The 72,089-nt window shown below is 38.8% G+C and overlaps 1 protein-coding gene across 1 annotated transcript; it reads left to right on the forward strand.

Moving 5' to 3' along the window:
* Positions 1-5,252: 5,252 nt before the first annotated feature.
* On the forward strand, positions 5,253-32,268 carry LOC104085242 (multisubstrate pseudouridine synthase 7). Its single transcript, XM_009589236.4, has 20 exons — positions 5,253-5,506; positions 6,232-6,313; positions 6,396-6,593; positions 6,687-6,901; positions 21,276-21,348; positions 21,603-21,659; positions 22,911-22,990; positions 23,100-23,162; positions 23,333-23,420; positions 24,071-24,173; positions 24,342-24,445; positions 24,847-24,920; positions 25,770-25,834; positions 25,954-26,126; positions 27,179-27,246; positions 27,327-27,387; positions 28,187-28,224; positions 30,533-30,601; positions 31,144-31,492; positions 31,650-32,268. Exons 1-20 carry the CDS (start codon positions 5,286-5,288, stop codon positions 31,677-31,679), a joined length of 2,211 nt encoding a protein of 736 aa, XP_009587531.1. The 5' UTR covers positions 5,253-5,285; the 3' UTR covers positions 31,680-32,268.
* Positions 32,269-72,089: the final 39,821 nt, after the last annotated feature.

The raw sequence follows: 72,089 nt of genomic DNA on the forward strand, positions 1-72,089 counted from the left end.
ACTATTAACAAAATACTAATATTTACCTAGAATAAAATATTAAAATTTAAATTAATGCTTTTTCTTTTCATTTCAAACTTAATCGTTATCACACAAGAAAATATTCTGAAGCCCCCCAAATTTTATGTTAAATGTTATCAGAAACACTTCATTTAATAGTTATTTAATTATTTTTTAATATTTAAGAACTTAAAATTAATTAAAATTTTACTTATTAATTTATTTTCTTATTCGAACAATGTAGAAGTTATAATATTTAGAGATTTATTAAAATATCACTTCGTATAAGCCTTACACATAAGTTATATATAAATGATTAAAAGAAGAATAAAAAAATTTAAGAAAGAAGAGGTACGGGTTCCTTGACAATAACGTATATATCACTTTTTAAAAATATACTACATCAATAATTTTATTCAATATTATACTTTTAACTTTCAAAAGTTTTAAATGCTCTTTTACAATTATGAGCCATGTCGAGCAAAAATCAATAAAAAAGCCACAAAATAACAAGATAATTTTTTAGATTCTTTAATTTTTAATCCATGATATATTTAGCTAAACATGAGAGCGTTTATCACTTAGCTTTCAATTGTAGATTTTCTTACTAGCTTGCTTTATTTTATTTTTTAATGTCTTTTTTTGTTTATTATTGCACTTTGATTTTATGTTATTTAAAGTTCATAGATTATTAGTTGTCTTCTTATATGTTATAAGCTGTATCCTTCAAGATTATTTACATTTTCAAAGTTCTTGCCTCTGAAATTGAAATTATGAAATTACAAACTTGGAACAAATCTTAAGTTGAATTATTGATGATGAGGACTTGTGGGATAGTTTCTTTAATTATTGAGTTAATTATACACAACCAATATTCATGTCATCTTTAGGAACATGCACTTTTATTTTATAATTCAATACTATTTTTTTAAATAAATTTATACTCATTAAGACAGGATTCACGTGCGTCGCGCGTACCGTAATATTAGTCGTTTTCAATAGTGAATGCATCCTCTTAAAAAAGGAACTATATGAACTATCTTTTGGCTAGCTTCTAAAATACTTATTTTGGAAGAGTATTTTAATTTTGCCAAATATAATTTTATTAGAAACGTACTTTAGAAGATAGCATTTTGTGTTTGATTAACTCATTTGTTAGTTTTTTTTTTTTTTTTGCATATGAAAAATAGTTTATATTTGATCAATCTTTTTGCAGAAAGTGATTTTTAATGCTATATTACAAATAAAAAAAAAGATATAGAAATATTTACTTTTAAAATTAATATTTCTTTGAATAGATAACAAATTTAAATTTTATATTATGAAACAATTATTAGCTTTTTAGGTTTATTCAATTAATAAAATGTAAAAAAAATAATATAAAATACATGTAAATATTTAATCAACATAACATATGTTACCATCTTGTAGGGTGTGAATAGCTTTAACCTATTTGGTCAAGCTTTCAAAATTTATTTATTTTAAAAAGTAGCTTTTCTTAGAAGTACTTTTCGGAAAAAAATACAAGAGCAACAGTTTGTATTTTGAGTAATCAATTTGAAAATTACTTTTGCATGTATTACAATAGTAATTTGTGTTTGACTATGCTTCCAAAAGTACGTTTAGGGAAAGTATATATTTCAGCTTCTGGAAAATAACTTATGCTACTATTCAAAAATACTTATTTATTTTCTTAAAACTTGGTCAAACACCTCATTAATATATATGGCTTCCCAGAAGCTTAGTGAACCATGTTATTATCACTAGTAATTGTGCTTACCAAAAGGCTTGGTCAAAATTTATATAATCGGAGGTAGAAATTTGTATATAACAATTCAATGAACATCATACGTTGTCTCTAAATTTTGAGACAAATCTTTTAAATCAAAACATGAAACGCAAGATAATATGTCACATAAATAGTGAGTGTTTAATCTTCATTTAGCTTCGTTAAAAATAATAAATATGTTTTTATGCCTTATACATACTAGCATACACATATCATACTTCAAACTACGAAGAATAAGCTATAAGCTCTATACCTAGTGGTATCCTATCAGTTAGGGTGAGAAGAATATAAATATGATAATAAAGGATATCAAACTCAACTTTGTGTTACGACTTTAATTAAGGCACATAATATGTTCTAAATGATTTGACGGATAATTATTATCCATTTTTATAGGTTTGTGATAATGCCCCATTAAAGACTATCCAAAATCAGTAAGACACTTAAAAATACCCGCCAAAACATATATTCATAAAATTTGGCTTAAAACATTTCATATGGTTCGAACATAAAGATTTAACTCATACTTAATACATACCAAGTTCATTTTAAAACAAATGTGTGGATCAAGAAGGAAACCTTTTAAAGAAAGTTTACATCATTGCTAGGAATAAATACAAGATTTTTGCATACATAATATAATTAAAATATATTTTACGACTAGGAGACATGAGCACGTAAATGTCCCAAACGATACAATTTTACCAATGAGCATTTCTTGAAAAAGGTTTCGTACATTTAATGAGCTTGACTTTTAGATAAGTCACATTTAGATCAATTGGTACAAAAACTGGTTTCGTGCAAGATCAATTGGTACAAAAATTGCTACAATTGTTTCAACAGAAAATATCCTTAATTTAATTCATTAGTGCCTTAGTGGTACGAAATTTAACATTGGTACAATAATTATTCGATTATGTGATTCTAGAGTCTAATCTAATTGATGATATTGCATCATTTCTCCATGATGGTGGTCTTTATAATATTAATTTTTGATTTTTTATAACCCATTAAAAGAAAAGACTTTTTCATAACTCAACCCTAATTTCTTCCGACCTTGTAATCCTTATTCTAATTTTTCCATGCTTGAAATATAAGTAAAATTCCTTGGTCCTTAATCGCTCACCAACAAGATAGAAAGTGAAGTAACCAATCACGATTCAGCAGATCCCAAGACCGTTTTGTGTTTTTGTATCTTATTTTAATTACTTTTCATCTTATTACTAGAAAATAATTCAATTAAAATATAAAACGGAAAGTAAAAATATAAATTAAAAAATCTAATTAATATAAAATATAGTTATTCCAAAGCAATAATAGTGAGTGTTTGGTATTACTTATTATTTACACAATAATTTAAATATGTCAAAATATATCATTCAATATAAATTTAAAATCTACTCGTAGGAATAGGAGGAAGAGAAAGTGTAGCGAAGGGATTCTCCTAAGAGAAGCTTTAGCCCTTGAACCTGAAACGACTTTTATGAGCTGTCTCAGTAGTGACCGTCTTTATTTTATTAGCTGTATGATTAGTGGCTTAGCTGTTATGTGTCTAAAAGCTAATAAAAATATGATTAAAATAAAAAAAGAATAAATGTACAATAGAAATAAAAAGAAAAAGGGAAAGGAAACTATTAAATTAATGAGGAATAATTTAAAAAATATAAATTTATTGTAAGGTTATTTTTGTCTTGAATAAATTAAATTTCTGCTTCTGCTTCTACTTTTTGGAAGAAGCTAGAATTTATAGCTTATTCCCATAAATAGAAAAACTATTTCGGCTCATAAGTACTTTTTTATTTTGGCCAAACACCTTATATTTTTTAAAAAGTACCTTTTTGACAAAAAAAATACTTTTGGCCTCCCAGAAGCTTCCAAACAGGCTCTTATATCATGTTTGGCCATGCTGCAAAAATTAACTTATTATGAGAAGTGTTTTTTCTCAAAGTACATTTGGTGAGAAGCAGTTTGTGTTTGGCTAATTAATTTGAAAGGCACTTCTGAGCAGCAATTAGTGTTTGGCCAAGCTTTTAAAAATTGTTTCTATGTGTATTTTTCTAAAAATGCTTTTCAAAAAAATGATTTTAGAGAGAAGATACTTTTTCTACTTCTAAATCACTTTTTTCCTTCTAAAATCTTTGCCAAACACTTCAACTTTAAAAAAAAAGACTTGTTTTGAAAAAAAAAAGTATTTTTGGCTTTGGAGAAACTTGGTATTAGAAGCACTTTTTAAAAATTTGGCAAAACTTTAATTGCTGCTCATGAGTGATTTTCAAACTAATTAACCAAACACAACTTACGGCTTGTGTTGGATGGTTGTTACCCATTGTATTGTTATTCCAAAACAACGTTTGTTTTGATTATTTATTTAAAATTGATTGTATTATATTGTTAGATCAATTATTTCAGAACAACGGAAAGTTCTATTTTTTGAAACAACAAAATTGCTGCGGTGGGATTGTTTTATATTTTTCTTTTCAAATTATGCTCTTACTTATTGTTTCATAATTATATTTTACCCTTTATCTTATTTTGTACTTGCTCCACCCAAATATATATCTATCGTTCTCACTCCAAAACGTGGTTCGTTCTTAACCTCGGAAGCAATTGAAATACTGTCAATGATATGCAAATATCTATCACATGCTAGTTCTCAAACTATTTTTCTCTATTAAGGCTCACATTATATTTCTACTTTCATATACAAAATTACTTTTGTTGTTCCTGTCTCCGAACTATTTAGGCTATAATTAAAATTTATGTTGATCACGTTTTATTTATTAATTTTTTTGTGTTCAGCCATATGTCAAACTAGCTTGTCCGTTGGATACTATTTAAAAAAAAAAAACTAACTTTATATTATTTCTCCATTTGTGTATATATTGACAAATTTATTGTTTTGAATACTTTTAGTAAGTAACCCGTGTTAAGTACATGATGCTAAGCATGAAGTATTAAGCTACCTTTCGCTCTTTATCTTGTTCACAATTTACAAAATGGAATAACTTTTCTCGAAGCCTATCTTACTCATCACTTAACTATTTTTAGCGAGTATTGTTTAATTTAGGGAATATTCTTTTTAATATTTAAAATAACTGATGATACTTTAGTAAACTTATCAGTTACACTATAATACGATATAGTCAAATTAAATAGTAAAAAATATTATTTAACAACAGCAAACGATACAATTTATTGAAACGTTTTATTTTAAAAATGATACACTACAGTATAATATATATAATACATTATAAAATGACACGCAAGATGAAATTAATCTTACTTAATACCTCAGTTTCAATTTATGTGAACCTATTTACTTTTTAGTCTGTGTCAAAAAAAATAATATATTTTCTTATTTGATAATAATTTACCTTTATGCAATGATTTATAGTCACACAAAATATATATGTCACTCATTTTACGCCTAAATATATTGAAATGGAGGGATTACTATTTAACTTTGGTCTCCACCTAGGTCTCTACCGTTCAACTAATGCTAAAAACCCTTTGTTCCAAACTCCGGAGTCATCAGCAGCTACTAACAAAAACCCTGCAACAAGTTCTTGGTCACCCTAAAATTCTAAAACATTACAACAGCTTTTTTGATCAGAGTCTTTTGCCTGCTACTATGATGAAAACTATGGATGAATCCGATGTGGGCATCTCCTGCTACATTTCCAAGCTCCCTGGCTTTCGTGGCATACTCAAACAAAGGTCTTTTTTTCTTTCTTTCTTGAAGCTATTTGGTTCTTTAATTATGTATCTGCATTTGCATGTGTACTTCCATATGGGGTGGGGTATAACATTAGTTGGAATTGGTAAAGAGTGTTAGGATGTAGTGAAAATGCTTTGAAGAGTGAAGATAAGCTGGGAATTCTTCATTCTGATTTATATAAGCTATTTCATTCCAATTCTTGATGAAAAAAATGTGTGTTTTTTTTTTTAAAATTTTTTGATGTTTGAAATTTGAATATAAGGTTGGAAAATTGTTTGGAGATTTACTTTATATTCATCTGAGAATGCGTAGATAATGAATAGACCTAAAATTTCATCTTTTTGGGTTAATTGAAGTTCAAAATCTAGAATATTTACTATATTATTGAAGGAAATGCATATGTAACACTGTTGTTTTGTCCTGTCAAAGAGAGTAATTGGTACATAACAAAGACAAAATACCATTTAAAGCAAACTCTTAGGAAGTCAAAAACTTAGGGTATCTTCAATTATGAACTCTATATGCAAATTCTTGATATTTCAGGCAGCTTTTGCTTTGCAATTTTTTAAATTTCTTATATTTGAACCATGAATGTGCTGTAACTAAAGATACAGAGTTTTATTTGACATTGTTTTGTCATTCTTGAAGGTGGGTTTTTGGGAGATTTTCTTGCTTATCTTGGGAAAATGGGTTAATCTTTATGGTTGTTTTGTTTTATCTCTAGGTACTCCGACTTCATTGTAAATGAAGTGGATTTAGATGGAAATGTTGTTCATTTGACTTCATTGGAGGCTCCAGCGGAGGTGGTAAGTCGACTTTAATTTCTTCTCAGTGACCTTTATGCTCATTTTAAAATTGGTTTATGATATGAGCTGATTCCCCCTCCAGTGTTCAGAGGACAAGGACGTAAATATATCTGATCAACTGAACAAAAGTTATGTGACTGAGATAGAATCTTTCAGATCTCTCGCTGGCAATTCTGATGCTGACAAGCTTAAGGGTCTTATTGATAAACTTAATTCTGGAGTCGATGTCAGTGATGAATCCGTCGTCCTTTCACCAAGTTCAGATAAATTGCATCGTACTGTTAGTCCTTATCACATACTCATTCTCTGTTTCTTTTGGCTTCATATGGTTCCTTTTGGAAGTATCTATATCTGATATGTTAATACATTTCAGGCAATTCATAATTTTTTCAAGGAAAGATTAAAATTCCTTGTAACAGATGCTGTTGATGGACCAGAGGACTCATCAAAGTGTGTTCGTGTGAGATTGAATAAGGGAGGGAATAATGGAAGGGGTAGATTCTCTAGGAAAAGGAAAGACCGAAATGATAAACCTTATGACAGTAGAGGTTCAGACAGTTGGCCAGAACATCTTGGCAAGTTCCTTAGGTAAACTCTGTAGTTGTATTTGTCTCTACTTTATCGTACAGATCTTCTTTTTGAGATTTTCATACAGATCTACAACACTACGTATCTTTTGCTTGTTGTTCTGTGTAGATTTTTGCATCACATACAAAGATAGGTTTTCTATTTATCAAAGAGAAAATATGATCTCTATTTTCTTCATTCTAATTGGTTTATAAGATCCTTGGTAAAGGTCGTGACCTAAGAATCTAATAGAGGTTTGGAAGAGTTTGATCTTCTGGGCACTTACTACCAAACCGTTTCTCTTAACAACTTTCAGGAAGGTGTTGAGGTGCTTGAAATGAGAATTTATGTTATCAGAAAATATAAGAACATCATCTATATAGACTATAGACATATAACTGTAATCATTAAAGATGGAGTTCATGATATTCTGAAACTCTGATGGGGCATTCTTGAGCCCAAATGGCATCACATTCCATTCGTATTGACCGAAGGGAACATTAAACGCCGTTTTGTATCTGTCTTTCTCAGCTACTTGAATTTGCCAGAAACCAGATTTCATGTCGAACTTACTTTATATATTGGCTTTGTAAGTTCTTTTCAGAAGATCCCTTTTGTTGGGGATGGGATATCTGATCCATTTAAGGACAGCATTCAATGGTTTATAGTTTATAACTAATCGTGGGGCACCTCTCTCTTTCTCTGCACTCTTGTTAACATAAAATGCAGCGCAACTCCAAGGAGATTTAGAGGGACGAATGATGCTGTTTTTGAGGAGATTTGAAATCTCCTTTTTGCAGGTTTCCATCATTTCATGATTCATTTGAATAGGTCTTGCCTTGGTAGAGATGACCTGTTCATTAAATCCTTCAATGTAGGGGAGTTCAACTAAGTGCTTTTTTCTTTCCCAAAAAGCGTTAGGAAAATCAGAACATATTTCTTTTTCAAAATTGTTTTGAAGATTAGCTATCTTAGTAACTATCTCCGGGGTTTTTAAAATCTATTCGATTTTCTTAACTTTTATTTCATCTTTTAAAAAGGTGATATGCTGAGACAGTTTATTAATACGAAAAACAATGTTTTTCCTAATAAAATTATCAAAGAAGAAGAAAATTCTTTACCTGATTTTCTAACAAGAGAATTTTTACAGGGAAAAAATGAGGCCCATCAGACCTAACGCTCCTTCCAAAGGAAAGGAGATCAACAAACCACAAATGGCTAGACCATTTGTCCCTCTTCCCATAACTCCTACCAAAACATCAGGCCCTCAAAGGCCACAACTTTCTTTCCAAAACCGGTATACAGCTCTAGCTGAATACCCAAAATTACCAGCACCAATTCCAGTTCCCTCGGAGAAACTTACAAAACCTCAACCAAAACCTTTAGAAAAAGGATCAACATCTAGCTCTACAGTTCAGACAAAAGAGAGCTACGCCATGAAAGTCCCAGAGACTTTTGCAGAAGCAGTCAATCCTTCAGTTAAGAAGACACCACAAGAAGATCTTCAAAAAGAAGAAAAATTCGAATATATTACCCTCCAGGTATTATCCATTCTGGCTCTAGACAAAGAGTATGAAGGTCTTAGGTTAGAAGACCTGATCAAACCTTGTTATACGGATTTTAATTACGTGGACACTGAAAGTTCATACAAGACGAGGAGATTCTATGAAGCCATCCTCATTGATACAGACTCCATTGAAGTAGAACATACTTTATGTCAAAATAGACCAGGATTTATTAATTATTCTAGGTTTACTATTAAGAAAATTTTATCACCGTTTGAGTGGTTTGCCGATCACCTGCACACACCAGTTGCACTCACCATGACTCATCGTCCCCAGACTTATTGCTGGCACGATTACAAAGCAGCATGGTTTAATTTTATGTATCTTAGACCAGGACATACTTGGTTTGTCAAGTATAGCTTAGATGTTACTAAAGCTATAATTCCTAGATGGTTCTACGAATGATGGAACTTATTCGGAGGAAACAGAGAGATCCTCCCCCAGCAATTCCTCAACAGGTTTGATGACTTTCAGACCAAGGAGGCCATTTCTACTTTACCAGAGCACATTAAAATGTGCAAATACTTTGTCCAGAAGAGGATATCCTTTATCGTAAGCTGGAATTTTATTAAAGCAGAATTTGACAGAATCAAATATCTGTCTAAAGAAGTTAAGATCAAGGGGTGGACTCCTAAACAACAAGTCCCCAAAGCTCAGAAGCCCGTCCAGCAAAGCTTCCAGAAAGCTTCACCTTCCAAGGCAGCCCTCAAAGAAAAGCTGAAACAAACTTTACAAAATATTGAAAATTACGAAGAAGATCAAATCATGCAATTGATTGAAGATGCTGCTTCTACAGGAGAAAGCAGTAATGGTGATATGTGCGACCCAAAGGGAATTGCTTTAGCGTACATGGACCCAAACTACGACTAAATCTGCACCGATAGAGTCTCCATCAGCAAAGACCGACAGAGTCTCCATCAACAAAAAAGAATCTTGCTTTCACTATTCACCTTTTGAAAAAGAAGACAGCTTTTTACTGTTTGCTTTTAAAAAGAGTGGACCACCCATTTCTGTTTGTCGACCACTTTAGATTGTCGATTAAATCAGACCGCACATTTGTACGCCTAAGATCAAAGGCATCTTTTCTTTAGTCTATTTAAGACTCCCTCTCCCCATTGTAAGAGGCATCAGAAAATTTTCCAAATTTTCTAAGACCTCTAAACTCTGTACTATTCTAATATTTTCCGCTGCAATGTTTTTAACTTTCAATCAATAAAACTTGTAAGTTTTTTAAGGGCTTTTCTTATACTTGTTTAAATATTTAATTCCGCTGAAAAGCCCTTAAATATGGGAATCGGGAAGAATTCTAGTTTCTTAGCCGTAAAACACTAAAAAACGAGAAACAGTCATGGCGGGGTGGTGACTATGGTTCCTTAGGTCATATTTGATGGCCCAGAAAAATTTAAGGCGATCCGAGCCTGGAGGAGGCCGACCCACTCGTAAGGCGGCACACGAAAATATGGGAATCGGGCGGAATTCTAGTTTTTTGGCCGTAAAAGGCAAAAAAATGAGGAATGGTCATGGCAAGGCGGTGACTATGGTTCTTTAGGTCATATTTGATGGCCCTAAAGAACTTTAGGCGATCCGAGTCCGGGCGGCCTGGACCCACTCAGATCGCATGGGCTAGCACACGAAAATATGATAATCGGGTGGAATTCTAGTTTTTTGGCCGTAAAACGCAAAAACAATGAGGAACGGACATGGAGAGGTGGTGACTATGGTTCTTTAGGTCATATTTGACGGCCCGAAATAATTTTAGGCAATCCGAGTCCGGGGGGCCCAACCGCCTCGGAAGGCGTGGGCTATAGTACACGAAAATATGGGAATCGGGCGGAATTCTAGTTTTTTGGCCGTAAAACGCAACAAAAGAGGAACGGTCATGGCGGGGCGGTGACTATGGTTCCTTAGATTGTATTTAATAGCCCGGAAATATTTAAGGCGATCTGGATCAGGGGGCCCGGACTCACTCGGAAGGCGTGGGCTATAGCACACGAAAATATGGGAATCGGGCGGATTTCAAGTTTTTTGGCCGTAAAAGGCAAAAAATTGAGGAATGGTCATGGAAAGGCGGTGACTATGGTTCTTTAGGTCATATTTGATGGTCCAAAATTTTTTTAGGCAATCCGAGTCCGGGCGGCCCGGACCCACTCGGAAGGCATGGGCTATAGCACACGAAAATATAGGAATCGGGCGGAATTCTAGTTCCTTGGCCGTAACACGCAAAACAACGAGGAACGGTCATGGCGGGGCGGTGACTATTGTTCCTTAGGTCGAATTTGATGGCCCGAAAAAGTTTAGACGATCGGGGTCGTGGGGCCCGGGCCCACTCGGAAGGTGTGGGCTATAGCACACGAAAATATGGGAATTAGGCTGAATTCTAGGTTTTTGGCCGTAAAACGCAAAAACAATGAGGAACGGTCATGGCGAGACAGTGACTATGGTTCTTTAGGTCGTATTCGACGGCACGAAAAAATTTTAGGTCATCCAAGTCCGGGGGGCCCAGGCCACGCGGAAGGCGTGGGCTATAGCACACGAAAATATGGAAATCGGGCAGAATTCTAGGTTTTTGGCTGTAAAACGCAAAAAATGAGGAACGAACATGGCGAGGCGGTGACTATGGATCCTTAGGTCGTATTTCATGGATTGAAAAATTTTTAGGCGATCCGGGTCCGAAGGGCCCTGCCCACTCGGAAGGCGTGGGCTAAAGCACACGAACATATGGGAATCAGGCGGAATTCTAATTTTTTGGTCGTAAAACGCAAAACAAACGAGGAACGGTCATGTCAAGGCGGTAACTATGGTCGGCGGCCCACTCGAAAGGCATAGGCTATAGCACAGGAAAATATGGAAATCGGGCGAAATTCTAGCGTTTTGGCCGTAATACGCAAAACAAGAGGAACGGTCATAGCGGGGCGGTGACTATTGTTCCTTAGGTCGTATTTGATGGCCCGGAAAAATTGTAGGCGATCCGGTTCAGGGGACCCGTGCCCACTCGGAAGGCGTGGGCTATACACACAAAAATATGGGTAGGAGGGTCCCGACCCACTCGGAAGGTGGCACACAAAAATATGGTAATCGGGCTGAATTCTAGTTTTTTGCCCGTAAAACACAAAAAAAATGAGGAACGGTCATGGCGAGGTGGTCACTATGGTTGTTTGTCATATTTGACGGCCCAAATTTTTTTTAGGCGATCCGAGTCCGGGGGGCCTAGCCCACTCGGAAGGCCTGGGTTATAGCACACGAAAATATGGGAATCAGGCGGAATTCTAGTTTTTTGGCTGTAAAATGCAAAACACGAGTAACGGTCATGGCGAGGTGGTGACTATGGTTCTTTAGGTCGTATTTGACGGCCCGAAAAAATTTTAGGCGATCGGAGTCCTGGGGCCCCAGCCCACTCGGAAGGCGTAGGCTATAGCACACGAAAATATAGGAATCGGGCGGAATTCTAGTTTTTTGGCTGTAAAACGCAAAAAATGTGGAACGGTCATGGAAAGGCGGTGACTATAGTTCCTTAGGTCATATTTCATGGCCTGAAAAAATTTTAGGCGATCCGAGTCAAGGGGGCCCTGCCCACTCGGAAGGCGTGGACTATAGCACACGAACATATGAGAATCGGGCGGAATTCTAGTTTTTTGGCCGTAAAACGCAAAATAAACGAGGAACGGTGATGGCGAGGCGGTGACTATGGTTCTTTAGGTTGTATTTGATGGCCCGAAAAACTTTTAGGCGATACGAGTCCGGGGGCCCGGCCCACTCGAAAGGCGTGGGCTATAGCACACGAAAATATGGGAATCGGGCGGAATTCTAGTTTTTTAGCCGTAAAACGCAAAAAATGAGGAATGGTCATGGCAGGGTGGTGACTATTGTTCCTTACGTCGTATTTGATGGCCCGAAAAAATTGTCTGCGATCCGATTCCGGGGAGCCCTTGCCCACTCGGATGGCGTGGGCTATAACACACGAAAATATGGGAATCAGGCGGAATTCTAGTTTTTTGGCCGTAAAAGGCGGAACAACGAGGAACGGTCATGGCGGGGGCAGTGGCTATGGTTCCTTAGGTCATATTTGATGGCCCATAAAAATTTAAGGCTATTCGGGTCCGGGCGGCCCAATCCCACTCAGAAGGCGTGGGATATAGCACACGAAAATATGGGAATCGGGTGGAATTCTACTTTCTTGGCCTTAAAACGCAAAAAAATGAGGAACGGTAATGGCGGAGCGGTAAACTATGGTTCCTTATATCGTATTTCATGGCCCGAAAATTTTTTCGGCGATCGGGGTCCGGGGGCCACCGCCCACTCGGAAGGCGTGGGCATAGCACACGAAAATATGAAAATCGGGCGGAATTCTAGTTTTTTGTCGGAAAACGCAAAAACATGAGGAACGGTCATGGAGGGGAGGTGACTATTGTTCCTTAGGTCATATTGGATGGCCCGGACAAATTATAGGCGATGCGGTTCCGGGGGGCCCGTGCCCACTTGGAAGGCGTGGGCTATAACACACGAAAATATGAGAATCAGGCGAAAATCTAGTGTTTTGGCCATAAAACGCAAAAAAATGAGGAACGGTCATGGCGGGGAAGTGCCTATGGTTCCTTAGGTCATATTTGATGGCCTGGAAAAATTTAAGGCGATCCGGGTCTGGAGGGGCCCGACCCACTCGGAAGGCGGCACACGAAAATATGGTAATCGGGCTGAATTCTAGTTATTTGGCCGTAAAACGCAAAAACATGAGGAACGGTCGTGGTGGGGCGGTGACTATGGTTCCTTAGGTCATATTTGATGGCCTGGAAAAAAAACGTTTGGGCGGTAGGGGTCCGAGGGGCCCGGGCCCACTCGGAAGGCGTGGGCTTATAGCACACGAAAATATGGTAATCGGGCAGAATTCTAGTTTTTTGGCCATAAAACGCAAAACAATGAGGAATGGTCATGGCAAGGCGGTGAGTATGGTTCTTTAGGTCATATTCGATGGTCCGAAAAAATTATATGCGATCCGAGTCCGGGCGGTCCGGACCCACTCGGAAGGCATGGGCTATGGCACACGAAAATATGGGAATCGGGCGGAATTCTAGTTTCTTTGCCGTAACACACAAAACAACGAGGAACGCTCATGGCAGGGCGGTGACTATGGTTCCATAAATCGAATTTGATGGCCCGAAAACAATTTAGGTGATCGAGGTTAGGGGGCCCGGGCCCACTCGGAAGGGGTGGGCTACAGCACACGAAAATATGGGAATAAGGCGAAATTCTAGTTTTTTGGCTGTAAAACGCAAAAACAATGAGGAACGGTAATGGCGAGGTGGTGACTATGGTTCTTTAGGTCGTATTTGACGGCCCGAAAAAGTTTTAGGCGATCCGAGTCCGGGGGGCACTGCCCACTCGGAAGGCGTGGGCTATAGCACAAGAAAATATTAGAATCGGGCGGAATTCTAGTTTTTTGGCCGTAAAACGCAAAACAAACGAGGAACGGTCATAGTGAGGTGGTGACTATGGTTTTTTAGGTCGTATTTGATGTCCCAAAAAAGTTTTAGGCGATCCGAGTCCGAGGGGCTCGACCCACTCGAAAGGCTTGGGCTATAGCACACGAAAATATGGGAATCGGGCGGAATTCTAATTTTTTGGCCGTAAAACGCGAAAAAACGAGGAACGGTCGTAGAGAGGCGGTGGCTATGGTTCTTTAGGTCGTATTTGATGGCCCAAAAAATTTTTAGACGATCAGAGTCCGGGGGGCCCGACCCACTCGGAAGGCATGGGCTATAACACACGAAAATATGGGTATCGGGCAGAATTCTAGTTTCTTGGTCGTAACCTGCAAAACAACGAGGAACGGTCATGGCGGGGCGGTGAATATGATTCCTTGGCTCGAATTTGATGGCCCAGAAAAAGTTTAGGCGATCGGGGTCAGGGGGCCCGGCCCACTCGGAAGGCGTGGGCTATAGCACACGAAAATATGTGAATCAGGTGGAATTCTAGTTTTTTGGCCGTAAAATGCAAAAACAGTGAGGAACGGTCATGGCGAGGTGGTGACTATGGTTCTTTAGGTCGTATTGACGGCTCGAAAATTTTTTAGGCGATCCGAGTCTGAGGGCCCAGCCCACTCGGAAGGCGTGCTATAGCACACGAAAATATGGGAATCGGGCGGAATTCTAGTTTTTTGGCTGTAAAACGCAAAAAATGAGGAACGGTCATGGCGAGACAGTGACTATGGTTCCTTAGGTCGTATTTCATGGACTGAAAAAATTTTAGGCGATCCGGGTCCGGAGGGCCCTGCCCACTCGGAAGGCGTGGGCTATAGAACACGAACATATGGGAATCATGCGGAATTCTTGTTGTTTGGCCGTAAAATGCAAAACAAACGAGGAACGGTCATGGCGAGGCAGTAACTATGGTTCTTTAGGTCGTATTTGATGGCTCGAAAATTTTTTAGGCGATACGAGTCCGGGGGGCCTGTGCCCACTCGGAAGGCGTGGGCTATAGTACATGAAAATATGGGAATCAGGCGGAATTCTAGTTTTTTGGCCGTAAAAAGCAAAACAACAAGGAACGGTCATGGCAGGGCGGTGACTTTGGTTCCTTAGGTCGTATTTGATTGCCCATAAAAATTTAAGGCTATTCGGGTCCGGGCGGCCCGGGCCCACTCAGAAGGTGTGGGATGTAGCACACGAAAATATGGGAATCAGGCGGAATTCTAGTTTCTTGGTCGTAAAACGCAAAACAACGAGGAACTGTTATGGCGGGGTGGTGATTATGGTTCCTTAGGTCATATTTGATGTCCCAAAAAAATGTAAGGCGATCCGAGTCTGGAGGGGCCCGACCCACTCGGAAGGTGGAACACTAAAATATGGTACTCGGGCTGAATTTTAGTTTTTTGGCCGTAAAACGCAAAACCATGAGGAACGGTCATGGCGAGACGGTGACTATGGTTCTTTAGGTCGTATTTGATTGCCCGAAAATTTTTTAGGCAATCCGAGTCCGGGGGCCCAACCCACTCGGAAGGCGTGGGCTATAGCACTCAAAAATATTTGAATCGGGCGAAATTCTATTTTTTTGGCTGTAAAACGCAAATAATAAGGAACGGTCATAGCAAGGTGGTGACTACGGTTCTTTAGGTCGTATTTGACGGCCCAAAAATTTTTTAGGCGATCCGAGTTCGGGGGCCCCAACCCATTGGGAAGGCGTGGGCTATAGCACACGAAAATATGGGAATCGGGCCGAATTCTAGTTTTTTTGCTGTAAAACACAAAAAATGAGGAACGGTCATGGTAAGGCTGTGACTATAGTACCTTAGGTCATATTTCATGGTATGGAAAAGGTTTAGGCGATCCGGGTCCGGGGGGCCCTGCCCACTCGGAAGACGTGGGCTATAGCACACGAACATATGAGAATCAGGCGGAATTCTAATTTTTTGGCCGTAAAACGCAAAATAAACGAGAAACGGTGATGGCGAGGCGGTGACTATGGTTCTTTAGATTGTATTTGATGGCCCGAAAATTTTTTAGGCGATCCGAGTCCGGGGTCCCGGCCCACTCGAAAGGTGTAAGCTATAGCACACGAAAAATATGGGAATCGGGCGGAATTCTAGTTTTTTGGCCGTAAAATACAAAAAACGAGGAACGGTCATGGCAGGGCTGTGACTATTGTTTCTTACGTCATATTTGATGGCCCGAAAAAATTGTAGTCGATCCGGTTCCGGGGGGCCCTTTCCCACTCCGAAGGCGTGGGCTATAGTACACGAAAATATGGGAATCGGGCGGAATTCTAGTTTTTTGGTCGTAAAAGGCAAAATAACGAGGAAGAGTCATGGCGGGGCGGTGGCTATGGTTCCTTATGTCGTATTTGATGGCCCATAAAAATTTAAGGCTATTCTGGTCCGGGCCTCCTAGGCCCACTCAGATGGCGTGGAATATAGCACACGAAAATATGGGAATCGGGTGGAATTCTAGTTTTTTGGCCGTAAAACGAAAAAAAATGAGGAACGGTAATGGTGGAGCGGCAAATTATGGTTCCTTAGATCGTATTTCATGGCCCGGAAAATTTTTAGGCGATCGGGGTCCGGGGGCCCCCGCCCACTCGTAAGGCGTGGGCATAGCACACGAAAATATGAGAATCGGGCGGAATTCTAGTTTTTTGTCGGAAAACGCAAAAACATGAGGAACGGTCATGGCGGGGCGGTGACTATTGTTCCTTAGGTCTTATTTGATGGCCCGGAAAAATTATAGGCGATCCGATTCCGGGGGGCCCGTGCCCACTCGGAAGGCGTGGGCTATAGCACACGAAAATATGAGAATAGGGCGGAATTCTAGTTTTTTGGCCATAAAACGCAAAAAAATGAGAAACGGTCATGACGGGGCGGTAACCATGGTTCCTTAGGTCGTATTTGATGGCCTGGAAAAATTAAAGGCGATCCGGTTCTGGAGGGGCCCGATCCAATCGGAAGGCGGCACACGAAAATATGGTAATCGGGCTGAATTTTAGTTTTTTGGCTGTAAAACGCAAAAACATGAGGAACGGTCATGGTGGGGGCGTGACTATGGTTCCTTAGGTCGTATTTAATGGCCTGGAAAAATTTCAGGCGGTATGGGTCCGAGGGGCCCGGGCCCACGCGGAAGGCGTGGGCTATACCACACGAAAATATGGGAATCGTCCTAGGGGCTTATAAGGTGTGAGGTGCTCAATCGTCCTCGTAATGGAGGAATGACAAGTCAAGGATACGACCAAGGTAAGCAAGGTCATACAGTTGGCCTCGAGAGTCATAGTTGTTGATTTCATGTATATGGTGCAATGTGGTGTTATCTATATGCTGTTTAGGATTGTTTCTGGGATTCTCTGGCCGGTGGATAGGCCCAGTTATAGGGGAAACTCTGTCGAAACTTTTAAGAATTCGTAAAGATAGCCAAATTTTAAGGGCCATAAGTAAGTTGAAATTTTGGAAAGGATGTATGAGACCGATGTAGTCATAAGTGCCTATGTATAATGGTTGGAGGTAAAACGATGGTAACTCTATTCTTATAAGGGACTTTTAAAACATTCGAGGACGAATGTTCTTAAGTGGGGGAGAATGTAAAACCCCGAAAAAATTTGGCGTACGTAAGCGCTATTAAGAAAGTTGATGTGCGCTAATTATATTATTTTGTGTGCAGACGAGGACTATTAATATAATGGATATCAATTGGATATGATAATAAGTATACGGGGAATATTATGAGTGATGTGGGGTCTAAGGAGAGCCCTATGTCCAAGTCAAGTTTGAAATTTCATGATAGACTAAAGTTTTGAATGGGCACGCATAAGACCAAACTTTGGATGAGCATTTCTACATATATGTAAGGAGTTATGTGATGGATGACCTATCAAATTAAATATCTTTGTATACGGTCGAAACTGATTTCGGCCTTCGTACGTCTGATCGAGATGGGATCATAATGGACCGAAGAAAGTCTTCATAAAATCAAGATGGATCCGAAGATGGCACAACCGAGCTTTAGATTTCAGGTACAGGTTAAACACCGAGCTCGAAGTCATTATCGAGCTCGGGTCCAAATCGAACTATGATGAGAAGTGAATGAATCGAGCTTAAGGGCCAAAGGCCTCTTCCTCACCGGGCGGGGGCCTCAAAACCGCATCTTTTCCCACACCTACATATAGGAAAATTTATTTAAGTATATGGAAACCATCTCGTTTGAATTACCAAAGATACGAGAAAGAGGCTTACCATGATTTTTGGCCTACCATCGGCCCTTTGACAAATCACGCCATGAGAGCTCGGCATATGTGGAGGTCGAAGCTAGACCCCGTACCCAGTTCTTAAGGTCGGCAATCGCACCGGGCATCCAAGGAACCGCTGCATCACAGAAAGGGGATATCGGTGAGAAAGAAATGAAGGGGAAAAATAGTAGGAGATAGCAGCAGAATTACACTTACGCTTCATGTTCCACTCCTCGGGAAATGGCGTCTTTTCAATCGGAATCAGGTCCGAAGTCTTCACTGGAACAAACCTGCCCATCCAGCCTCGATTTTTGTCCTCGTCTATACTCGAGAACAGGACCTTGATAGCCCGACGCTGAAGTTTTATTAACCCGCCTCGAAAGAGGCGAGGGCAGTATAGTCGACTGAGATGGTCGAGGGTGAAAGGCATCCTAGGGTTTACGAAGTAATGGATCAAAATAATGATCCGCCAAAACAAAGGATGGATCTATCCTAGGGTTATTTGGTATTGACGGCAGAAATAGATAAAAACAGTATCGAAGGGACCTAATGTGAAAGGGTAAGTATACACACTTAAAACCCCTTTCACGTAAGTGGTGATGTCTTCTTCAGGAGACGGGATTACTATTTCTTTGTTCTCCCAATTGCAATCTTTCTTTAGCTGTTCGAGGTGCCCCTCGGTTATCGAACACATATAACTTGATACTGGATCACATCGGCCGGGAACCGACGAGCCTTTGTCGACCTTAAAATCAGAGGTAAGAACACACGCCCCAGGAACGCACTCCTCAGGTCGTGGCTCCACCGGTGTTTTGTAGGCGGCAGGCTGCAAAAATGAAGCTTTTTCTTTCTGAGGAATGGTTTTTGATGTTTTCACTATTTTTGGCTTAAAGATCGAAAATAGAAGGAGGTAACAAAAATTTGGTGTTTTTTAAGAGAGACTTTGCAGTAAAAGATTACAGATTTATAGGTGAACTCAGAAGAAGAACTTGGAAAAGTTGGAGATGTATAAGTGATAAATGGTAAAAGGAGGGGCTATTTATAGATTGAGCAATGGTGGTTCAACATCAGCGGTGGCCGACCACCGTCTGACACGCATTAAATGCCTTAGAAAACTAAACCGACGGGAAAACTATCACTTGCATCATGATCGAGTCCGATGTAAACATCAGCTTATATCTGATCGGGCCGTTGGGAAATCATATCGTTTCTCGCTGCATCCTTCCCGATAAACAAATGGAATATCTGTATACGGTCGAAACTGATTTCAGCCTTCGTACGTCTGATCGAGATGGAATCATAATGGACCGAAGAAAGTCTTCATAAAATCAAGATGGATCCAAAGATGGCACAGACGAGCTTCAGATTTCAGGTACAGGTTAAACACCGAGCTCGAAGTCATTATCGAGCTCGGGTCCGAATCAAACTATGATGAGATGTGATTGAATCGAGCTTAAGGGTCAGAGGCCAACCAATACCGAGCCCAAGTCATTTCTGGCTCCCGAGTCAGCATCGACCTCAAACCCGCATCGAGCTCTAAAGTTGGAAACCGACCAATATCAACCGATACCGAGTCCGATCAGGATCGAGCTCATAGACAAGAGCTGTTACAGCCGCATTAAGGGGGAGAATCGCGATGGGAATAAGGAAAAAGCTGATTTATCATCGGTTCCCCACTATGTATTTTTAATTATATCTAAAGTAGGGTTCCCCACTATAAAAGGGATGGCTATATTCCTGTAAAGGACTAAGGGGGTTGCATACATTGTAACTGAGATATCATACACTCCTATATTGGAGAGTTATCCTTTTTTAGTTTCATAGATTGATTTATCTTGCATATTCCATAAATCATCTTCTTTCCAAATTTGTTTATTTTTCATTCTCTACAGTCAACCCTCAATATTTCTATTCATTCCTATGATTTGTGTAAAGTTATACCACATACCCCTAGAACTACGTACAAATTTAACTCTATCCATTTTTCGGGTAAACAGTTTGGCGCCCACTATGGGGCTAAGGATAATAGTGGTTATTTGATACGAATCTACAAAAACACACCATTTTACGCTTGTTTTCGGAAGTATCTTTGATTTCGGATTAGCCACGACGATTTCTCAATTAAATGGCCTTACCTATCGACAACGAAGCTGGTCTTCAAGGTGAGAATAACAACTCGGCACCCGGGGCCGAAGGGCCACTTATCGACTCCGTTAGAGCTCAATTCGAAGTACCATTAGACGTTAATTCACATATGGCCATTGAGACAAACCAACGTTCAGAACCTAAAAATAGCTTTTTTGATGGTATTCGATCTGCAACTCGAGAAACCCATAACGTTGAGGAAAGCAGAATCAGCTTGCGTATGATTTTCAAAATGTTGCAAGCTCAACAGGTAGCGATAGCTCAGTTGCAGAATCAAACCCAGGTATCAAGTAGGCTGGAGCCCAGTCCACCCCGAGAAGTCACCCACATAACGGAACCAGCTATAGTAAGGTCAAATGAGCAAGAGTCGGGGACTAATCCCGAAATTGCTAAGATGTTCGAAGAACTGACCAAACGAATAGAATCAGGAAAAAGGAGAATCGAGGTAAACGACAAAAAGGTGGAAACATATAACTCCGGTTTTGATACCATCTTAGAAAAGTCGAACAATCTGGAAAAGAAGACTTGCTGAGTAATATATTTTAGGAGTAGTCAAACTACTTTGTCTTTTTGGGTGGTAATTGAAACAATTCTCCAAGATGGTATCAAAGAGTATGTACAAAGTGATATCTAGCTCAACCAAAATCATCTTTCCAGCTAGCCAGTTAGCTATATAAAAGGGATTCTCAAGCGAACTCCAATTATTCATATAATATTCCTTACTCCTGCTGGTCTGTAATGCAGTATATATTAAGTTCTGATTTCGTTACTTCGACTCATACCGTTACGAGATCTTTAACATCTTTAAACAAAAATTCTCTTTATCTTACACATTAAATTTTATGGTTCTCTCTTGATAATTATTTATTTATTTATTTATTATTCTCTAACCTTCATAGTTTTAGAAAGCATTGTGTTGTTTTAACATCACATTGCTCTTGAAGAGTATTTGAAAGAGTGTTGTTGCAAAATCTAAATTTCAGGTTTCATCTTTTCAAGGAGAACAAGGATACACAGGAAGCTTTAAACGTTATAGCAAAGATGCTCGGCGTTCAGGTTGGTGACATGCAATTTCCTAGAAAGAACTTCTTCCAGTTGAAAAAACAAAATTCTTTGGCACATGTTTCTAGCTTTTCAAACGGAGACTTGGGTTTAAACACGAAATATTTAAAAAGAAAAACTTCGTCCGGTGTTTGCATTGCTGTCAGATGTGTGTTGCAACATACAAGCAGTTCTGCGTTATTGATAGCTTGATATAGAAAAGCTGTAAGGCTACAGGGATATGATTGTTTTTATGGCTGATCTGGCAGCCTAGGTCCTTTGGATTTGCTGGTACTAAAGACAAGCGTGCTGTATCAACCCAGAGGGTACGTTTTCTTGTCATCATTTTCTTTCTTCGCCATTGACTTTGGATCTTCATTTTGGAGTAAAAACTAAAAAAATTGTCATAATGGTCAACAATTTTACGTCATATGTTTCTGTTTAATGAACATAATTATTTGCAACAATGGAAACCCAACACAAAGTTGAGAGGATACGGCCTTTTTCTTGTTTGAGAAAGGGGAATGTTGGGGATCACAGTTGCAAAAATGAAGGAAATCTTTCCTTTAGGTATAGGTCATGTTTGAGCATGTTGGTTTGGGTTAAGTCTGAAGATGCTTGTCAATTTTAAGTATTTATCATGCTTTTATGTCCCATGACAAAGAATCAAACCCGAATATGAGGTGTGTTGAGCCATAATTAATTAAATAAAAGTTTTACTTGCTCTAACTGTTTAAGCTTTTAGATGTGATGATACTCACACACATAAACATGGTTCAATAGTGGGCAAAGGTCCTGGATTCAAGTCGTTAAACAACCTATAATACAAAAAAATTTCATGTGCTTGGTCCATGAAAAAGAACTAGTCCAGCACTTGATGGGGCATGGCGAAGACATAATTAAGTAGATAGAAATGCACTCTCTAACAATTTAAGCTTTTAGACGATATGGTTACATAATTCAACATAATATTAGAGCCAGGCCCATCACTATTATTGGTTTATACAATGTCTGGCCCCATGTTAAGTGTCCCACATTAGTTGGGGGATGGGTGGTTTGTCTCCTTATATGGTGGGTGATCCTCACCTCATGATCCTCATGACTTGGGTTCAAGTCTCACCGCCAACTGTAATCAAAAGCATTTTTATGTGCTTGGCTCATGATAAAATATTAAGCCCACACGTGAGGGGGCTGCTGTAGACATAAAAAATTAAATAAATTGTGTTTCTTGAACAATTTGAGCTTTCAATGATAAGATAGTTACACGGTTCAAACGTTATTGTTGTTTAGTATGAATTTCTGAAAATTGGGAGATCACTTTTCTCCAGAAAGCAAAATCTTTTATCTAGAATATCTATTTGATAGTTTTCTGTCACAAATAATTCATTAAAATTAGATTTTGTTGGTGTAGTTTGATTTAAAACTTGGTGGTGCTTGGACAAGTAATATCTATATTCACCTCCTCATTCCCCCATTCTTTCTATTTCTCACGACAACTTTTTTCTTTTTCTATGTGGGGATACATATTTAGTGTTATCTTTTTCTATCACTAAGCTCTCACAATTTTCACAATATAGGTTACTGTTTTCAAGCAACGAGCAAGTAGAGTAGCAGCTCTCAACGAAAGATTGATTGGAATCAAAGTTGGTGACTTTTGGTGAGATCAATGCCTTGGTGTCTATGGTCTTATGACAATCTCTCTCTCTCTCTCTCTCTCTCTCTCTCTCTCTCTCTCATGTAAAATATTACTTCCATTTTTGTTACAGCCATGTTAAAGAAGGGCTTCTGCTTGGGCAGCTTTATGGGAACCGATTTACTATAACACTTCGGTATAGTTATGCTTCAATATTTCATTTGTCCATTTCTTGTGGGGCTCCAGACAGTACATGAATACCATTTTCCTTTCTTTGCCCTTGTTCCTTGTTCTTTGAAGTATGATTGTAAAGCTTGCTGATTATATGACATGTTATGTGATGGGCTGAAACTGCAATCTTTTCAGGGGAGTGTCAGCAGATTCTGAGGATATAATTAAAGCATCAGCAGTTGCCCTAGGAGAGCTTGGATTTATAAACTATTTTGGTTTACAGGTACTTTGTAATATGCAGATCTTTTTATCTTGGTTTGGTGGATAAGTTAGCTCTTCTTGAAATCCAGTCTAGGCCTTTCAATTGTTGTTCTTCATAAGGATCTCTTTCAGAAGAGCTTTTATAGAAACTCTTGGAATCCCTCCAACCTTATTTTGCTTCAGAGAAATTCACTAATGCATGTTCCTTTCTTCATCTTCCAATGTCTCAGTCATATGTGCATATGGTTCCCTGACAGTATAGTCAATTCGTAAGTGTGTCAGCATGTGGGATAAATATGAGCTACAATTTTGAAATTACTGTTATGCTTGGGGCTTATCGTAGTCGTGCACTTCATGGCATTTTAATGACCAACAAAAAGCCCGTACTCGACATGATCAAGGCAGATTAGTATTCGTGTTTAATGACATTTTTTGGTTAATGTTGGTTGACTCCTTGATACTCTTTCAATTTTTTTCTTGGCTTTTCATTTTTCTCTTTGGATTTTGGAGAGTTTTAATGAAGTTCTTAATTTTGAAAATAAAACATGAAACTCCTCCCTCATATGCTAAGCCTGAGTTTGACTTTTGACTGGCAAGTGAACTGTGAAAAGTCACCAATATGCCAAGATTTTGATGGGTACCATGCTCTTGTTGTCTATGCAAATGGTGTAGCGGTTTGGCAGCAGTTCTGTGCCAACCCATCTAATTGGAGCTGCGTTATTGCGTGGAGAGTGGAAAGCTGCTGTCAGCTTGATTCTTGATCCAAGAGAAGGGGATATCCTTTGCTATTTCACTTTATCCATAATTTTGCTTCTTATTTTCATGTTCTTTCAACCCTTAAACATGAAAGTTCTCTTCCCCAACAATTTTGTATTACAAAAATATGCAGTATTATGTGTGTCTGTAGAAAAGAATTGTTCTCCTCAGCTTTAACCTTGAATACAGAAGAATGCCATCAGTACAGTGAGGGAGTATTACAAGGAAAGTGGTGACATTGATGGGACTCTAAGGCAGTTACCTCGACATCTGGTTGCTGAAAGGGCGATTGTAAGTTCCAGTCAACAACACTGAGTTTATCTCTCACTTGAGTCCTTTAGTTATTATTTATAATTTTCATAAAGCTGAAGTCAGCCTCTATTATTATACCTAGAAGTCCGACTTCCCAAAAGTAAGTGAATGTTGTTGCTCATGATGAGTGTCACCATTTAATCACTTGCAATAATCTAAGTTTGCGTTACCTTTTTTAATTTATAAATTTGTATTTTGCTTTTTTTGACATTCTGCATTGCATTATTTGTGCTGTCCTTGACTTTTCAAAGTAATTGAGTTTCTCTTAGAGAGAGCAGAAGTTTATATTTTTGTTCCAATGTTTATAATTGAGCAATATATGTGGTACGAGATTGTGTTATTATGTCTTACAATTGACATTTCCTGTCAACATTATAAAGTTGCAGTGCCTGAAAAAATCTCCTGGAAACTGTCTACAAGCTCTGAAGGGGATACCAAGGACTCTCCGAATGATGTAAGTGATATTCATAGCAGGATTCATTATTCTTCTTGTACTTGACATATTTATCTGAAATTTAGTGATCGAAAGGTGAACCAAGAAAGTGCAAATACATGCAAGTCATTCTTCCTAGTCACTTCCCTTGACTTGAGTTTTTGCGTTTATGAACACGTTTTATCTATCTGAGATTTGCATTTAAATAATTCCTTTTCTGAGCTCTCTGAAAAAGGTGTCTTCATAGCACGCTAAGTTATCAGTTCTGGCAATAGTAGAGCCAATGCCTGCTCGTTGGTTTTGTTGAACTACTGTTAGTTTCAAGTCAAAGTTTCTTTCTTACTGCTAAAGCTGTTATTGTTTCTTGAATTTGTCCGTATTCGGTAGCAGCTTACTACTTGGGTGTCACCATCTGCTACTTCATCGAGAAAACATCTCTCCTCCCTAAGCTTTTCCACAGCCCTTAGTTACTTGTATTTAAATTCTTGAAAAGTTCTTCTTAGTACCTGAACTTTTCTAGTACTATAAGATCTAAAAGTCCTTTACACTTTTTTGGTTATGTATCAAACCTATGACCGTACGGTTCAAAGAATAACTCGTTTGGGCCATAAGGTAAACACCGTGCAACCATTGGCCTGATTCTAAACCAGAGTTGCGGAGTTAAAGAAGGTGATGAAGCATCCTAGTCATTGAAAAGCTATCCAGTTTCATAGAGCTCTACAGCTTCTAGCTTCTTCCAAGAGTGTAAAGCCGTAAATATCAATTGATCATGAGATTTAATGGGCTTAAAGGGGCTGAGGGTACAGAAAAGGGTCATGCATAACTTTTCAAGTTTGAGCTTTTATATGATACATATCTTCTCCTTTTTAGGTATGTACATAGCTATCAAAGTTATCTTTGGAACCATGCAGCAAGCATGAGAGTGCAAAAGCATGGTTTGCGTTTTCAACTTCTATTAACTATTTTTCTTACGTATATATATTGATCGGAATGTACTTATGGGTACTTGACTGTACCACTGATTCTCGTGTGTTTTCATTGCCCCATATCATAGGGTTTGACCAAGTTGTGTTGGGAGATCTGGTTTATTCAAAGGAACAACCTAAAGAGAGAGAAACTTTTGTTGCTGAATGTGAAGACGTGAATGGCAACAACATGGATGATTATAGTAATCTGGATGAGACCTCAGAGACTGATCTTCCTGAAGAAAAAAATATATCAGTCAAGGTTGGTATCTAGGTTATCTGAGCACAAGAGATTTTCCTTAAATTTCTAAGCGAAGAGCTTCTATGAAAACATTGCATGACAGCTTGGTTCTTATGTATTCCCTCCATCAGTACGCGTAACTCTCATTTCATATGCAGAGGACAGGGTATAAGAACCCCTAGTAAGATTAAAAAAAAGGGCCTTTTAACTCCCTAGCTCACTCTCCAGGTCTCCAGCTTGATAAAACTCGAAACAAGCCCGCATTTTGTACGGAAGTTCCTCCCTGACAGTATTGTATAGAGTATGTCCCAATGAAATTACCAAAGGGGGGATACACATATAATTATAAGCCTATATCACTATGATTTTGCATTTAATGGTGAAGTGATCATTAGGGTTAAGACTTCATAGACATGAACTTGCTTGCATGGATGGTTAGTGGCTTGCTACAACTTGGCTTTAAGAGACTGCTGCTGAATCCCTATGCAACAACAACTATGCCTCAGTTCCAACAAGTAGGGTAGGCTATATGAATCCTTACTGACCATGTTTTGCCATCTCATCTTAGGCCATGTTATAGAAATAAAATAAAAATAAGTACTAGAAGTTCTCTATGTTTTCTACTGGCATGATGCTTGCTAAATCCTTTGCGCTGAAAAAAAGGAGGATGCCAAATGCAACTTAGTAACCTGGATGATCACCATTTACCCAGTTGTACAGTGAACAGAATGTTGTTAGTTTGCTATATATTCTGCAGGATTGTCAGTTATAGTTATGATATGGTGGACTACTGGAATAGTTTCTTTTATGATGTTTAACACTGCATCCATTTTAATTTTAATATTAAAAAGTTCACGTGTCTGCAAACTCATGCCTACTGAGGTTGCTGAGAGGTAAGAGAGAAGTTAAATTGATTAAAAGGTTCTGTTCTGGTACCTCTTCTGTATTGAATTTCCCCGCATTGCTTGGTATTGAGGCGTACTTGTTGCTGGTATTGTTTGGTACCTTTGTTTTTTTTTCTGAGCAGTTCTCATCTGTCTAATATAAGTCAAGTGATAATTGCCTTTTGGCAGGCTATAAATGAAGAAGACCTTATATCCGGTACATATACCATCGAAGATGTACTTCTACCTTTGCCTGGGTAAGATAAGATAATAGAAAGTTTATAATATTCTTTGAGTTATTGTTTGCTTTTGTTTGTGAGACATATTATAATGGCAGGTCTAGAGTTATTTATCCATCAAATGACATTGGGGAAGTTTACTGTGACTTGGCACAGAAGGTATTTTTTCTTCATCCAAATTGTTGAGTTCGTAGATGCATGTGCTCAATTATACTTTGCCAATTATTACCTTTTTTTCCTTATTTGTTCTGGCGTGACATTGTTAAAAGAAAGATGCAGTGAGGGATGTGAGTTGTTTGTTCCTTTCTAAAGAAAGAAACTACATGGTACTTGAAACTAGCTGGGTTTGACAGTACCATGGCATTCTATTACTGAGGAGGATAGACCTGTAGCTATGAACAAGGACTTGACTCCTATTTAACAGGCTCTTGTTTCTTTGAGCACCCTTTTTCCTTTTCTCTGTGGATTGTTCCTCTGGCTGGGCATCAATCTGCCTGTTCGATTTGTCTGAGAAAATGCAACCAAGCTGCACGACGTTTTCCTTTCAAGCTCTTTTCCTGAGTGATATAAATTATCTGCAATACTTTATTTATAGTTTCTATATAGCGTCTAAGTGCTCTAACAAAAAAAGCGTGCAAAGCCGAACAAAATTCAGCTTTCTCATATGATTTTCCGTATATCTATATGACAATCATATCTTGGTTCATATTAGGATTATTAACATTCTGCTACAATGATGACCAACTAACCATAATCTAGTTCATATAACGATGTTTTGCAATTCAAGAAGTGCATTTAGCTTCTGATTTAAATTTTGAAGTACATGGAGAAGTAGAATGATTTAAAGAGATTTGCCTGTGAAGTTATCAATACCTTCGTCCAGTCCACTTGTGATGACTGGCGCATATCTACTCTCTTTTATTTTGTTCCCTTCTAACTCACATTCATTACTGGTCAGGATGGTATCAGCTTGACAGAGACTGCGCATAAGATCAAGTGAGTAAAACATGTTTCGTTAAATTTGAATAATTGATCCACTTTTTCATTAGCTGCTTGATGATTTTTTGGTAAATAAATCTTTTAGAATGTACATCAAGTCAGTATTATACGGTACAATAAATCACAAACGTTAACCAGCTTGCTAAACTAGCTACACAATGCGATATAATATGCATTAAAAGACATAGCATCAAACAGTATCAACAAAAAAACAGTATCAAACAAAGTCTATCTCTTTTGTCCCTTTTCCATTTTTTGTATGATCCTCTTGGGAATGTCCCCATAACCTTTATGGTTAACTCCTGAATAAATTCTACATGAAGAATGGTTATTATCTCAACATGCATGCGATCTTTTCAATATATATTGCCACGAGGATTTTCTCAACCTAGGCAATTATTTCCTTCTTCCTATTCCACTCCTGTCTCCTCTCCCATGCTTGGCACGCTGATATTTATATAGCATTATATGTTTCTCAATGCTCTCGGCTAGTACAGTTTCACCCTCATCACTCGTAAATCTCCTCGCTGCTCGCGTCTCTCCAGCATGTTGTGTATCTGATAAGAGATCTATTGCTCCCTCTTTGTAACCCTGAAATGGCAGCCCCACACCCTTTTCAAAGTCCAAAATTATTTTCTCCAACCCAATTTAAGAGTTTACTCTCTTCTCCCGCTTTCCCCAATATCGTATTGCTTTATGTCTAATATTTTTTTTAATCCATTGCTTCCCCCTGATCCAGCTCCCTTATATTATTTTCACTATAATTCCCCCTACAATATCAGTATATCACAGGGAGGGCCTATGGTATACAACTCTTAAAGTCAGCAGAATTGTTGCAATTATGCCAGAATACTCTAAATTCATTCTCGGTGAGTGTAGAGTATTCTTCCTGTTTCTGTCATAACTAGGAATCTCGGCATTTTGGCAATTTTCCTGATCACATAACTTCTCTTGCTTATTTAAGTCAAAACTTTATTTATTTCTACTCGCCTGAACTCCTATATATTATATAAGAGGCCCCTCGTAAGTTGTTCATAACCAAAGCGATATAAGAAATTTCTCTCATTTTCTTTCTCCATATGGTATCAAGACCTACACAACTTTTCCTACTTTCCTAAGTTTGGTAGTCTTGAGTTGACTCTTTTTAGTGACCGTTTTTGCAATGCTGGTTGTTTCTATATGACCGTTTTGATATCACCTTTCACTATTTTGATCTGTTTCCACCACTATTTCGGCACCACTTGCAATTTCAAGTTTATCTTGATTTAATTCGTTAATGACCTGTCAAGTCATCATTGCCAAAGCTAACCTGTCAAATTAGCAGTGTATATTTGTGTGGTACTGCCATCTAGCAACACATCTTTGTCTAGTTGGCGCCATATCGCTGTCTGGCGACACATCACTATTCACTTATCGCGCCGCCATCGCCCAGTAACATGTCAGTGCCTGTTGCTGTTCAGCGCCATTGTTAGAGAATGCTATGCTTGTCCCTCATCGTTTGTGTAAGGATTTCCAAATGGATGTTAGTGGTTTTGGGCTACTCTACTCATCGAAGGTTGCTTTCCGGCCTTCCTCAATTTTAAATCTGGTCTTTTTTGGCATAAATTATTCGATGATTGGCATCATCTTAGTTCCTTTCCCTGGGAAGTTCAGACTCTAACGAATATTACCATCTTCGATAACCACCGAGCTGGGTGTTTCCCTGAATCTGTAACTATAATTTGACCCTTGGCGTCTGTCATCAACAAATCAGCTTTTATATTATCCTCTGTGGCCTTCTCTAATCTACCAGAAATGGTTCATGTTCCATAGATGAATAGGAACCAACTAAATTAATGATTAGAATACCTCTTTTTTAGAGCATTAGACTGTGTGCTAAACTGCCCGTTGATCAAGATGCAGGTAAGAATTTACCTAAATCTGTTAAATGTGCTGTTGAGGTAAAGTGCCATCTATAAAGTTCTCTCTCAAAAGACCTCGCAGAAATCATGTCTACGGCCATGATACCATCTGATTTACTTTTCTCTTTGCTGTATGTTTCTTTAGCATAATAGATTTCTTGCACAAAAGGAAAAAGAAGTAAATTAGTAAAAAGGAGATCATGTGTGGAAAAAGCGTTACTTTATGCTTTCATTAGCATTAACCCTAGAATAGACCGAAGTCTGAAGTTATGGAAGATAAAAGAATTATTTCTCTACTCTACGGTCTCTATAATTGTTGCTATAGATGATCTAATGTTATTTATTGAACTCAAACCCTCCCTTATGACTACTTCATTTGTGTCTGGTCCTCTTCTTTGTTACAGGGAATTCTCCATAACTAATATGACCGGAGCTTACAGACGTGTGTTTCAAAAGCCGAAGGATTTTGAATGGTAGGTCAGACATGGTTGCACATAGCTAGTTTCAGTTTACTCTGTTGTCATGTTGTTCCATCCCTCCCGGGTTTGCTTGAATTCTGTTCAGCAGCCCAAGGGCTTGCAACATATCTTGTGCGATTTGCTGTGTTAGGGTTTGTTTGGATCCTTGGAGACCTTGGGTTTTCCACCACAAGATAATAATACTAATAATTTTGCCAACTACCCTTATTGTTATTAACTATTTTTATTCATTATAATCATCAATATGAATGTACCTCAACATTATTAGTACTTTTGCTACTATTATCATAATGAATGCACTTCAGATTTTAAAATGAATTGAAATCTCAGTAAGCTGCTCTGTGTCAGAGATGTAATTGTGAATTCATGATTGATCTGAGTAATATATGCCAGTTTACAAAAATTTAATTTGGATATACTTTCTAGAATTCTGATTCTCGCACTTGATGCGCAAACCGTCGATGTGAGCTTGTAACTTATTGTTGTATTGGACAAGTTTCCATTTTCGTTTTTTAAGCCATTTATTGTTTTTGTAGGGAATTGCTTAGTTACACTGATGGAACTATACCTCTAGCTGAGACAGATTTTGATGTCATTGCCAAGTCAGTAAAGAAAAGCAAGGCCAGAGAGGATAACTCAGCCAATGGAAGCGAGGAACTTCCTGCTGACTATGGTACATCTTCAGCAACCTTTGAAGGTGGTGACATGCTTCCAGGAAAAAGTCGTGAGGAAAAGATTAACAGTGAAGCGAGAATGCAATCAGAGGAATCTCAGAGTGGTGGTAATGCTCAGGAGAGCCAGATGGCTCTCAAGCTGAGCTTTACACTACCAGCTTCTTGCTATGCAACTATGGCCGTGAGGGAGCTGCTGAAAACGTCCACTTCTGTATGTTAATTGACAGTACTTACCATTTCAGTGTGAATTTTTGTTGCTTCTTCATATTGCACATAATGATAGTAGTGATATAGTTGTACTCTAATAGGAGCGACTCCTATTGATGTGGTGCATGAATGAAAACTAATAATTCATACTTACTATGCAGGTTGCATTTCACAAGTCTCTAAATGAATAAGCAAATGCTCAGCAACAAAGAAAGTCTTGGCTTGTCAAGTGGTTAGCTCCACCAAGTACCTGCCTGCTCGTCTAATTCCCTGCCCATAAAGAGGGTGAGGAGAAACTTCGCAATTGAAACTCTACTAGGATAAAGAAATCCGACTGAGAAAGTTGCATGAGGAGCTCCCTCTCTCATTCCGTTGATCCCAAATCTACATCCGCAAGTTTCCGGGGAACATTGTTTTCCAGTGATCAATGTGATTCAGAGTCTGCCAATTGCATTTGTGTTCCAGAAGGCAATCTTCTACAGTTTTCAGCTCTCTGCCCCTTCCAACTGGGGACATGTTATAGGCTTATTTCTTTCATTTGGATTGCGTAGCCACCTTTTATTCTTTTTCTCCTTTTAATTTACTTAAGTTTGCTGATGTTATAGGGGTTAGAAAATCTGAGGTAGAGTGTAAGAGCCAATTTGAATCGGATGTACCATCATCTGAAGCTCTATTAGAAGACACTTTTGTAGTGTTTACAAGCGAAAATTCCAATTTGTATTATGCTTAATTATTCATCTGGACAAAATGCTATTACTGCTAGTTTCATGGTTGTTTCTCTGTTATGGTGCCATGTAACACCAATTACTCATCTTCTTGAGCTGAGGTTGATTTCTTGTAAGTGATCAGCATTGTCACGATCTTAAGTACATATATTTTTTATAGAAATCATGGTTGTTTATTTAAATCCAATTTTCCAATCTCATGGTACATAGAATCATTATTTAACATATATCCAACTTATACATAAAAAGTAGCCACAGTAGAAGACAGACAAAGAAGGTAGTTTAATTCTTTTTAACCTCCACAGCCTCCACATCCACCTCCACAGCCGCCACCTCCGCCGCCACAGCCACCACCACCACCTCCGCCTGAGCTACTCATCCCTCCACCGCCGTCACCACCACTGTAAGCACTAGTTATAACAGCAGCCGTGGCAACAGTTGCAGCAGTAGCTCCTAAAATAACCATTCCACCATCTTTCGTAATTGCTGTGTTTTTGGGTGTGATTTCACCCTTTTCGACATCGCGGTTCGCTTTTAAAGGCGGAGGAGGAGGAGCAAAACCAGTCACATTCCGAGTCCCTGGTTGGCTCTTTTTCTTTCGCCTACCATTGCAAAGACAACACAAAATTAAAACTAGAGCTGCTACGGAGCCACAAACTATGAGTGCAATAGCATATGCTTTCATCTTACAATAACTTCTTGAATTGTACTCAAACTAAAAACGTCTTGCTTTTATAGCATCAGATAGCGTAACCAAGGCAGTGCAACTTCCAATTTTCTACCAAATTAGAGCTTGGAAACTAGATGGAAGTTCTCTACAGTAGACTTTTGGCTCCCTTTGAAGTCTTATAAGTATCAATTTATTTTTTCTTTTCACACAAGAAATATAAATAGAGGCAAGACCAAGGCCTTATATATTTTAAATCGTCACAATTGTGACATTGTAGTTGAGTGGAAGAGAAGAAATGTGGCAATTTCTTTGAATCTTTCTAGTCATCCTCCATAATTTACTTTTGAAAGAGAAGAATAAAAGTGATTGGAAAAGTATTACTTTGTAATTACTCCATATAATTATCACCAATTCTCACATCTCCCTTGAGAATTAGAGAGTTTATTAATTTCTTCCCTTCAATTACGTCCAATCCCATGTTGACTAAGTAATTACTTGGTTAGACAAACAACCCAAAATTATGTAAATATACCCAACATCAATAGGCAGCGAAGCAGAAATAACAGAGGGACCATCAGTTTTGTGATTGCTATTTACCTTGCTGAAGTATGTTTGAGGTTAACAAAGACATTGAACTACTTGTTTCAACATCAAGATCCTGAAAAAAGGATTGAGTTTAATTAGTATCCAATATATTTATCAGATTCAACCATCCAATATTTGAGGTGATCAGTCTTATTGATGTAGTAATTAATGGATCAAAGCTAACTAATTATTTCTTCCTTTCTGTGAATGTTGCATTTCACAAGTCTCTAAATGAGTAAGCAATGCCGAGCTACAAAGAAAATCTTGGCTTTCAAGTGGTTAACTCTACTAAGTACCATGTAATACCAGTTAGCAAGAGCAGCTCGGTACCCTAAGCTCCCGCTATGCACGGGGTTCGAGGAAGGGCCGGACCACAGTGGTCTATTGTTCGCAGCCTTACCCTGCATTTCTGCAAGAGGCTGTTTCCACCGCTCGAACCCGTGACCTCCGGGTCACATGTAATACCATTTAGTTTTTTGTTTTTTTTACTGAGATTGTTTTCATTTTCTAATGGTCAGCATTGACACGATTTTTACGTACATGTTTTATAGGATGGAAATACGTGCAGACATTCATAGAAATCATGGTTCTTTATAGAAAAAAGGCATAAATTACCCATTAAACTTGTCTTGAAAAGTAATTTAATTAACTCTATGCACTTAAATTGTAAAAAATATTTACAATACTTATGTTACAAATAAATTTCACTCTATCAATGTATATAACACATTCATTTTTCCTATCTCATGATACACTAAAAGTAGCCAGAGGCCACAGCAGAAGACAGACAAAGAAGATAATTCTCTCTTTTTAATCTCTAGCGTCTCAGCATCCACCACCACCGCCACCACAACCACCACCTCCACAGCCACCACCTCCACAGCCACCACCTCCACCGCCACTGCTGCTGCTAATCCCTCCACCGCCGCCACCACCACCACTACTACTGTAAGCACTAGTGATAACAGCAGCTCTTGTTGTGTTCTTGGGTGTATTTCCACCCTTTTCAGCATCACGGTTCACTTGTAAATGAGGAGGAGGAGGAGGCGAAGAACCAGCAGTTACATGGTGGCTTGTTATCTTTCGGAAAACGTTGCAAAGCCAAATCATAATAAAAAATAAGGCTATATTAGAGCCAAAGAGTATGAGTGCAATAGCATATGGTTTCATGTTGTGATAACTTCTCAATTGGTACTCAGCTCAAATCTCTTTGTGATCATGCTTTTATAGCAACAGATAATTTCTATAGAAGTTTGTTGAAGAAGTTTATAAGATTGTACCAGATATGAGCTTGGAAACAAGTTGAAAATTCTCCACACTAGACATTTGGCACCTTTAACAGTTCTAAAAGTATATAATTATATTTTCTTATTGCACTATATATACATATATAAAATTACACGAGTAAGCCATTTCATTTGCGGTAGACCAAGACTAGTCGTCACAATTGTGATATTGTAGTTGAGTTGGAGAGAAGAAATGTGGCAGTTTCTTTGAATCTTTCTCTTGCTTAATATATTCCATACTTAATTAATTATAGTTTGGTAGTTCGACTCTAATTCGTAGATTAGCATATGGACTTTGGAGTACGATGGTATCTGCTTGTAGTTTGAGTTTTAAAATCTGATCATATTAAAATGTGTTCCAGTCGACGATCGATTTGCTATTACACCAAAAATATTTTAAAAAAGGGCTAAGTAGTGATGCAACATATCATTCGTGAAAAATGAAAAGTTGTTTACCCGAAAATTGGTACAGTTGAATTTGTTCGTGGTTTCTACACAAATGGATTAATCTGATCCAAAGGAATGATGAATTAAAACTGTTTGGATGCAAAATCCTTAGCTCAAAATGCATATGGAACTATACATCTGATGAGCCCGAGAACAGAGTCTCCGGGCACAATGATGATTATATCAACAAGCTAGAGAGAAAAATAGTATCAAAATGCTATGTTAGAATATATTCTTTGATGTCCAGAAAATCGTGTCCTTACAATGATTCTTGAGCCTATTATTTAATGGTTGGGCCCACCACTAATGACAATTATTGAAGAGTAATAATGGAAATGTAAAGGTAAACATAAATGCCCAAATCTCTATAACGAACCGTTACTCTTTAATGCTACGGAATATTTTTAATTAAATGCTACCGGGCACAACATGCTTAATGCCTTTATGAACTTGCCTTTCTCGGTGACATATGGGGTAGCTGTGCCCGGTTTTCCGTCCTCCCAGATTTTGGTTCCATGTGTCCCCTTCTTTGATGGCCACGTGTTGTAACATATTTTACCCAATACAGATAGTCCCCCTGCTTTTCGGTGACATAACTTTGTGTTACTGGGAAGTTGGTGAAAATACTCTTTTGTCGGGAATTACTATAATCCCTTTTGATTCGTTCAAGATTCATGAAATTAGGTTTACCTGCGGGCTCAGTTGAGGTCCCCGAGGAGGAAGCTTTGGCTGACCCTGCTGACGCGGCGAGGCTGCTTCAAGAGGCACTTATTTGAACTGGTGCCTTCGGGTCCGCTTCGGGCACAAACGTGTCTTTATAGAGCCCCCGACTAGAGAGCACACAACCGAAAAGAAGGCGTTTCTCTGTGGAGGGGGAAAAGATAAAGAGGGCAAAGGTTGATGCTCCCGAATCATCCCTGGTGGCGATGATGAATGGTCCTCCTTCCGGGCCGGTCATCAACATTGTGATGATCGATGATGATGAAGAAGCTAGTGATGAAGGAGCTTCTTTACATAGAAGACAACGATCCTTATCCTCTCAATGTGATGCTCAACCTGTTGATGTAGTCACATCTGCCGAGGATGATGTCTCGGCACTTTGGGGAGAGTTTGATTTGGTAAAAAATACCAACTCACGTTCTCGGTCCCCAATTGTTATGCCCGGTACTGTGAGGAAGAGTACCGGGACTTTTCGTCTTTGGCTTGTGAGCACCCAATATCCAGTGCTTCCTTCGATGCATCTATTTCCCATTCTTCTCCCTTATCAGCTTTATCACCACCTTCTTCGCCACCAGCAACTGCTACCTCATTTCCATCTTCATCCGCGCTTCCACTAACAACATCATTTCCAACGGACGCACCTGACCGTGTTGAAGGCGTTCCTCTTCCACAGTCCCATGTTCATGGGAATTTGGGGCAAAATTATGCTGTCCCAGAGGAGGAGGAATGTTACCCTTTTGGTCTCTACTGGGTGCAACCTTCTTTCCCGGCCGGTGGAGCTTGCAAATTATCTGAAGCCCTTGGCTTCAGAGAAGGATTGGGAAAAGATTCAAACACTCTCAGGAGAGTGTTTGTTGAACAATGCTATGCATAATGCCGTAGCGGTATGTTTCTTTCTTTCTCTGCTATTTTTCCAGCTTTTGAATGAGTGCATTTTAAGTTTTACCTCTTCTTATCTTGTAGGCCAATTTTCTTACTTTCGAGGGCCTATAAAGGTTAATCCATGAGAAGGAGGATCTTTCTTCTGAACGGGATCAACTTTTGGTGGAACATGACCAGACTGTTCTTCGCCTCTTGGAACTGGAAACCAGGGCCATTGAGGCCGTTGTTTTGGAAACTCGTTTGCAGCAAAGTGAGCAGGAAGTGGTAACCCTTAGCCAAGAAGTTGGGCCGCTGAAGGCCAGTTTTGATGAAGTCAAGGCTAAATGGGCTGAGGTCTAGAATGACATTCTTGCTGCCAATGATCATGAGGCTGCTGCTGAAGGGGTAACTAATTTAGAAGCAACCTTGAATTCTAAGGCCAAAGAGCTTGCTACCACGGTGGCGAGACATGCCCGGTTGGAGGAGAAGTATACGAAAACTATCGAGCATAACAGGCTGTATAGTTCAACTATCCATGATCTCGATGTCAGTCTCCGAACTGCTAGGTCCGCCTGGGATAATCTTTCTACTGAGATCACTCAACTCAAAGAAGAACTCAGGCGCCGAGAGACTTTCCTCGTTGTTGAAAAAACTTACGCCACGTACAACATGGGGAGAAAAACCTTGGAAGAAGCCAAAGTTGGCGTTATTGATTTTGATGCCGAAATTTCTAAGGCACGTGAGCTTGAGTTGGCTGCAAAAAATGGACTCCCAATACGGTCTGACGCTCCAGGTTCTTCTGATTCTAGTTCCAAGATTCCAGACACTGAAGGGGAATCGAAAGACGATGATTTCGAAGACCAAGATGGGGAAGATGTTGAGCCATCGGTTGAACCGTCTACTACTCCCGGGATTATGGATATTTCTCTTCCTCCTGATTCCGGTGTTGCTGTAGCTTAGCTTTTTCTTTCCCTCTTTTGTATTTCTTTTGGCATATTCTTGTGAATGAAGACATATTTTTGCTCAAATGTTTGATTGAGTCTTACTTTTTCTTTAATATCTGTGCATATTTTTGCTCAAATGTTTGATGCACTTCTGTCTCCGAGAATTATCCCTTTCACATGAGGATTTCAATAAGTATTTGTGCAAGTTTGGTTTCTGTGTCTTTTTCATATGTGGCTTCGAGTGTATTTTTCCCTAATAGCCTTTTTGGTCCCGAGCATATATTCTTCCGGAACCAACCCTTTAACGGGAGAGTTTTTATAAGAGAGGGCCCTCTTATATTTACGGTGCTCTTGAGTAGGACCTCTCATGTTCATTACGACACAAACATTTGAAGTACTTGTTTAACTTTCAAATGACAAAATTAGCTCATCGTTCAGACAAGAAACAAGATAAAAGCAAAAGGATTTCATTTCATTCCTTGTGTTTTCATATTTTACATAGGCATTTTGCTATGTAGAAAAGAAGTTGTCATAACTTATGTCTATCTCGTACAACTTGTTTCTATGGGGCTAGCTGCACAGTCCCCGGTCCCGATGATGCATTTTATTGCTAGTTTTTCATTCCTGATTGACATGGCATTCAGTGTTGCCTTGTAATCATATCATTATCCCATATCATTCCCCCTAGTGTTCTAATGTGAAGAATGCGAGTTGGAACACTGGAAGTCTTGTGTCTTCGAAGGTTCCACCAATGAATTGCTACGTAACCCTTCGCTCGGTAACATATTTTGCTTTCCCTTAGGAATTCATGCCATTGAGCGAAAGAATACCTAACAATCCTCTAGTGGTTTGTACTCGTGAACGGTTGGGTAACCTCTGTTCGGTAGCAAACTTTTCTTCCCGGTGGAAATTTGCAATTGAATCAAAGATTATCTGACCGTCCCCGAGTGGAGACTTGTTTGTTTGCCTTGTCATTAAAAGTATTATTATTGCTATTTTTGTAGTATGCTTACCGTCACTGCCTTGTTAAAAACCTTGCCTGAAAAAACCCAATTGGGATAAAAACAGAACGAAAGGTAAAAGAGTAAAACATATACTTTCCGTTTGACTGTTGTTCGTCATCAGTAATATTTTTTGAGATGAGCCACGTTCCATTTGCTAGGCAACTTGTCTCCGTTGCGGTTTTCCAACTCATATGACCCTTTACCAGTGATAGCTGAAACCCGATAAGGGCCTTTCCATGTCAGGCCTAACTTGCCTATGTTGAGTTCCCGGGTGTTTTGAGTCACCTTCCTCAAGACTAGGTCTCCCAGTTTGAAATAACAGAGGTTAGTTCTTTGATTATAATATCGCTCCATTCTCTGCTTTTGAGCCGCCAGTCTGACATGTGCTAATTCCCTGCGTTCCTCGAGCAGTTCCAAGTTGATTAGCATTGCCTCTTTATCCGATTCTTTGTCTTCCTGGAAGCACCTTAAGATTGACTCCCCTACTTCCACCGGTATCAAAGCTTAGGCGCCGTACACAAGGGAAAAAAAGGGTTTCTCCTGTGCTCGATTTGGCCGTTGTTCGGTAGGCCCATAGTACCCATGTAATTCTTCGGGCCAATGGCCTTTTTCTGCTTCTAACCTTTTCTTTAGGTTTTGCACAATTGTTTTATTTGTTGACTTCGCCTTGCCATTTGCGCTCGGATGGTAAGGTAAAGAGGTAATCCTTTTTATCTTCAAATCTTCAAGGAATTTTGTAACTTTTGAGCCGATAAACTGTGGCCCGTTGTCGCATGCGATCTCTTTCGGGATTCTAAACCTACAAATTATATTTTCCCACAAGAAGTCGACCACTTCGCGTTCTTCGATCTTTTGATAAGGACATGCTTCCACCTATTTGGAAAAATAGTCAGTCAAAATTAAAAGGAACCTTACCTTTCCTGGAGCCGGTGGTAGTGGTCCGACGATGTCCATCCCCCATTTTATGAACGGCCACGGGGACAAAACTGAATGTAGGGGTTCCTCTGGTTGATGTACTGGTGGTGTGTGGCGTTGGCACTTATCACATTTTCGTACAAAGTTTATGGCATCTTGTTCCATACGGTGCCAGTAATACCTTGCTCGGACTAACTTCAGCTCCGTAGAATCTGTGTCCGAGTGGTTGCCACATATCCCTTCACAGACTTCTCTCATGACATAGTTGGCTTCTGATGCTCATACGCACCGGGCCAACGGGCCTTGAAAGGATTTTCTGTACAATTGGCCTTTCCTGAAGCTATACCGCACAACTTTGGCGCACAATGCTTTTGACGCTTTGGGGTCCTCGGGCAACTTTCCATGCTCGAGATAATCAATTATTTCATTTTTCCAGTCCCATACCAGACTAGTCGAATTTACCCCGTAGTAACTTTCTGTGTCCAAGTCTGATTTTATCAGTTGTATTACCGTACCTGATTCCGGTCCTCGGATTTCTGTTGATGAGCCCAGATTTTCTAATACAACCGCTTCAAATTTTCTTCCCTCGGGATGTGGGTTATTGACCACTCTCGGAATTATGACAATAAAGCCTCAACCTTTACTATGTATTGTTGCATACGCTCATCTTTGGTGTCAAAAATTCTGTAGACCTGATTTACCACTAACTGTGAATCACATTTGATTTTGATGGCTTCAGAGTCAAGCCCCAGGGCCAATTCGAGCCCTGCAATCAAATCTTCGTACTCTGCTTCATTGTTAGTTAAAGGGATCGTTCTGATGGCTTATCTTAAAGTTTCCCCCAAAGACGTGATCAAGACTATTCCGATCCCGGACCCTTTCACGTTTGAAGCTCCATCTGTGAATAAGGTCCAAAATCCTGGTGCCGGTTCTGACACCAATATTGCCTCTTTGGCAGCCAAAGGCAATAGTCCCGGGCTGAAATCGGCCACGAAGTCAGCCATGACTTGTGATTTAATCGCTGTCCTCGGTTTATACTCTATGTCAAACTCGCTCATTTGAACGGCCCATTTGGCCAATCTACTCGAGATCTCGGGTTTATTGAGTATATTCCTTAAATGAAATGTAGTTACCATGGCTATCGGGTGGCATTGGAAGTAGGGCCTCAACTTCTGAGCGGCGACTACGAGAGCTAAGGCCAGTTTTTCCATTTGCGGGTAGCGAGTTTCTGCTCCCGTTAAAATTTTGCTAACGTAAAAAGTGGGAAATCGTGTACCTTTATCCTTCCGTACTAAAACTGCGCTTACCGCAACTTCCGAGATCGTCGGGTAGACCAACAATGTTTCTCTTTCTTTTGGCTTCGAGAGCAATAGAGGGCTTGACAAGTATTTTTTCAATTCCTTCAAGGCTTGTCGACACTCCTGTGTCCACTCGAAATTATTTTTCTTTTGAGCAACGCGAAGAAGCAATGCCATTTTTCTGATGATCGGGAAATGAACCTGCTCAAAGATGCTTGTAACGACCCGACTTGTCGTTTTAAGAATTTACGCCCGATCAATGACTTCAGGTCTAGAGAAGCTTCGCAATATGTATTATGACTCGCGGGTGTGGTCGAGTTTGATTTTCGGAAGATTTAGAATTTAATTAAAAGAACAATTCCTATTTAGAAGCTTAAATGGAAAGAGTTGACCGGAAAGTTGACTTTTGAGCAAACGACCCCAGAATGGAATTTCGATGATGGCAATAGCTTCGTATGATGATTTCGGACTTAGACTTATGTTCAGATTTAGATTTGGATGTCCGTAGGACAATTCGACGCATTTTGGCGAAAGTTGAAAAATATAAGATTTTGGAAAAAGTCGGACCAAAGTGTAAATTTTTGATAACGAGGTCAGATTTTGATTTCGGAAATGGGAATAACTCCATTAAGTCAATTATGACTTGTATGCAAAATTTGAAGTCATTTTGGATTGATGTGATACGTTCGGCGCAAAATATAGAAGTTGGAAGATTTGAAAAACTTATAATTCGATTCGATGCGCGATTCGTAATTTCGGCATTGTTTGACATGGTTTGAAGCCTCGACTAAGTTCGTATTGTATTTTGGGACATGTTGGTATAATTGGTTGAGGTCCCGGGGGCCTTGGGCGAGTGCCCTGTTGATATTTCTTTATTTATGCTCTTGCCTTGGGTGATTTTGTTTCATTTAATATGTAAATTCTTGTCTTCTTCCGTGATGTACTAGTTGACTTCATTATTATGTGTTTTGTGCTCCTAGTTGTATTGTGTTGGCTTTGGCTTTTTAGCACGAGACTCTGAAGAAGTATATTTCTAATTTTCTTACTGATTTTCGATGATTGAGTTAATTTAAATAAAAGGAATTATTATTATGTTTTAAATTAAATAGTTTTACAGCCAAACTAGTAGTTTATCTGATGCTTAATTTAAGTGCAATGTTATTTTCTTCACCCAAATGATTTTAAAAAATAAATAAATTCAATTCTTTGTTGATTTCTTACTTGATTTAAAAATTTTAAACTCACTTTAGTGGAAATAAATTGATCATGTGGATCTTATATACATTGAGGATATTGGCATATGAATTGTCCGTGCAGTTGTGATATGAAATGAGGGCACGAGGTGCCGGAAAAATATGATAATTTAATTATGGGCACGAAGTGCCGTGGAGATATGAAAAATGGGCTGAGACCCGTGTTTATGAAAAATATGAAAATAGGCTGAGACCCGTATTTTTATGACTATGAAATGAGGTGTCACATGGTGACTTTTTAATTGACAAATTATATTCAAAATATTTATTTGGAAGGATTTTTATTTAGAAAGTATTATATGAAAGAATTATATTTGAAAGATATTTATTTGATGAATATTATATTTCAAAGAGAGTTATTTGGTAGATTTATATATGAAGGACACTTATTTGAAGAATTTGATTTAATTGGGTGTACTTGTATTTATTATTTGTTGAGCGATATTAAATGGTATTTTGTTGTCTTGCTGTGCATATCACTGGTTATTTTATGATGTCCTTATTGTTATCTATTTTCTCCTATCTTGTATATTATATTGCACAGGCTATTAGACTAGTGAGTGTCTTGATTGTACCTCGTCTCTACTCTACTGAGGTTAGTCTTGATACTTACTGGGTACCGACCGTGGTGTACTCATACTACACTTCTGTATATTTTTGTGCAGAGCCAGGTATTGGAGATATCGAACTTGAGCAAAGTTAAAGCGGGACCGTAAGGATTCAAGGTAGAGCTGCTTGATCGTCGTAGTCCCTTGGAGTCTTTTCATTTCATTGTACTGTTAATTTTTAATCAACAGTATTGTATATTCGGTCTTCGTGATCATTCTATGTATTCAGTTAGAGTTAGTGACTCAGTACTACCAGTCTTGGGAGGTTGTATATTCATATTTATTCCGCTGTTAGTTTTGGTTACTTATTTAATTAAATAAAAATGGCTTCAAAATGTAATAGAAATCGGCTTACCTAGTCTTAGAGACTAGGTGCGATCACGACGCCTGTGGTAAAATTTTGGGTCGTGACAAGTTGGTATCAGAGCTCTAGGTTCATAGGTTCTACAAGTCACGAACGAGTTTAGTAGAGTCTTGCGGATCGGTACAGAGATGTCTGTACTTATCTTCGAGAGGCTACCAAGCTAGTAGAAAAAAATTACTTCTTTCATTCCTTATCGTGCGGCATTTATTCAACTTGAAGCATATATCTTATGTTCTTTTGCATCCACTCGTGTATGAAATTACGCACTCGGTATCAACTATGCGCCAACGGTTTGTGATACTACAGAGGGGTTATAAGGGCGCCAGGGTTGTTTAACCATTGTTACAATGTGTCATCCAGATCGAGGATGCAGAAGTATTTAAAGATCATTCAGTTGTGCATATGGGGGTGCAACAGGTTCTGACATCTGGTTAATAAGTATGAATCTTAAGAAGGTTTAATTAATTGCCTAATCATCACAATTGTGGTAGGGTCACGAGGTGGATATAGATCTTAAATAGTTGATGGTATTAGAGACTCTGTAGTTCGTATGAGATTTCTATTTAGCGAAGGGTACATACGCAGCCAAGGCACTGGAGGAAGCGAGTTTAACTATCATGAGGATGACATGTGCCAAATAAATGGCTTGAGGTGTCTTATAACTGGTGTCCTACGAGCGATGAAGGTTAGTATCGTGGATCATCAGAATGTATCCTGTGGCTTCGCGCCAAGTGAGGGGAGTCCACTATCAACGATCAGATTGCGGGGTCATATGCTATATCAGTTGGTACCTGAGATGTATTTATGTGGTATTGAAAGGTTCTCCGAAACTTGTATATGATTAAGAGGTGAGATTGTATGGGATGATGCTGGGGCTTGCGGTATTTCTGCGTCCTTAATAATTCTATATGTTAGTACCATCGGGGTCACAAAAATAATTTTAGAATATTTGGGGTACTACAGTAAGTTCTTACAATGCACCACCGGTACGAGATTCCTGTAGTGGTTATTCCAGTTATCCGGCACATACTCAGTGTGAGCAGCTGAACCCGCAGAGGGGTTGTTACGAGTGTGGTGACACTAGGCACATTATGAGAGATTGTCCCAGACTTGGGAGGGGTGGATTTCATCAGAGCACTCTAGCTACAAGCTTTATTCCAGTTAATACTCCACATGCACCGTCAGCTAGAGGTGGAGAACAGGAGGGTAGTGGGCGCCTAAGAGGTGGAGACCCAACCCGTTGTTATAATTGCTATGATTTCATCAGAGCACTCTAGCTACAAGCTTTATTCCAGTTAATACTCCACATGCACCGTCAGCTAGAGGTGGAGAACAGGAGGGTAGTGGGCGCCTAAGAGGTGGAGACCCAACCAGTTGTTATAATTGCTATGATTTAGCTTAGGCCGATACACCCGATGGTGTCGTTACAGGTACGATCCCGATTTGTTATAAAAGGATAATTTTTCTTAATTTGATTCGGTTCTGGATATTGAGGTAAGTCCTCTTATTATGCTCTGCTTATGGGTGAGCATCGTAATTTTGTGAACCACTTATACGTTTATCCCTGTTGGGAGGTTTGATGATGTTAGCCCGTGTCTATCATTTTATATTTGGGCACCGTTGAGGACTATAAGTCCAAAAGTAATTTTTTTTTACTCATTACAGTGAGTTTAGTGTGTTTCGGAAAAATTGATTCCAATTTTTATGATTTATACGCCCTACCGGTATGAGGGTTCATTATATGTTGTGAAATTTATTTATGAAATATATTGAAAAGAAGAAAGAAAGGAAATTGAAATTTCAGTTGGCACAATGTGCAAAATACTTGTGATTCGGAGTTGAGGACGAGATTCTCCCATTTTTATATGATGTGAAATATTTAAATCAGGCTACAAGCCGTGGTGGAAGTTATATAAAGATGAGGTCCTTGTGGTGAAAAATTTATGAGTTTAAATTCTCCCTCTGTGAAGTTAAATTTGTACTATGGTACTAGTAGGGAGTTATGCCTGATAAGCTTATGTGATAATTATTTTATGTGTTTTTGTGCCATAATTGTGCTATAATTATTGAGTTTTAGCTTATGAGGTGAGTGCCCAGGTGGCATTAAATGTGACTCATTAATCCAAGTAAGTAATCATGAGGTCTTCATGCCTCACATTCTATTGTCAGTGTCATGAAAATTCGAAATGAGGTGGTGATTAATATGAGATTTATTGATGATGTTGGAATTAATTATGAATAACTTTTAAGACCAGAGATGTGGTGATGAACATACTTATGATGTGCTTCATGTCCTGATATCATTATGATAATGCAATGCTTGTAATGCTGAGATTGGTGTTATTAATATATACCTTATGGTATTTTGTTGGGTTGTGGATGTGTTGTTAGGAGTTAGTTTGGTGTTACTCTAGCAGGTGGATAGGCCCATTTATAGGGGAGAATCTACCGAAATTTTTGAAAAATTTGGGAGTTAGTAAAAATTTAGGGGATTGAGACGTGCAAAAGAAGAGATAAATTATGTTATGTGTTTGAAGGCGAATGATCCTAAGCGGGGAAGAATGTAACACCCCAGCAAAATTTTGAACTACTTCAACACTATCAAGAAAGTTGATGTGTGTGTAGGCACGAGTTGCTATAGCCAGTAGAGACTAATACCGTGTGTGGTTGTAAAAATCAGGCCTTTTGAAAATGTTTGGAGTATAAGAAATTGGTCTTAAAGTTTACAAATATGGTTAAAAGAAATAATCTCAAATGACATGGTGTTGTCGGACTTATCTCAAATGCGATAATGTGGGATCAACCGTGAGTATATGGGTAAATATAAAATCATCAATGTGGTTACCTCAGAATAATTCTTAGCACGTTCGAGGACGAACATTTGTTTAAGAGGTAGAGAATGTAACGACCCGACTTGTCGTTTTAAGAATTTACGCCCGATCAGTGATTTAAGATCTCGAGCAGTTTCGCAATATGTATTATGACTCGTGGGTGTGATCGAGTTTGATTTTCGAAAGATTTAGAATTTAATTAAAAGAACAATTCCTATTTAGAAGCTTAAATGGAAAGAGTTGACCGGAGAGTTGACTTTTGAGCAAACGAACCCGGAATAGAATTTCGATGATGGCAATAGCTTCGTATGATAATTTCGGACTTAGGCATATGTTCGGATTTAGATTTGGATGTCCGTAGGACAATTCGACGCATTTTGGCGAAAGTTGGACAATATAAGATTTTGAAAAAAGTCCGACCGAAGGGTAAATTTTTTATAACGAGGTCAGATTTCGATTTCGGAAATGGGAATAACTCCATTAAGTAAATTATGACTTGTGCGCAAAATTTGAAGTTATTTCGGGTTGATTTGATATGTTTCGACGCAAAATATAGAAGTTGGAACATTTGAAAAACTTATAATTCGATTCGATGTGCGATTCGTAATTTCGGCATTGTTTGACGTGGTTTGAAGCCTCGACTAAGTTTGTATTGTATTTTGGGACATGTTGGTATAATTGATTGAGGTCTCGGGGGCCTTGGGCGAGTTTCGGATGGTTAAACGGACCAAATTTTGCTTGAAGGAATTCTGGAATTTTTCTAGTTCTGGTACCATCGCACCTGCGATGGAAATGGTTGCAGGTGCGCGACCACAAAAGCGACAAAATGGTCGCAGATGCGAAGCATTTTTCGCACATGCGTAAGCGCAGAAGCGGAAGCTCTTCCGCAGGTGCGAGGGCAGTGGTCACTGGGCATCGTAGAAGCGAGAATTTTCTCGCAAAAGCGAGCTCGCAGGTGCGACTAAAATATCCGCAGGTGCAAAACTGGCAGAAACATAAGGATTGAACTTGGTCATTTTTGGCATTTCGTTTTGGAATTTTTTGATCTCGGATTTGGGCGATTCTGGAGGGATTCTTCACAAGCTTGGTTGGGTTAAGTGTTCTATACCTAAAGTGTTTATATTTCATGAATCCATGATTATATTCATCATTTAATTCTGATTTAAATGGAAGAAATCAAGATTTTTGTAAAATCTTCAAAAAATAAAAATTTAAGATTTGGAGGTCGAGTTGTTATTGGAATTCGATAAAATTGGTATGGTTGAACTCGTATCGGAATGGGTGTTCGGATTTCATGAAAATTATGTCGGGTTCCGAGGGGCAAGTCCCGCGTTGACTTTTGTTGACTTTTTGGAATAAATTTTGAGTCGACATATTATTATCCAGAATTATTTTTGACGAATTTAATGAAGTTATGCAATTAATTTGGATAGATTTGAGCGGTCCGGAGGTCAATTCGAGCAAGAAGGCAATTTTAGAATATCGGCCTAACTTTAAAAAGGTAAGTGTGTTGCTTAACCTCGAGTGGGGGAATTACCCCTTAGGCATCGAGTCTTATGTATCATTTTTGAAATGTAAAAAGCCGTGTATGCGAGGTGACGAGTACGTACTCGGGCTTATATGTGTAAATTTTATTGAGTTAAAGTCTTGAGCATATTGTGTGGTAAATTGGATAATTGTTGGTATATATTTAATCATCTATTTGTCGTGCCTAAATCTTTGTTGTTGTTGAATCTGTTGTTATATGACAATTTGATGTGATTGTTACTTGATTATTTATGTAATTTCGTAAATTTGTTGGTTTGATAATTATTGGAATTTTATTTCATTATGAATTTTGCCTCTGCAAATAATTAATTAAATGAGCTTAAGAAGAGGTGTTTATATAATTATTAAAAATTTGAATTTAATGAAGACTTTGCTTTATGTTGAGTAATTTCTATCTCTATTGATTTTTTTGGGTGTTGTGCACCTTATGGTCGAGCCATGGGCTCCCTATTGTGAAAAAATAATGTATTGTTGAATTCTGTGGCAAGTTGTAATATTTGGGCACTTGATGTGCAATTTGTGATATGTTGTAAGATTTGGGCACTTGATGTGCAATTTGTGATATGTTGTAAGATTTGAGCACCTGATGTGAAATTTGTGATATGTTGTAAGATTTGAGCACTTGATGTGCAATCTGTGATATGTTGTAAGATTTGAGCACCTGATGTGCAATTTATGAAATGTTGTAATATTTGGGCACTTGAGGTGCAAGTTGTATTATGCTGTGATATTTGGGCACTTGAGGTGCGATTTGTGAAATATTGTGATATTGATACGCATGCGGTGAGATAAGGGTGGCTTGAAACGCGTGGCTAGTAGAGGAACTACTAGAAGTCATGCGGTGATATAAGATCAGGGTGTTGAAATGCATGCGGTGAGATAAGGGTGGCTTGAAACGCGTGGCTAGTAGGAGAACTACCAGAAGTAATGCGGTGTGATAAGGATGGCTAAAACGTGAGATGCCATTTTGGGAAAAATAATTTTTTTAGAAATTAAATGTGAAGGCTCCCGTAGTGATATAAGGAAATTAGATATTGTGAATTTATTTATGATTTGGGACTACGAAGCAGTACCTCGGGAGTGCCCTGTTGATATTTCTTTATTTATGTTCTTGCCTTGGGTGATTTTGTTTCATTTAATATGTAAATTCTTGTCTTCTTCCGTGATGTACTTGTTGACTTCATTATTATGTGTTTTGTGCTCCTAGTTGTATTGTGTTGGCTTTGGCTTTTTAGCACGAGACTCTGAAGAAGTATATTTCTAGTTTTCTTACTGGTTTTCGATGATTGAGTTGATTTAAATAAAAGAAATTATTATTATATTGTAATTAAATAGTTTTACAACCAAACCAGTAGTTTATCTAATGATTTAGTTTAAGTGCAATGTTATTTTCTTCACCCAAATGATTTAAAAAAAATCAATTCTTTGTTGATTTCTTACTTGATTTAAAAATTCTAAACTCACTTTAGTGGAAGTAAATTGATCATGTGGATCTTATATACATTGAAGATATTGTCATGTGAATTGTCCGTGCAGTTGTGATATGAAATGAGGGCACGAGGTTTCAAAAAAATATGATGATTTAATTATGGGCACGAAGTGCCGTGGAGATATGAAAAATAGGCTGAGACCCGTATTTATGAAAAATATAAAAATGGTCTGAGACCCGTATTTTTATGATTATGAAATGAGGTGTCACATGGTGATTTTTTAATTGAAGAATTATATTCAAAATATTTATTTGGAAGGATTTTTATTTAGAAAGTATTATATGAAGGAATTATATTTGAAAGATATTTATTTGATGAATATTATATTTCAAAGAGAGTTATTTGGTAGATTTATATGTGAAGGACACTTATTTGAAGAATTTGATTTAATTGGGTGTACTTGTATTTATTATTTGTTGAGCGATATTTAATGGTGTTTTGTTGTCTTGCTGTGCATATCACTGGTTGTTTATGATGCCCTTATTGTTATCTGTTTTCTCCTATCTTGTATATTATATTGCACAGGCTATTAGACTAGTGAGTGTCTTGATTGTACCTCGTCTCTACTCTACTGTGGTTAGTCTTGATACTTACTGGGTACCGACCGTGGTGTACTCATACTACACTTCTGCATATTTTTGGGTAGAGCCAGGTATTGGAGATATCAGACTTGAGGAAAGTTAAAGCGGGACCGTAAGGATTCAAAGTAGAGCTGCTTGGTCGTCGCAGTCCCCTGGATTCTTTTCATTTCATTGTACTGTTAATTTATAATCAACAATATTGTATATTCGGTTCTCGTGATCATTCCATGTATTTAGTTAGAGATCGTAACTCAGTACTACCAGTCTTGGGAGGTTGTATATTCATATTTATTCCGCTGTTAGTTTTGGTTACTTATTTAATTCAAAAAAAAAATGGCTTCAAAATGTAATAAAAATCGGCTTACCTAGTCTTAGAGACTAGGTGCCATCACGACGCCTGTGGTGGGATTTTGGGTCGTGACACTGCCAATCTGCCTATGAGTCTCTCGACTTCCTTTACGTTGAATAGTTGATCCGAGATGTCCTCTATGGATTTGATTTTGTCAGGGTTTACCTCTATTCCCCTTTGTGAGACCAGGAATCCTAAGAACTTACGCGAACTGACCCCGAACACATACTTCTCGAGGTTAAGCTTCATATTATGCTCCCTCAGTGTGTCAAATATTTCTTGCAGATGCTTCAGGTGATCACCTGCATTCAAAGACTTAACGAGCATATCGTCTATATATACTTCCACAGTCTTTCCTATTTGTTTTTCGAACATTTTATTCACGAGCCGTTGGTAAGTAGCTCCGGCGTTTTTTTGCCTGAAGGGCATTACGTTAGTTTAATTTTAAAATTTAACACATTTAAAGAGATTACTAGTGCGTCATTGTGCGGCAATAGTAATCCGTCCGCATCTTCATCCGTGAACGTGATATCATCATCCCGGAGCCTCTTGCTATGGGTTATTGAAATTTTTGTCTTCTTTGCGGACGAGAAGGTGATCCCATTGATCTCATCCCCTCCAAAGATCATGTTGGTCATTTGGCGTGGAGATTCTTTTCCTGCTTTTGAGCTTTGCGCGTCGCTCTTGTCCTGGCCATAGTTGTTTTTGGCTCGATCACTCAATAATACTTTGAGGTGACCATTCTTTAACAGCGTTGCCACTTCTTTCCGGAGGTGCCGGCAGTCCCCAGTATGATGGCTATTAGTGATGTGGTATTTAGGGCTGTGCATAATTTGGTAAATACCGAATTACCATACCGAAACCGAAAATTTTGGTATTCGGAATTCGATATTTTGGTATTCGGTATTGCATTTGGTTTAAGTTTTAAATTTTTTTTGGTATTAGGTATGGTATTTGATATTTTAAAATAAAATACCGAAAACCGATACCGTACCGAATTATATATTATATTACACAATACATGTTTTATTAATTATAACATAAATATAAAAAATCTAAAATTTTACTTTCCTTTATTCTCTAAGTTCATCAATTAACTCTAAGCAAGTAACAAGATATTTCTCTAAGTTTTCTCTCTCTAGGTTGGTATTTACTGATTTTAGACAAAACTTTTGTCAACAAACGTTTTTAGTTTTGTACTTTTGAGTACTTTAATTAAGAATGTTACCGTATATGACTCTATGCTATAGCTAGTATTCAAACGGAATAAACCGAAGTTACCGAACCGAATAAACCAAAATCGAAAGGAGAAAAATCGAACCATACCGATCGACGAACACCCCTAGTGGTATTCGCACCATAAATTTGGGTCCCTATGGTTGGGATTGGACCTTATAGGTCTCAGGAATCGTTCCTCTTTGATATCTCTCTTGGCCGACACTAACTTCACCACGCTGACGTTGAAGTTATACTCTGATAACTTTGGATAAGAAGAACCTCGTGGTCCCGAGATTTCTCTATCCTGCAATGATCTATTATTCCACCCACGATCGATCCTCATATCAACGGTGAACTTGTCCGACGTCTGGAAGCTCCTATCACGACCTTCCGTCTGCTTGTAGGGAAAAAACCGGCCCCTTGAAGTCCGTTTATCTGAGTCAATATCATATTTCATTTTTTCCCTGTTCTTTTCCCGTCCTTTGGTTGATGACGTAAAGCCAACCTGATCGTCTTCGATCCTTATTTTTGACTCGTATCGGTTGTGGACATCCGTCCAACTCGTACCGGTTAAACCTTTGGCCTGGTGAATGCTTCAGCCGCCCACTCATCTAGGAATGCCGGTAACAACATCCTCTCCTTATGGAACTGGGAAACGAATCTTCATAATAACTCGAATTCTCCCTGCGCGATTCTGAATATGTCGGCCTTTCGGGCTTGTACCTTTCTAGCACCGCCATGGGCCTTGATGAATGAATCTGCGAGCATTTCGAAGGAATCTATGGAATGCTCGGGTAATAATGAATACCATGTCAAAGCTCCCCTCGTGAGAGTCTCACTAAATCATTTCCTTTCACCGCTATTGTGTGGGTGGTAATGTGCTCCTGTGGATCCGAAGTTCCATTATATTTCTTCACTTCAGGCATTCTAAATCGCTTAGGGATTTAGTTCCGGGGCCTCATTCGGTTTGTACGGTAATTGAATATACTTCTTCGAATTCAGACCTTTCAATACCGGTGGTACGCCCAGGATCTGATCCATGCGGGCATTTACTTTCTTCATAAACCATAAAAGTTCTTCCTTGAATGGGTCGTTATCATTGTTGACGCTAGATCTACTCCCCCAGCCCTGTCGGAGCCAAATTCACCCCTGGGAGTGTTGTTGTCAATTCTGTGTTGTTTGACTTGCAGGAACGACGGGAGGAATTGGATCTCACCTGTTCGCATTATTTGAAGCACCTGACAGTGCCTGCTTTAGTTCCGTCATAACTTGATCCTGTCGCGTGAGATGGCTTAGGATGATTGCCTATTGCTCTTACAGGATCCTCACTGCATCCGCCACGTATTCCTCATCAGTATCGTCAGGAGTCGCCTCTTGCACTCGTGTAGGGTACCTCCAGTCATATACCGGTGTGGCGTCATCCCCTCATTACGAGTGTCGCTGATTGAGTCCTCAAAATGAGGATGTTCCCCTTGAATTTCAGGATTGTGGGCGTTGTCAACGGTATTGATTGCCATTTTTTGTATTTTTGCTAAGATAAAAAACGATCGAAGCTTGTGAATGGAGAAAAATCAAGGACCAATTTAATCGCACGGTTGTCTAGGCCCTACGGTGGACGCCAAACTGTTTACTCAAAAATTGGTACAGTTGAATTTGTTCGTGATTTCTAGACAAATGGATTAATCTGATCCAAAGGAGTGATAAGTTAAAACTGTTTGGATGCAAAATCCTTAGCTCAAAATGCAGATGGAACTATAGATATGATGAGCCCGAGAACAGAGTCTCCGGGCACAATGATGATTAGATCAACAAGCTAGAGAGAGGAAAATAGTATCAAGATGTTATGTTAGAATATATATTCTTTGGTGTCCAGAAAACTGTGTGCTTACAATGATCCTTAAGCCTATTATTTATAGCTTAGTGGGTATAATGGTCGGGCTCATCACTAATGACAATTATTGAAGAGTAATAATGGAAATGTAACGGTAAATATAAATGTCCAAATCTCTATAACGAGCCGTTACTCTTTAATGCTGCGAAATATTCTTCATTAAATGCCATCGGTCATAGCATGCTTAATGCCTTTATGAACTTGCCTTTCTTGGTAACATATGGGGTAGCTGTGCCCGGTTTTTCGACCTCCCGGCTTTTGGTTCCACGTGTCCCCTTCTTTGATGGCCACGTATCGTAAAATATTTTACCCAATACAAAAGTAATATTTGAAATTGACTCAAAGATCTTGCATAATGATCTTTTTCTGTGCACCTTCACCAAAATGTTTACATCTTGATAGATGTTGCAATATTCAAACTTTCTGGAAACTAGACTTTTAATTAAGGGCTACGGTAATACACCAAAAATCACGTTTCAACTCGCTCTAGATTGAACTAGGTAAAATTTTTAAATTGATGCGCAGAGATTTGACATATTGATTCTTATAGCCCTTCATCAAAATGTTTATATACTACTATATATTTAGGATAGAGCATCTAAATCAATTGTAAAGACTTTGCTTTTCTGAAAACAGACTTGAACGGTGCTATTGTTGTTCCAAAGATATATGTCTACTCTTTTTAAATTGATCCATGTAAATTTTTTAGATTGACATAGAAAATCTAGCACGTTATGAGATCTAAGACTTTTTATTGAAACTACGACGTACTTAGAGTTCTGAAATTATTCATCGTCCATAACTTACTAAGTATACCTTAATTGCTTTAATAATCTCAACCTAGCTTAGTAGTGTTTCTACGACGAAATGTATTAACTTTGTTGCATGTCAAAGGAGAAATGTTGTAAGTTTAACCTCTTTTATCATAGAGCTCCATATCTTTATTCTACAAATTAAACCAATGCAACATTAAGAAATATAAAGATAAAGTTGAATCCGGAAGCTGATGAAATATATATAATATCGAAATTGTTCAATTGAACGGAAACATTGAAATCATACATAAATTAAGCAAAGGATTTCAAAAGAAAAGCAAAGAGGAAACAAGCATATATTCAGAAACCTGGAACAACGTACTAATGGAAATTACTCAGATTTTGCAATTATGGCAAGCAAGAAGTCCTTATAGCTTCCATTAGCAACTTCGTCAATCTTTACGGACAAGATGGTTCTTGTTGTGGAATTTGATTTGCTTCATATAGTCGTCTGCTCTTATAATTACGACTCTCGGGTACCGAGTGTGAGCAACCTAATTTTTTATCGTTCTTGAATACTTCCCGTTCCCATCTTCCCATGCGTGTCCCCACTCTTTATCCCCCACATTTTGTCCCCACTCTACTTTCTCTTGTCCCCCATGCTTGCCCCCCACTCACAACCCCCCACATGTCCCTCATTCAAGAAAAACGGACAGAACCCCCGAAATCCATCCAAAAAAGACCCCAAACTAGCCCCTGTTTTCTACTTAAAAAAAATAAATGCAGCAAAAACAACGCTATAAAACTAGCCAAAACGTCACCAAAAAATGGGCAAAAAAAAGAAGAGACAAAGACGGTTCGGAAACGTCACCATTACAGTGAGTTTAGTGTGTTTCGGAAAAATTGATTCCAATTTTTATGATTTATACGCCCTACCGGTATGAGGGTTCATTATATGTTGTGAAATTTATTTATGAAATATATTGAAAAGAAGAAAGAAAGGAAATTGAAATTTCAGTTGGTACAATGTGCAAAATACTTGTGATTCGGAGTTGAGGACGAGATTCTCCCATTTTTATATGATGTGAAATATTTAAATCAGGCTACAAGCCGTGGTGAAAGTTATATAAAGATGAGGTCCTTGTGGTGAAAAATTTATGAGTTTAAATTCTCCCTCTGTGAAGTTAAATTTGTACTATGGTACTAGTAGGGAGTTATGCCTGATAAGCTTATGTGATAATTATTTTATGTGTTTTTGTGCCATAATTGTGCTATAATTATTGAGTTTTAGCCTATGAGGTGAGTGCCCAGGTGGCATTAAATGTGACTCATTAATCCGAGTAAGTAATCATGAGGTCTTCATGCCTCACATTCTATTGTCAGTGTCATGAAAATTCGAAATGAGGTGGTGATTAATATGAGATTTATTGATGATGTTGGAATTAATTATGAATAACTTTTAAGACCAGAGATGTGGTGATGAACATACTTATGATGTGCTTCATGTCCTGATATCATTATGATAATGCAATACTTGTAATGCTGAGATTGGTGTTATTAATATATACCTTATGGTATTTTATTGGGTTGTGGATGTGTTGTTAGGAGTTAGTTTGGTGTTACTCTAGCAGGTGGATAGGCCCATTTATAGGGGAGAATCTACCGAAATTTTTGAAAAATTTGGGAGTTAGTAAAAATTTGGGGGATTGAGACGTGCAAAAGAAGAGATAAATTATGTTATGTGTTTGAAGGCGAATGATCCTAAGCGGGGAAGAATGTAACACCCCAGCAAAATTTTGAACTACTTCAACACTATCAAGAAAGTTGATGTGTGCGTAGGCACGAGTTGCTATAGCCAGTAGAGACTAATACCGTGTGTGGTTGTAAAAATCAGGCCTTTTGAAAATGTTTGGAGTATAAGAAATTGGTCTTAAAGTTTACAAATATGGTTAAAAGAAATAATCTCAAATGATATGGTGTTGTCGGGCTTATCTCAAATGCGATAATGTGGGATCAACCGTGAGTATATGGGTAAATATAAAATCATCAATGTGGTTACCTCAGAATAATTCTTAGCACGTTCGAGGACGAACATTTGTTTAAGAGGTAGAGAATGTAACGACCCGACTTGTCATTTTAAGAATTTACGCCCGATCAGTGATTTAAGATCTCGAGCAGTTTCGCAATATGTATTATGACTCGTGGGTGTGATCGAGTTTGATTTTCGAAAGATTTGGAATTTAATTAAAAGAACAATTCCTATTTAGAAGCTTAAATGGAAAGAGTTGACCGGAGAGTTGACTTTTGAGCAAACGAACCCGGAATAGAATTTCGATGATGGCAATAGCTTCGTATGATAATTTCGGACTTAGGCATATGTTCGGATTTAGATTTGGATGTCCGTAGGACAATTCGACGCATTTTGACGAAAGTTGGACAATATAAGATTTTGAAAAAAGTCCGACCGAAGGGTAAATTTTTTATAACGAGGTCAGATTTCGATTTCGGAAATGGGAATAACTCCATTAAGTAAATTATGACTTGTGCGTAAAATTTGAAGTTATTTCGGATTGATTTGATATGTTTCGACGCAAAATATAGAAGTTGGAACATTTGAAAAACTTATAATTCGATTCGATGTGCGATTCGTAATTTCGGCGTTGTTTGACGTGGTTTGAAGCCTCGACTAAGTTTGTATTGTATTTTGGGACATGTTGGTATAATTTGTTGAGGTCTCGGGGGCCTTGGGCGAGTTTCGGATGGTTAAACGGACCAAATTTTGCTTGAAGGAATTCTGGAATTTTTCTAGTTCTGGTACCATCGCACCTGCGATGGAAATGGTTGCAGGTGCGCGACCACAAAAGCGACAAAATGGTCGCAGATGCGAAGCATTTTTCGCACATGCGTAAGCGCAGAAGCAGAAGCTCTTCCGCAGGTGCGAGGGCAGTGGTCACTGGGCATCGTAGAAGCGAGAATTTTCTCGCAAAAGCGAGCTCGCAGGTGCGACTAAAATATCCGCAGGTGCGAAACTGGCAGAAACATAAGGATTGAACTTGGTCATTTTTGGCATTTCGTTTTGGAATTTTTTGATCTCGGATTTGGGCGATTCTGGAGGGATTCTTCACAAGCTTGGTTGGGTTAAGTGTTCTATACCTAAAGTGTTTATATTTCATGAATCAATGATTATATTCATCATTTAATTCTGATTTAAATGGAAGAAATCAAGATTTTTGTAAAATCTTCAAAAAATAAAAATTTAAGATTTGGAGGTCGAGTTGTTATTGGAATTCGATAAAATTGGTATGGTTGAACTCGTATCGGAATGGGTGTTCGGATTTCATGAAAATTATGTCGGGTTCCGAGGGGCAAGCCCCGCGTTGACTTTTGTTGACTTTTTGGAATAAATTTTGAGTCGACATATTATTATCCAGAATTATTTTTGACGAATTTAATGAAGTTATGCAATTAATTTGGATAGATTTGAGCGGTCCGGAGGTCAATTCGAGCAAGAAGGCGATTTTAGAATATCGGCCTAACTTTAAAAAGGTAAGTGTGTTGCTTAACCTCGAGTGGGGGAATTATCCCTTAGGCATCGAGTCTTATGTATCATTTTTGAAATGTAAAAAGCCGTGTATGCGAGGTGACGAGTACGTACTCGGGCTTATATGTGTAAATTTTATTGAGTTAAAGTCTTGAGCATATTGTGTGGTAAATTAGATAATTGTTGGTATATATTTAATCATCTATTTGTCGTGCCTAAATCTTTATTGTTGTTGAATCTGTTGTTATATGACAATTTGATGTGATTGTTACTTGATTATTTATGTAATTTCGTAAATTTGTTGGTTTGATAATTATTGGAATTTTATTTCATTATGAATTTTGCCTCTGCAAATAATTAATTAAATGAGCTTAAGAAGAGGTATTTATATAATTATTAAAAATTTGAATTTAATGAAGACTTTGCTTTATGTTGAGTAATTTCTATCTCTATTGATTTTTTTGGGTGTTGTGCACCTTATGGTCGAGCCATGGACTCCCTATTGTGAAAAAATAATGTATTGTTGATTTCTGTGGCAAGTTGTAATATTTGGGCACTTGATGTGCAATTTGTGATATGTTGTAAGATTTGGGCACTTGATGTGCAATTTGTGATATGTTGTAAGATTTGAGCACCTGATGTGAAATTTGTGATATGTTGTAAGATTTGAGCACTTGATGTGCAATCTGTGATATGTTGTAAGATTTGAGCACCTGATGTGCAATTTATGAAATGTTGTAATATTTGGGCACTTGAGGTGCAAGTTGTATTATGCTGTGATATTTGGGCACTTGAGGTGCGATTTGTAAAATATTGTGATATTGATACGCATGCGGTGAGATAAGGGTGGCTTGAAACGCGTGGCTAGTAGAGGAACTACTAGAAGTCATGCGGTGATATAAGATCAGGGTGTTGAAATGCATGCGGTGAGATAAGGGTGGCTTGAAACGCGTGGCTAGTAGGAGAACTACCAGAAGTAATGCGGTGTGATAAGGATGGCTAAAACGTGAGATGCTATTTTGGGAAAAATAATTTTTTTAGAAATTAAATGTGAAGGCTCCCGCAGTGATATAAGGAAATTAGATATTGTGAATTTATTTATGATTTGGGACTACGAAGCAGTACCTCGGGAGTGCCCTGTTGATATTTCTTTATTTATGTTCTTGCCTTGGGTGATTTTGTTTCATTTAATATGTAAATTCTTGTCTTCTTCCGTGATGTACTTGTTGACTTCATTATTATGTGTTTTGTGCTCCTAGTTGTATTGTGTTGGCTTTGGCTTTTTAGCACGAGACTCTGAAGAAGTATATTTCTAGTTTTCTTACTGATTTTCGATGATTGAGTTGATTTAAATAAAAGAAATTATTATTATATTTTAAATTAAATAGTTTTACAACCAAACCAGTAGTTTATCTAATGATTTAGTTTAAGTGCAATGTTATTTTCTTTACCCAAATGATTTAAAAAAAAATCAATTCTTTGTTGATTTCTTACTTGATTTAAAAATTCTAAACTCACTTTAGTGGAAGTAAATTGATCATGTGGATCTTATATACATTGAAGATATTGGCATGTGAATTGTCCGTGCAGTTGTGATATGAAATGAGGGCACGAGGTTTCGAAAAAATATGATGATTTAATTATGGGCACGAAGTGCCGTGAAGATATGAAAAATAGGCTGAGACCCGTGTTTATGAAAAATATAAAAATGGTCTGAGACCCGTATTTTTATGATTATGAAATGAGGTGTCACATGGTGATTTTTTAATTGAAGAATTATATTCAAAATATTTATTTGGAAGGATTTTTATTTAGAAAGTATTATATGAAAGAATTATATTTGAAAGATATTTATTTGATGAATATTATATTTCAAAGAGAGTTATTTGGTAGATTTATATGTGAAGGACACTTATTTGAAGAATTTGATTTAATTGGGTGTACTTGTATTTATTATTTGTTGAGCGATATTTAATGGTGTTTTGTTGTCTTGCTGTGCATATCACTGGTTGTTTATGATGCCCTTATTGTTATCTGTTTTCTCCTATCTTGTATATTATATTGCACAGGCTATTAGACTAGTGAGTGTCTTGATTGTACCTCGTCTCTACTCTACTGTGGTTAGTCTTGATACTTACTGGGTACCGACCGTGGTGTACTCATACTACACTTCTGCATATTTTTGGGTAGAGCCAGGTATTGGAGATATCAGACTTGAGGAAAGTTAAAGCGGGACCGTAAGGATTCAAAGTAGAGCTGCTTGGTCGTCGCAGTCCCCTGGATTCTTTTCATTTCATTGTACTGTTAATTTATAATCAACAATATTGTATATTCGGTTCTCGTGATCATTCCATGTATTTAGTTAGAGATCGTAACTCAGTACTACCAGTCTTGGGAGGTTGTATATTCATATTTATTCCGCTGTTAGTTTTGGTTACTTATTTAATTCAAAAAAAAATGGCTTCAAAATGTAATAAAAATCGGCTTACCTAGTCTTAGAGACTAGTTGCCATCACGACGCCTGTGGTGGGATTTTGGGTCGTGACACTGCCAATCTGCCTATGAGTCTCTTGACTTCCTTTACGTTGAATAGTTGATCCGAGATGTCCTCTATGGATTTGATTTTGTCAGGGTTTACCTCTATTCCCCTTTGTGAGACCAGGAATCCTAAGAACTTACGCGAACTGACCCCGAACGCATACTTCTCGAGGTTAAGCTTCATATTATGCTCCCTCAGTGTGTCAAATATTTCTTGCAGATGCTTCAGGTGATCACCTGCATTCAAAGACTTAACGAGCATATCGTCTATATATACTTCCACAATCTTTCCTATTTGTTTTTCGAACATTTTATTCACGAGCCGTTGGTAAGTAGCTCCGACATTTTTTTGCCCGAAGGGCATTACGTTAGTTTAATTTTAAAATTTAACACATTTAAAGAGATTACTAGTGCGTCATTGTGCGGCAATAGTAATCCGTCCGCATCTTCATCCGTGAACGTGATATCATCATCCCGGAGCCTCTTACTATGGGTTGTTGAAATTTTTGTCTTCTTTGCGGACGAGAAGGTGATCCCATTGATCTCATCCCCTCCAAAGATCATGTTGGTCATTTGGCGTGGAGATTCTTTTCCTGCTTTTGAGGTTTGCGCGTCACTCTTGTCCTGGCCATAGTTGTTTTTGGCTCGATCACTCAATAATACTTTGAGGTGACCATTCTTTAACAGCGTTGCCACTTCTTTCCGGAGGTGCCGGCAGTCCCCAGTACGATGGCTATTAGTGATGTGGTATTTAGGGCTGTGCATAATTTGGTAAATACCGAATTACCATACCGAAATCGAAAATTTTGGTATTCGGTATTCGATATTTTGGTATTCGGTATTGCATTTGGTTTAAGTTTTAAATTTTTTTTGGTATTAGGTATAGTATTTGATATTTTAAAATAAAATACCGAAAACCGATACCGTACCGAATTATATATTATATTACACAATACATATTTTATTAATTATAACATAAATATAAAAAATCTAAAATTTTACTTTCCTTTATTCTCTAAGTTCATCAATTAACTCTAAGCAAGTAACAAGATATTTCTCTAAGTTTTCTCTCTCTAGGTTGGTATTTACTGGTTTTAGACAAAACTTTTGTCAACAAACGTTTTTAGTTTTGTACTTTTGAGTACTTTAATTAAGAATGTTACCGTATATGACTCTATGCTATAGTTAGTATTCAAACGGAATAAATCGAAGTTACCGAACCGAATAAACCAAAATCGAAAGGAGAAAAATCGAACCATACCGATCGATATATAATATCGAAATTGTTCAATTGAACGGAAACATTGAAATCATACATAAATTAAGCAAAGGATTTCAAAAGAAAAGCAAAGAGGAAACAAGCATATATTCAGAAACATGGAACAACGTACTAATGGAAATTACTCAGATTTTGCAATTATGGCAAGCAAGAAGTCCTTATAGCTTCCATTAGCAACTTCGTCAATCTTTACGGACAAGATGGTTCTTGTTGTGGAATTTGATTTGCTTCATATAGTCGTCTGCTCTTATAATTACGACTCTCGGGTACCGAGTGTGAGCAACCTAATTTTTTATCGTTCTTGAATACTTTCCGTTCCCATCTTCCCATGCGTGTCCCCACTCTTTATCCCCCACATTTTGTCCCCACTCTACTTTCTCTTGTCCCCCATGCTTGCCCCCCACTCACAACCCCCCACATGTCCCTCATTCAAGAAAAACGGACAGAACCCCCGAAATCCATCCAAAAAAGACCCCAAACTAGCCCCTGTTTTCTACTTAAAAAAAATAAATGCAGCAAAAACAACGCTATAAAACTAGCCAAAACGTCACCAAAAAATGGGCCAAAAAAAGAAGAGACAAAGACGGTTCTTCTTCTTCCTGATCACACTCCATCTTCTTGGACAAAAACAAAAACCTCCATTAAACCCCCACCAAAACGCATCTCCAAAAACAGCCTTCTTCCTCAACGAAAACATCTTAAAATAGGCACAAAATCCCAGCTGCAATACCCTCGAACAACCACCAATTCCTTATCCGGACTTTATTTTTGCAGACCAATAATAAAAGAGTCAAATCTTCCTTTGACTAAGGATTCAAATAAAAGGTGACTTGGAACACCCAAAAAAATCAATTCCAAGTGGCAACTCTGTAAATAAAATAATCCTTATTCAAGTTTGTCACTTTAATTGGAGAAACTCGTTAACCCACCATCAATCAACATACATTATCTTTTTGGGGGTAGAAAATGGGTGTGACAGCTCTGGTGACTCTGCTGGGCACTTCAAGAATTCGAGCTTGTACATTGACTTTATTTGGCTTTATTAATTTTTGTATATATTGTGATTTATTTGGGCATAATGTATTACTTGTCTAGTTTTTACCGTTTTGATATTGTTGAACTGTACATATAAATTGTACCTTCTCTCGTATCCCTCTGAGTCTTCTGATAATTAGTTATATTGTGTTTGCCTACCATCATCACAAAATTTCTGTCTTGAGATAAAGCCAGTTAGCCTACCAGCTTCTGGTGAAGGATTTAGTCACACATGTTTAGGCGGGAGAGCCGTTAGCTAGCCAGTGCTGTTCTACTACTGATGACGCTTGATGCTCCTCGGCTCGGGTTGTCCGCCCGGGTAAGCCAGGCTTAGATACCATCTCCTTTAGGATTTACAAACTTAGAAGAACAAGCCACAAGCAATGAATATCCCTAGTAGGCTACGCTTTATTTGCATCATGTGCATTTGACTTAGCAGCGCTCGACACAGAGGTCGAGTTCTGTTTTAGGACAGGCTTTGTTGAGACCATTATGTCATGTTACGTGCTACTTGTTGTATTATTTGGGAGGTTTGCATGTCGACTGGCTTTAGCATAGATCAGTTGAACGAAGAGAGAAAAAATGATATGGTTTAGTGCATATGGTTTTTAAAGATTAATTTTCATTAAAAAAAGAAAAGAAAAGAACATAGTCGATTTTACCGAACTACGCGGGTCTGATTCTCATCGGATGTGAGATACGTAAGCAAACCTCATCGGTTCCGGCCTCAATTTTCAAAAAATAAAAAAATAAAAAATATTTTCCTTTTCCTTAATTCCCTATTTACAATTTTTTCCTTAGAAAATAAAAACAAAATACTAAATCCAAAAATATTTTTGTTTATAGTCCCACAGTTTAGCTTTTATTTATTTATATTCTTTTATAGAGTCAAAACCCGAGAAATAGAAATTTTTGTATGTCAATAATATGTTTGATCAAAGCCTAACCCCGTGTCTGGGTAGACAGGTATACCATGAGTGAGGAAAGAGGTAAGTCTGAAAAGAGGCCTAGATCAGAAGGGATACCAGATTTTCTCATTGTCGATCAGATACCACAGTTATTGTGGGATTGGTGGAGAGACTTAAGGAATATGAGCGAAACCAGATAAAGAAATACTTGGGACATTTGGTTCACATTATTACGATAAAGCCCAGGAGGGATGTGATTGAAGCTTTGATTCCGCACTGGGATCCTGAAAATAATGTGTTCCGTTTTACCGACTGTGAAATGACTCCAACCTTGGAGGAAATCGCCCATTTCCAGGGGTGCCACCAAAGGCCCATAGTACCAAAAAATATGAATGAGGGTAGGTTTCTGAAGCTTTTGAACATAAATTACGGACAATATGAAGGTCTAGGAGGCAAATGGGTTAAGTTGGGCTTTTTGTTTCAGTTGTATGGCCTAAAATGCAATTTCGAAAGGAATGTGGGAAAATTAAAATCAAAGGAAGATAAGGAAACATGGAAGGTACATAGAAGGTTTGCATTTATGGTCACGTTTTTGGGGCGTGTAGTTTTCCCGGAAAGAGAGGGACGCATTGACATCCGCTTGGCAGGTGTAGTTGAGGCTCTGACCTCAGAAGGGGTGATTATACTTTGGTCCCTATGATTCTTTCTTGCATTTTTCATGCTTTAACTAGATGTAAAATGGGCGCGTGAAACTTTGATGGTTGCAATATTTTGCTACAGATATGGTTTTTGGAGCATTTCTATCGTCATCCTACGATCACTAATTTTAGTGAGCTATGGCCCAATCATACTTATGATCACCAGAAAAGAATTGACGAATGTGACTTGCCAGAGGGGATTGGCCCCTGGAAAGAACTACTTCTTACTCTGTCTGCCAAACGGATCACTTGAAACTACGATTGGTTCTCCTCTAAAGAGGTCATTTGTGAGTCTGCATACCATTCTTATTTGGTACTCATAGGATTGGATGGTGTTCAGTCTTATGCTCCACTTTGGGTAATGCGCTAATTTGCACGACTACAGGAGGTGCCACCAACACGAGATATGAGCAAGTTCTGTTATGATTTTGGTAAAGATCAACCTCATGATGAAGAAGAAATTATGAAAATTTGGTATGCAAGTAAAGTCTCGGAGTTGAATGATATGGTAGAAGACCGAGATCATGGAGAGGTGATCCCTGAATATATTACCTGGTTTCATGACCCTTCATTGCTTAGAGATAGGCCTGAAGGATCCAACAGGAGGAGAAATGATCAAAGAGCTATAGAAAGGTTAAAAGAGGAATTGGAGCATTCCCGGATGACCATATCTAAACAACAAACCCAACTGCATGCCGGAGTCGCTCAGATTCGTTTAAATATTGAGAAAGATTATTAATCGGCCTTACGAGGAATGGGTAAAGATCTAAAGCATGCTAAAAATGAGGCGGCCCGCTTAGAAGAAGAATTGGCAAGCACTATTGGTTTAGTTAATAGAGTTGAGGCAAATAAAAATACTAAAATGCATAAGCTGCAAGAAGACTTGAGTATCATTGAAGAGGATGCGCACCAACAACAATTGGAGTTTGATCAGCACAGAGAGCAGTTTGAAAGAGAAAGGGCCCATTGGATACGCTCAAAGGGTCAGTTTCTTGCACAATTGGAAGAAATAAAAAGGCATAAGGGAGGTCATCAACATACATATTTTGAGGAAGAGCGGCGTCAGTGGATGATTGAGAGAGCTGTGCTAAACCGCCATATTGAAGAATACGAGGGATGCGAGACTGAGATGGGTAACGCCCTCAATACTACCCAGATATGGTTGCAGAATTGTCACGTGAATATGAGGCAAGCTAGAGAGCAAGTACTTCAATTGGCAGAGAAAGCAGCATATATTCATGACGATCATCATCATCTAAACAATGAGAAAGTTGGTCAACAAGCACGTGCCCTCGTTCCACAATTACTGGGAGTGTTTCAGAATTTGTACGAGATGTTGGGGGGATAGTGGAGGCCAAGGGATGCAGACCATTGATGATATCAGTTTAAGAAAGAATGCCATTGAAGATTAAAGTTTTAATGCAGTCAATTAGTTTTTAGTTTCATTTTTCATCTGTCGTATTTTTAATTTTATATTTGTCGCATTTTCAGTCATATTTATGTCTTTAGAGTCAATTTGAATGATAAAAAATAAAAATAAAAATAAAAATTGTTATTATTTCCCTTTGAACTACGTAATGATCTGATTCATGCGGCGACATGATACGTAGGCAACCCACAAAAGGTTCGATCAAAATATTTTTTCAATGATTCTAAGATGAGGGATCAGAATGAGGCGTGAGTAAAAAAAAATGAGAAGAAAATAAGAGCGTCAATAAGAAGCAACCTCATAAGCCGGAATGAAACATGAAGCCTCCAAAAGCATGTTAGAAATAGTGACAATGATAGGAGCATGGCATATTATGTGTGATTCATATCTATAAAATGCTTAACCCTAACACGTTTGTTGTCTCTTGAAGTAAGTTTAAGGTGGTTGGTTTGTGGTAAAACTGGCAACACACCATTACTTTACTAGATCTAAGGGAGCAGTAGTAATGGCCAATGATGATGAGATCGAGCTGATCAGTGACGACCCCCAGGGTCAATCAGTTGAACAAGAGTCGGAGGAAATAAGAAAATTGAGATAGCAATTGTCTGATGTATATTAAGCTTGGGTGTCTGGTCAGCCTCCACCCCGTGGTCCCTCAGAGGGAACTTCCACCGTACCCCTGGCTATTCAACCACCGCTCCATGCAACGAGCGACCACATCCTACCACCAAGGTATGTGCCAAACTACAGCCTCCACGTTGCTCCTGGTACCTCTAATGTGCGACCTCCAGTCGCACCGGTCAGGAACACTCCTCTAGTCGTGTCTGGCGCACCGGCATACAAATACCGCCTCCACCTCCTGTGACGAGGCCAATCAACGAGCCACCATCTCATGCTTATGATGGCCAATACTACTCTCCAAATATGGCTTTCGGGGTCTCCACTCCATATAATCAGAATCCTTAGTACGAGTCACCGGTGGAAAATGAAAAGCTTGCCAAGACGGTTGAGCCGGATGAGATGGCCAGGAAAATGAAAAGTCTTGAACAGAACATAAAGAACATACAGGGACTAGGGGGTCACAAAAGTGTTTCGTTCAGTGATCTATGCATGTTCCCTCACATCCATTTGCTACCAGGGTTCAAGACCCCAAAATTCGAGAAGTATGATGGACACAGCGACCATATCGCCCATTTGAAAAGGTACTGCAATCAGCTGAGGGGTGCAGGTGGAAAAGAAGAATTACTGATGGCTTATTTTGGGGAAAGTCTTGTGGGGGTAGCCTTTGAATGGTTCATTGACCAAGATATCTCTCACTGGCATGTCTGGGACGACATGGCCCAAGCCTTCATCAAACAATTTCAATACAACATAGCTATTGCGCCGGATCGCAATTCCCTGTCCAATATGAAGAAAAAGCCGACTGAAAGCTTTAGGGAGTATGCAATCAAGTGGAGGGAGCAAGCAGCTAGAGTTAAGCCACCCATGGATAACCACGAGTTGATCACTGTTTTTCTGGAGGCTCAAGAGCCTGATTACGTTCAGAACATGATGTCCGCAATGGGTAGACCTTTTGCGGAAGCGATCAAAATAGGAGAAATGGTCAAAAATGGCCTCAAGACTGGCAGAATTGTAAGTCAATCTGCTCTCAAAGCCACCACCCAAGCTATCCAAAATGGGTCGGGAAGTTTGGCAAATAGAAAGAAGAGAGATGAAGGGTCCATGATGACTTCGGGATCCAGGGAAGTTCAAAGAAGGGCATCGCACCCTTATGTGCAAGTTCAGCAGGGGCAATCCAGCTACCCTCAACATTACTATCCCCCGCCAATTCCTCAGTACTCTGTGGGACCGCCACAATATACAGTGTTTAATGCTCAATCATATGCTCGTCCTCCCAATCAACAGGTACGGGCACCAGCTCCAAGATTTCCCCGACCTCAGCAGCAAAATTTTTGGGCACCCTACAATGCTCGTCCTAGGCAGGATTGTGGTCGAGACTAGAGGCCGGTGGAAAAATTTATTCTATTGGCTGAATCATACTCTAGTCTGTTCTAAAAGTTGAAGCAGATGGGCATGATTGGACCCATTGCTCCCCACTATATGCATCCAGATTCACACGGATTTCAAGCAAATGCTAGATGTGAATATCATTCAGGTGCTCCGGGGCATAGCACTGATGACTGTTGGACCCTGAAAAGAGCCATGGAAAGACTCATTGTTGAAAAATTGATTGTAGTCACGAATGGCGAGGACCCCCCTAATGTGACCAATAACCCGTTGCCAGTACACAATGATGTTCATTTTGTGGAAATGATTGGCCAAGATCATGAATACAAGCCGGTGGGTCGAGCAGAAATGACAGTGGTAACGATTCAAGAGGGAACCAAACCGGAAGTAAGTCCAAGCCTAGATGCACCGTTGATTGTGAAAGGCACCCAGAGCTCAGAGAGGCAAACTTTATTTGTTACAAAAATCTCAAGGTCGGAAGTTCGCTCCAATGTTCCAAACCCAAAGTTATACGTCCTTGGAGGTCACCCCATCACAAAGTAGAATCAGGGCGATACGACGGGTATAATAGAACCAATCATAATCAAGTCTGCCACACAACCCCGTGTAACAAATACGAAAACCATCCCTTGGAACTATAACAAAACTGTAGTAACCTACAAAGGCAAGAAAATCATAGAAGAAGCTGGGGAAACTGGAGGTTTGACTCGATTAGGGAGGTGTTACTCTCCAGAAGAGTTGAAGAAGGCTAAGCAAATCAGAGAAGGCCAAATGCCAATAAATAAACCGGTTACTGAAGAAAAGACAGAGGAGTTTTTGAAAAATATGAAAGTTTAGGATTACTCAATCATTGACCAGCTGAGAAAGACTCCTACCCAAATCTCTCTGTTATCTCTGCTCATACACTCAGGAGAGCATGCCCGTGTACTAATCAAAATCCTGAATGAGGCACATGTCTCAGAGAATACCACCGTGAATCAGTTAGAGAAAATGGCCAATAGATCTTTTGAGGTGAACAAAATTTCCTCTACTGATGATGAACTTCCTGAGGAGGGATCCGATCACTATAAGGCTTTGCACTTGATTGTCAAATGTGAGGGGCATTATGTGAAGCGAGTCATGATTGATGGAGGCTCGAGTGTAGATGTATGCCCCCTCTCTACCTTGCAAAGTATGAAGATCAATACAGACAGGATCCGACCCAGCAATGTTCGCATCCGGGCTTTTGATGGCTCAGCAAGAGATACCATTTGGGAGATCAACTTCACCATGACGATTGGTCCTGTTGATTTTGAAATTGTCTTCCAAGTAGTGGATATGGAAACTTCTTATAACTTTCTTCTTGGAAGGCCATGGATCCATACGGCCTGAGCTGTGCCATCCACCTTGCATTAGATGCTCAAATTCGAGCACGACATGCAAGAAATTATTGTTCACGGAGAAGACGAGTCATCTATTTATAAAGACCCGTTAATCCCATGTATTGAGGCCAAGGAAGGATGTGATTCTATTGTCTATAAGGATTTCGAAGTGGTTGTTGTGGACCATGTTGAGGAAGGAAAGCCCATTCTGCATCCTCATCTCTCCGCCACATCTGTAATAGTGGCTGCACTTATGATGAGACAAGGTTATGAGCCAGGAAAAGGCTTGGGGGCATCATTGCAAGGAATTTCAGAACCTATTTATCCGTTCAGTAACAGGGGTACTTTTGGTTTAGGCTTCAGGCCAACACCAGCGGATGGAGACAAAGCCAAGCACCGCAAAAAGTACGGGTGGGTCTTGCAGTAACCTATCCCTTACATTTTCTGCACTTTTGTCAAGCCACGATTCAAACATGGTCAAAATTCCTCGGCGCATGCAAACATTGATGAAATTTGCCATGGCCTCAGCCAGATGTTTGCTGAAGTGAATATGATCCAGGCTGGTGAAGGCACTAGCCGTGCCGATATGCAACTAATTGGCCCAGAAACCATGCTCAATAACTGGGAAGCAACTCCTCTCCCCACAAGGAAGGAGTCTTGGTAGTTGACTTTTGCAGCTTCTTTCTTTTGTACTTTGGGTTACTTTCAGGGTTGTAATCCAAATATCTTAGTATGATTGTTTTATTTTGACGTTAACCCTTCTATCCTTTCAAATTCAATGAAATGCAGTTCAGTTTTGTATTTTGTATCTTTTCCTTTTCCTAATTCCTGCCATTTTATTTCCATTTCAGTTTTGTTAATTTCGGCTTTAATAACATGACATGCATGCAGAATTCACGCCCAAATCTCAAAAAGCTGTCTAATTTCAAAATAATGCATCAAGAGGTCGAATATGATGAAGATAAGGTTTTTGATGAAATAAAAAGAGAGTTGGAACAATTTGAAAACAAGCCTAGGCCCAACATCAATGAAACTGAGCCAATTAATATCGGAGGTCATGAAGAAGTCGGAGAAACAAAGATAAGCATTCACAGTGAACAAAAAACCAAAGATGCCTTGATTCAACTTTTATTTGAGTATAGAGATGTGTTTGCCTGGTCTTATGATGATATGCATGGTTTAAGCGCCGATTTAGTGGTTCATAAGCTTCCCACGTATCCTGATTTTCCACCAGTCCAACAGAAGCAGCAAAAATTTAAAACGGACATGAGTGATAAAATCAAAGAGGAAATAATGAAGCAATTTTCCTGGGTGGGTCTTGCAACAACCTATACCTCGGTGGAAAATGTTGTGCCCGTGCCAAAGAAAGATGGAAAAACTAGAGTCTGTGTTGACTACAGAGACCTGAACAAAGCAAGTCCGAAGGATAATTTTCCTATGCCGAACATCCATATTCTTGTAGATAATTGCGCAAAGCATGAGATACAGTCGTTCGTGGATTGCTATGCTGGGTACCATCAGATTCTAATGGATGAGGGTGATGCAGAAAAGACCGCTTTCACCACTCTGTGGGGTACCTATTGTTACAGGGTCATGCCATTCGGTTTAAAGAATGTAGGGGCAACTTACATGAGGGCCATGACCACCATTTTTCACTACATGATACACAAAGAGATTGAAGTATATATCGATGATGTCATCATAAAATCAAAGACACAGGCTGATCACGTAAATGATTTGAAAATGTTCTTCGAACGGCTTCGAAGGTATGACCTTAAGCTCAATCCAGCCAAATGTGCGTTTGGGGTTCCATCTGGGATACTCCTCGGTTTTATAGTCAGTCAGAGAGGCATCGAATTGGATCCATCTAAGATAAAGTCCATTTGAGATCTGCCACCCCCGAAGAACAAAAAGGAGGTCACGAGTTTGCTCGGAAGGTTGAACTACATCAGTAGGTTCATTGCTCAGCTCACAACCACGTATGAGCCCATCTTTAAGTTCCTGAAAAAGGATGTTGCAATCAAGTGGACGGACGATTGCCAAAACGCTTTTGACAGGATCAAAGATTATCTATCAAAAACCCCTGTACTGGTCCCACCTGAACCTGGTATGCCTTTCTTTTTATATCTATCGGTGATGGATAATTCCTTTGGATGTGTTCTGGGGCAACATGATGCGACAGGCAAAAAGGAACAAGCAATATATTTTTTGAGCAAGAACTTCACCAATTATGAGGTTAAGTATACCCTTTTAGAAAGGACATGTTGTGCCTTGACTTGGGTCGCTCAGAAGTTGAGACATTATCTTTTGGCCTATACTACTTACCTCATATCCAGAATGGATCCTCTGAAGTATATCTTCCAAAAGCCAATGCCCACCGGCAGGCTCGCAAAATGGCAAATCCTGCTCACAGAGTTCGACATCATTTATGTCACTCGCACCGCGATGAAAGCACATGCTTTGGCCGATCATTTGGCAGAGAATCCAGTTGATGATGAGTACAAGCCACTTACCACATACTTCCCAGACAAAGAGGTCAACTCAATAGAGATAGTAGTTCCAGACGACAACCCTCTATGGAAAATGTATTTTGATGGAGCTGTCAATATCAAAGGAGTTGGGATCGGGGCAATCCTCATCTCACCTATTGGACAGTATTACCCTGCAACAGCCCGGCTTTGGTTCTTCTGTACCAATAATACGACAGAATACGAAGCCTGTATAATGGGTTTGAAAATGGCCCTCGATCTGGATGTGCATGAACTATTGGTTATGGGAGATTCTGACTTGCTTATCCGGCAAGCCCAAGGCAAATGGAAGACTCGAGACATCAAGCTTATTCCATACAGACAACGTGTACAAGATTTGAGCAAAAGATTTAAATCCATCGAGTTCAGGTACATTCCCAGGTTTCACAACGAGCTAGCCGATGCTTTGGCTATTTTAGCCTCGATGCTCCCTTATCCGGGAAACACCCATATCGATCCACTAGAAATCCAAGTTCGGAATCAACACGGTTACTGCAATACAATTGAGACAGAAATCAAATGGTGAACCATGGTATCATGACATAAAATGATTCCTAGAAATGAGAGAATACCCAGAGCACGCCAAGGGAGATCAAAAAAGAACTATAAGGAGGCTCGCCAGTGGTTTCTTCCTGAATGGGGAAATTTTGTACAAAAGGACCCTAGATTTGAACTTGTTGAGATGCGTAGATGCCACAGAAGCTCAGCGGATCATGAGTGAAGTGCATTCGGGGGTATGCGGACCTCACATGAATGGATATGTTTTGGCGAAGAAGATTCTGTGGGCAGGGTATTATTGGCTTACAATGGAGCGATATTCCTTCAGTTTTGTTCGCAAGTGTCACCAATGCCAGATTCATGGTGACCTGATTCACTCGCCACCTTCGGAGTTGCATCCTATGTCCTCTCCTTGGCCTTTCGTTACTTGGGGAAT

This window comes from Nicotiana tomentosiformis, chromosome 1 (genome assembly GCF_000390325.3).
Source record: "Nicotiana tomentosiformis chromosome 1, ASM39032v3, whole genome shotgun sequence".
Taxonomy (NCBI): domain Eukaryota; kingdom Viridiplantae; phylum Streptophyta; class Magnoliopsida; order Solanales; family Solanaceae; genus Nicotiana; species Nicotiana tomentosiformis.

What these genes read in the sequence shown, in the direction of transcription:
- LOC104085242 (XM_009589236.4), top strand. Translation starts at nt 5,286, where the DNA reads ATGCTAAAAACCCTTTGTTCCAAACTCCGGAGTCATCAGCAGCTACTA. An exon ending in CAAAGATGCTCGGCGTTCAG is followed by an intron (nt 21,349 to 21,602) that starts GTTGGTGACATG and finishes CTGATCTGGCAG; the next exon opens with CCTAGGTCCTTTGGATTTGC. An exon ending in AAGCCGAAGGATTTTGAATG is followed by an intron (nt 30,602 to 31,143) that starts GTAGGTCAGACA and finishes TTGTTTTTGTAG; the next exon opens with GGAATTGCTTAGTTACACTG.